Source organism: Lontra canadensis, unplaced genomic scaffold (genome assembly GCF_010015895.1).
Source record: "Lontra canadensis isolate GAN:19392208 unplaced genomic scaffold, GSC_riverotter_1.0 scaffold4, whole genome shotgun sequence".
In the NCBI taxonomy this organism is placed as follows: domain Eukaryota; kingdom Metazoa; phylum Chordata; class Mammalia; order Carnivora; family Mustelidae; genus Lontra; species Lontra canadensis.
The window spans coordinates 24,326,930-24,399,018 of NW_022630998.1; positions in this window are offsets into that span (position 1 = coordinate 24,326,930).

Consider the following 72,089-nt stretch of genomic DNA (forward strand, 5'->3'; position numbering starts at 1 on the left):
GGCTAAATTTGTAATGGGTATTGTAATGAGCGCTGGGTGTTAGATGTAAGAAATGAATCACTAAATTCTACTCCTGAAACTAAGATTGCACTATATGTTAAGTACTGGAATTTAAAAACATGAAACTACAAAAATAAATAAATAAATAAAAGATGTGTGTGGGTTCAAAAAAAAACAAACCTCAAAGTGTACCTGCTCTATAGTCTTAAGAGTGATAGCGGTTCATTTTTCTCTCATGGAGAAGTGTATAGGTGATGCCTAGTGTGGGGCTGTCAGAACAGCTCCGTCACCCACCCTGGCTCTAGTTATCACCACTCCACAGCCAATGACAGGGGGACAGAGAATTCAAGGTAAACAGTCTGTACTAATGAAGGTGACTCAGAAGTTGTAGTCATCCCTTCCATTCGTGTCCGATAGGCCCAAATTTAGTCATATGACCACACTTAGCTGCAAGAGAGGTTGGGAAAAATAGTTCATAGCTGGGCACCCATTATTGTCACTGCATCTTAAATTCTTTAGAGTCTAGGATAAACGTTCTTCCTCCTAGCATGAGGTAGGTGTTTCAGTTGGGAGAACTGAGGCAATGAAACAGACAAGCAAAATGAATACTTAATGAAACATCACAACATATTGAATAAATATGAGAGAGATTAAATACAAATTTACAGAGGCATCTATTTAAAACGACAATTCTATTTGGGTGCCTGTGTGAGTTCCTACCACGTGGCATTTTCAGCCAGTGTGTGTCTATTGTCTCTGGGCAATTAAAATTATTCAGCATCAAAATCTTAGCTCTGGGACCAGAAAAAAGAATCTAAGAAGCATTCACTGATAGTCTGATTTGAAACAACTGCCTTTCCCTTTGCTCTATTCATACATATTTCAGTTGGCATTAATGTAAAGTACCTTGTGGGCTCTCTTCTACATGAAATCCTTGTTCTCAGCTTGGCAGCAGTCCTGGCACTAGGTTCTAAATGGTCATTCTGGGATGGTAAATCAGCAGCCCTCAGCTGATGGGTCTCGCAATGAGGAGATTGCTGGAGGCAGGTGGTGTTGTGAGGCGTAATTCTGTTGGCATTAAGTGACAATTCATATTTGCTACAGGAGCAGTAAATTGCACTATTTTAAAACAGGAAGTCTGAGTTAAAAGCTGTGTAAAACCATTATACTGTAGCCAGCACTCCAGGCTTTTCTAATTAGGTCATTTGGAAAAAGATGACCTTTTAGTTTCTGTGCCTCTTTGCTGGGGACACATGTTTCTAATTATCATTTGTATTTTACTCCGCCAAAGCTGTTGACAAGCTGAGCTTTTTTTGTGTGTGTGCATGCCCGTGTGTGTGTGTGTGTGTGTGTGTGTGTGTGTGTAGGCACATGTGCACGGGTACTTACTCTATGAGTTAATAACATTTCTGTGTTCTAGCACTGGGCAAACAGAAGAAGATGGAAAGAATATGTGCAGTAATTCTAATGTCAGAGCAACTAAAAATCATATGGATTTGTGTGAAAAACACACTAAAGGAAGTTTCTGATTTCCTAGTGTTTTAGGACAACTTGATTGGAACTTTCTCTAAACTCACCGTATTGATATTTCTTCTGTTTGGGCTGGCAGGTGTGAACACACCATGTAAGATACAAAGAAGAAATAAACTTAGGTCCACACTGTTACCTGAAACATAACTGCTAGTCATGCTTCAAGTTCTGTCCAGCACTGAAACCAAAGATCTCATGATGGTATCTTAAGGCTCACTTGTCCTTTTGCATGCTGTTCTTGGAATGTTTACAAATGCAGACACATACTATCTCTGACTAACCCCTTCTTTGACAAGAAGTTCTGAAGAAAGGGACAACATGATTATCTGTGGTTCAAAAATATATTTCATGTTTTAGGAGATAACTGAAGAAGCCAGGCATTCTCTAATGCTGGCTTTTCCACTGATTTCCTTTTCTGTTGTGGGGAAATTTTCTCAGTGTTGTATTGGGTTCTCCATCTGAAATCATAAAATTGTAAAATCACAGAGCTGGCAAACCTTTGAGAAGTCTTCCAGGTCACAGTCTGCCTTGAGGCCTTTCTGAATGAACTTACTCTCTCCTGGAATATAATGGTCTCCTATTTGCTTAGCAATCTCTCACCAGGGAGACTTGACAAGGAAGGATGGTACTATCTAAATGTTTAATATACAAATTACTCTGGCAGTTTGAGGAAAATGTATGGAAGATGATTTGAAGTTTATTATGAAATTGCTAATAATTTATTCAACTCAATTTTCTCTTAGAAGTCCTATAGTAGATAATGATGGGTCTCTAATGGAGTGGTTCCAAGTCTGGAAAGGGAGCTGGCAGTCACTGTATGATAGAGGTTGGTGACCTGCTAAGGATACTGAGCTGGAGTTCTCAGCAGCACAGCCTGGGTCCGTCCCAGGTAAAAGCATCGTATTGGGGAAGGATTTCTTGATTTGGGCACTCTGAAGTCTGCTAGTTTTCTCTTACTGCTCTGGTGATCCTAGAGGATGTGGCTTTTATTTCTTTCAACTCTCAGTTGAATAGAAACTACTACTGAGTTGTTTATCAATGATTAAAACATCAGTGCAGGTGGCTGAAAGGAGGGCATTTGAACAGATGATGGAGCTGAAAGTTGGTGTCTGAAGACCCAGTCAAATAGCTGGTGATGGTAGTATTTATGAGATGACCATGAGAATGTACCTAGTGGACCTCCCAGTGCAGTGACTATAATTGACCAAAGTTCCCCAGCTGGTGCACTCTGAAATCTATTGCCACGTTCACACTGAGGCCACACTTTGTAGCCAGTAACTGAACTGGGCAGGCATACTAGGGCAGATTCATTCCAGGGAGACACATGACTCTTCTGGCAGCCACCTTTGGCTCATAGACTTACCCACCACCTTGCAGAACTTCCCTCAGGCTGTTGGGTGAGTGCTTTTCCTCTTCGGCTCCTCAGGGAATGGCTTACACGTGGATATCACCACTTTTCCATTTTCCCCTGGCTCTCTCCTTACTTTTATCTATACTTGCCCTAATGAAATTCTGGGCGTGGTAATCTTTATGCCCTACACACAACAAACACTAGGCTGTGGTACTTTATAACACTTCTTTTGAAGGCTTGGGGGTACTATAAGAGAATACTAAGATGAGAAATGAAAACTTATCACCGGTTCAGATCTCACCTGTTCCAGATGCCATCTGGCAGGCTCATGACAGGAAGCATCGTTTTCACTGACTCTGCTTACCCCTCTGCCTATGATGACATTACTCAGGGTCGTTTTATCTCCCTTAAAAGGGAGTTCTCTCAAATCAGTTCTTCCTGGAAATCTGGGACATTTGTTCTTGCCTCCTTCTTCATTTCTCATCCTAGCCAAAGAATTTAAAATGAAGTTAACAACATCCTGGTTTCCACAGAGATGCTGTTCATAAAAGCTATCATTCAAACTTAGTCTAAAATTCCCTATTTCAGAATAAGACTTTGGTTTTTCTTGTGCATTAAACAAAGGCAATTAAGGCGATTTCCTAAAATCGCATATTGCTTTGACCCCTAGATCAGTGTTTCTGAAACTTGGCACTATTGACATTATGGACGTAATACTTCCTTTCTGGGGGAGTCTACCCTGTGCATTATAAGGTGTTTAGCATCACTGCCCCAGTCATGACAACCCAAAATGTCACACACATTGCTGAATGTATCCTGGGGGCAGAATCACCCCTGGTTGAGAACTGCTGCCCTAGAACAACAGGAACAAACTGAAAACAACTTTCAAAATAGCATTTTGCTTCTGTATGGATGACCACCTGTGCTGCATATTTGACTATAATGTTAACCCAAAAAAGTAAAGTATAAGAAAGAGTGTGTGTGTGTGTGTGTGTGTGTGTGCACATACATGCAGTAGCTTACATCTGTGTTGCTGGGAAAAGTGAACTGATTTGTCATTTTACAATGTTATTGACTAATACAGAAAAAAACCACCAAAAATTCTCCAATACTAAACCCACCACACAGCGGAACATTGCAATGGGAATAGAACTACATGGTATTTTTCAAAGGCAATAGAAATCTACTTCCAGCTTTATATTTATTTACCATGAAAAACTTGCTAAAAAAACATGACTTTTTGAGATCATACATCTGCTGTGTCAAGGATGCTCTGTTGCCATCTTTGTGACACATACTATTTCTGGAAGTAGATTATACCTGGAGGAATGAGGGCAGAGTCCTCAGCTGGCAGTGATTGGGCATTGATTTTCTCTGGTGAGGACACATCATCATCGTCTGCTGCTTTGTAAAATCCCCGCCACCAATGCTTCATTGGTGAAATAGTCCATTTGCCGGAGTGGCTTACTGGGGTCATCCAAGTTTTGGCCTTTATTTTAGTCTGACTCCAAAGTGCAAACCATTGGGGGTGGCTGTTGTGATGGGTGGGTAGAGGTAAAGCTCTGTCTCCCTCCTTGACACATTATACATGAGATATGAAATATTTCTGAAAGTGGATGAACTAAGAATTGGGCAAGATATAAAGATCTTATTTGCCATGTAGGCTTTTCCTGATGTATTTCATTTTTTGGTTTACTCCTCTCCATGACCTTTTGATCAAATCAAAGAACCAGGCTATGTGCAATGAAGCAGTTACATGATGATGCTATATTTTAATAGTTCATTATATTTAATGACCCCAAAGCATAAGCAATTGACTAGATCATAAAGATCAAAAGCCAAAAGTTGGGGGGTGCCTAGGAGCCTCCGTTAGTTGAACATTTGACTCTTGGTTTTAGCTCAGCTCATGATCTCAGGGTCCTGGGATCTAGCGCCTTGTCTGGCTCTATGCTCAGTCTGCTTAAGATTCTCCCTTTCCCTTTGCCACTCCTCCATTCACATGACGGCACTTTCTCTCTCTCTCCCTCTTTCCCTCTGTCTTTCAAATGAATAAATAAGTCTTTAAAAAAATAAAGGTCAGAAGCTGGAAAAATTTGTAGGAATATGGTAGGGGAAAGGCAACTCTGCCTGTTTTTTAAATCTTTCCACCTAGGTAAAGCGAGGAGTGGCTATTTAATAGTGGGTCACCTCCGGGCCATTCCATAGGTATCTTATTACCACCAGCCCCAGGAATCACCTGCAAGTGAACAGTGAAGACAAAATGCCTAGTTTTTGCATAAGAATCTCTTTCTTCCCTTGTATTGTTGAGAACACTAGGAGAATCATTATCTTACATACTCAAGGTGTGGCAAAATAATACTGAATTGGAATCAGCCTACTTGGACTCCGTTAAATGGCTGGGGACTTTGGATGAGTCACGTAGAATCTCTGCATCTCAGTTTCCTCTTCTGTTCCCTGAAGCTGCTCCTTTCAAAGGTCCCTTTTCTGCTCTAATTCCTTGTGTCACCCTCTAAACTTATGCTTCCAAAATTCTTTAATGTTTTCTAATTTATCTTAAAAATTTATGAGACTTTTGCACTTGTCTGTGTATGTTTGTCTTAATATAAAAATAACAAGTTATTTCTTTTTCCACAAGAGACCTGCTTTATTTTTTTCCAGCTTTATTGGGATATACTTGACGTGTAACATTGTATAAGTTTTAGGTGTACAGTGTGTTGATTTGATACATTTTTACATTGTAAAATGATTACTACCCTACCATTAGTTTAACACCTCCATCACCACACATAATTACTTTTTTTTTTTTTTTTTGTAGTGAGAACATTTAAGATCTTACTCTCTTAGGAGCTTTCAAATATAAAAATAACATTTAAAATTAACGAGTCCAGTGGATGCTATGACAAGATGAGCCTCTTTTATTTGGAGGCTTCTGCAAACCCCTGGCATGTAATACTGTAACTTACTTCGATTTGGGGAGGCAGGCGAATAACTGTTTTAGCTCATCCCTGCTCTTATCAATCAGAATAGGGTAGGTTATAATCTCAAGATTTCAGTGGCTTGAAATAGTAAAGGTTTCTCTTTTTTCCTCATAGCAAATAGTCCCTGTTGGTCAGCGGGGAAGTTCTGCTCATTCTCCCTCAGGGCCCAGGCAGAGGGAGGCTCCTTCTCTACACTTTATGCTCCATGTTAGTCAAGGCAGGGCAATGGAGATGTGGTGAATTGTTCACTGGCTCTTATATCACTTACATTTCATTCACTGAAACAAGTTACAAGACCATGCCTAGCTGCAAAGAAGGAGGGAATGCCATTCTACAAAGTTCCAGAAGGCAGAGAGCCGGAATGAGTTGGCAAACAGGACTAATGCTTACCACATCAGCTAAAATCAAGAATGGGACAGAAAGAGGTGCCTAAGAGAGCCAACAGTGGTTTTGGACATGTCACCAGAAGATTACCAGCTGCCCAGGAATCTCTTTACACATGAACTCACACAATGAACTCATGACTAATGTTTATTTCCCTTTACTATTTACACGTTTGCTTCACAGCATCTTTCTTCAAAGAATATATGAGATTTTTGAAGACTACAATCACATTCTAATCCTGCTTCCCTGAGATTACTTCTAGAGACTACCTTGACTGGAGTTCTTGGATTTTTAGATCCCTCTGTCCATGCATGACAGTTTTCTGTATGACTAACTCCCACAGTTGGTTAAGCAAGCAGAGCCATTGTCTCTGGATCCTGCTGGTTTAAATTTCAAAGGGCCACCTTATCTCCAAGTTTTTAAAGGGTATCTCATTAGCAAAAGAAAAGGGCATCCTCCCTCTTTTGAGTAATGTTTTGCTCCCCACAGAAGGAGGAAAGACATTGAAGACTGTGGAGATGGACTCCAGCCAGTCTACCTAGGGTCCTTTTCAGTAGCCCTGGGTCTAGAAAGTGACACGCCAGGTTTGCACTTTCTCCTTCCAGCCACGGACTGTCTGTTGACCAGTAGGAAATATTTTCTGAGCATATTCTTTGTAACATGGTGCCAGGAAATATAGAAAATCTGAGGCAAACTGAACCACCTCTCTCGCTCTTGCTCTATCTCTCTCTCTGAGGCTCCTGGGATATTAAAAAATAAAGTAAAGCCAAAAAAGGATCATAGAAACTGTGATGAATTTAAAGTTGTTGGATGGAGTGCTTCTTTTTTAAAACTCTTGCCAGTATGTCTATGAAAGTCTAGGTATAATCTCATTTGGAGATATCAAAAATCTAAATTTGAGTCTTGTTTTTGAATATGAGGCTTATGCCAAATGGTTCTCTTGGATTCTCCCATCCCCACTAACTCCATGATAGGTCCTGGTAGTAAGTGTAAGACATTTTGTCTGCCCTTGAGACACTCAAAATCAATTTAGGGAGTCTGTATTAAAAATATAATACAGACACTAATACAGGTGGGTATATAATAAAGTGCTTAGTTGGCAGCAGAGGCCACATGTGTTTTTAAGAGTTTAGAGAACAGAGGGATCAGCGTGGGCTAGAGTAGTGAGGAGTGTTTTCATGTAAGGCTTGGGATAAAAGGACAAGAGGATTTTAGGAAAAACAACAATGACAACAAGGTATTGACATCCTTCTATAAATCTATATTCAATTAAAACTGTCTCTGCTCTATCAGTTTCACTGTTGGTCCATTCTCTGCCAAAACCCCCCCAGATCTGAGCCCTTCCGAAATCCTGTATAATTTAAGCCCTGTGTTTCTCTCTCTTTGAAGTAGGTTGATAGGTGAACCAACCACCACCAGTGATGCAGATCTGAGGGCAAACAAGGGACTTTGTTCACATTTCCCTTTAAGTCAAGGAGGGAGCTAATAACTTTCCTTCCTGGTTCACCAAAACATGGCAGGGGATGAGCAGTATGGATGGCAGCAGAGTCGACGCAGGTAAGCCTTCTGGAGGGATTTCTTAAGCTCTCCGCTCTTTGAAGCAAATCAGGATACCGCATGTGAAACTATCCTGAGTGTGGTGAGAACAGACCCGCAAAACCTTCTTGCTCTAGTGGGGCTGCGAGCATCCCCTACGGCCTCCCTTTTGGACAGCAGGAGCCCAGGAAGCACGCTCCATGGAGTCACCAACTCTGCAAGAGGTGGGAGAACCGTTTCTACTCATTGAATCCTGCTCTCTTCTGTGGTGCTGACTGGAGGGGGGAGGATCATCAGACTGAACTCCCTTCCCTTCTAAGGAGGGATAGTCCCCCCCCCAAAAACCAAAGTTAGAATTTTTCTTTGAAAATGAATTCTTAGACTCTGGTTTTAGTTAGAAATTTCCATAGGGAACAATAGAACTATAGTACATTTCTAATTTAAAACTTTGCATTGTTGATGAAGTCTTGAAAATAACAAGACCAGGCAACCCAAACATCTGTTACTTTCAATCTTTTCTCTCTCCACTTGCAGCAAGTTTGTGGCACAGTTTTGGAATGTGGGAACTGTCTCTGATCAGTATTTTGGGGGGGTTTTGAAATGCATAAGAAAATATAGATAAGATTCTGTGCTCAAAATTTATAATGCATTGCAGATTGCACTGTGGGTTTCTGAAACAACAAAAATAAATCGTGGTGGGTTTTAAAGCAGTTTGGAGAAATAGCACAGCCCTTTGATGTAGGGTATTTAAATTAAGGTTAGTCACAACATAAAGCTCAAATTTAAAATGTGTCTCCTTTCGATTACCACACATCAAACTACTTGTAATAGAGACAAAATTGCATTTCTCTAGGGGGAAATGCAATGATATTTTGATGATCAAATGTACTGGGAACAAAGGTTCTTGTTCGCCCTACTGAGTATGGTATAGACAAGTTTCAGTCAACTTGGCTGTGGTCCAGTTGTAATGGCTGAGCAGGGTGGTTTTTGCTATCAGCAGTTTCTGGTGGGGAAAGTGAGGCTGGGGTCTGGTGGAGGCAAAGGCCAAACTCTCAGCACTCTATGATTTGAGGCCTAGAACGCTCCAGCTCCCTGATCTCTGGCTTCTGAGTCAAGAACTGGCAGCTCACTGTGCAGAGGCTCAGGAGAGCCCGAGCCACACAGCTTACCTTTGGTAAAGGATTCCTGTTTTTGGTAATGGAACAAATCCCTATATGCCACATTATTATGATAATCATGATGATGACCCCAATGATTTTCTGGCAAAGGCTTTTTTAAAATGAATGTGACATTGAGATGCTTACTATTTAACAAAAGTGCTATTACAGTGCAACCCACCAGGAAGTTATCATCTTGCACAAAATATTAAAGGCCATTTTCTTCCTCTTAAAATTTCCTTCTGAAGGGCCTATGTCAGGCAGCCTGCAGCCTGGCAGAGATGAGGCGGTGCTGAGAGGAAATAATGTATGGGGACGAAGTTTTTCCTTCCACCCTCTGAGGTTTGATAGCAGGGTCTATGGAATAAAAGAACACTGGGCAGATTAATAAGAGGAAAGTTTACTGTCTTTATTAATTTTTAACATTACATACATAGGGATATCATAGGGAAAAATAGATACCCTCCCCAAAATAGTGAAATTTGACAGCTTATGTACTGTCTTAACAGAGGAAGGGGAGTAGGATTGCAGGCCACTTAACAAAGATGAATGGGCCCTTAGAATAGACAGGAGGCATGACAGTTTGTGACAAAGCTTGTCAGGGGGTGGTGTCAACTTCTAGTCTCTTCTGTGACCAGAATCAATCTTCCCTGGTTGATTAAACTCCCAGGGTGTGGATTTATAACAACTGAGTTCCTTTTGGAGGATCTGTCTTTAGGCAATGAAGGGAAGTTCAGGGAAAGCCTCTCTGCATTTGCTGTTTTCGAGTGTCTTCAGTTCACGATAAATCAATATACTGAAGTGGTGTATTTTACGGACGGATGGTGTGTCCTGAACCATCCTTCCTTCGGTGCTCAGAAGGTAGCCTTATCTGGCCATCAGCAGTGAGGTCCTGAGCTGAACTAGGTGGGAATAAAGGATAACCAGGTGAGCAGGCTTAGTCTGGAGCTATCTCTAAAGGATGGGGTAGAGAGATCTCAGTGTCACATATTACAAGGAAGCTTGGAGCTAAGGGTGGTAAAGCAATTGCTTCTAAGCCTGTGTGCTCCTCTCTGATGCTTTTCTGGACTTCCTGGGTTTCCTTCTTCTTAGTGCTCTGTCTTTTGGGGAGACTTTTGGGTCTTAGGTACTCAGGTCTTCTTGGTTCTTCAGTTTCATCGTTGGCTCTGTTTTTTCACAGTGGGCCATTACCTGTTATTACAGGGAGTGTTGGTCTCCTTGGGAGCAGCAATGGAGGGATTGTTCTGTTTTCCCCTTGTATCCCCCCATGCATTCTATAAGGTATCATTCTTGACACCTTAAAAACTAAGCTGTTCCTTCCTGATTCCTGTGACCCAGAGGATTTGTTTTCCTGCTTGCTTCTCTTATGAAATAATAACTTCTGAAATGTATGCATCGTAGATCTAAATCAGAATTAAGACTGGATCTCTATTAATTTGGAAATCTAGGGTCTGCCTTTTATAATTACTAGGTTGTTTTTATCTCTGCAGAAGTTTCTGCTTAGTATTCTACCATGTTGGATTTTTCCTAGTTGCATTCTTATGATGGCTGTATCCACCTGCTAACTCAAAACAAATATGGTGGCCTGTTAGGCTAGAAGATTGCTGGGTCGTTCCAACAAGAGCAGTCCTTATCTCTAGTGTCAGTGTGAATTGCTTCCCACAATCGCAGGATCTCACCCTTAGCACCCTAATTTGGTACCTCTTTTCATGAATCTGAAAGGCTGTTGAAGTAGAAGTTTTCAGAGTTTAAGGAAAAAAGAGAATATCCAGTCCGCTGTCTCTTTCTTTGTAAGTGAAAATAGTGGTGCAGTTGCCCTGTAAATTGCAACCTGAAAATCCACCAATTTTAGCAGTCTTCCATGCAACTTCAGAAATATTTTTAAGTAATTTCACTTTGAATTGTTGAATTGAGTGACGCCTGGGCGGCTTAGTCAGTTAAGTATCTGACTCATGATTTCGGCTCAGTTCATGATCTCATGGGTAGTGGGGCTCTGTGCTCAGCGGGGAGTCTGCTTGAGGTTCTCTCCTTCTCCCCCTCTTCCCACTCATGCTATCTCTCTCTCTTTCTCTTAAATAAATAAGTCTTTAAAAAATGTTGAATTGAAAGGTTTTGAGAAGAATGGTGTATGTATAGCCTGCTTCAGAGGATAATATCTGGTGCCCTCTCATAGTTGGGTGTCATCTTACCTGTGTATGCCCTCTTTGCCCTTAGGCCTTTCTCTTGGCTTTGTGATCCAAGATATATTCACACGTAAGGTTATATTCACATAACATACACATGTTCATACATGTATATCATATATAAATTAATGTACATGGCACACAATAAAATTGTGTTGAATCAGTTAATAAACATATGCTGTAGAGTGTGTGTGTGTGTGTGTGTGTGTGTGTGTGTAGGGTTGGTTTGTTTAGCCTGTGCTCTGTAGATGGAGATACCAGGAGGAGTTTTCTTCTGTCTCTGAAGTTTTTATTTGTAGCTTCAGAGATTTTACTTTCCAGATAATTCCTTTTCAAGAAGTTTGAAGAAAATTTACAGAGCAGTTTTAACTTACCTGTAGGTGGAAAAAAGGATAATTTTTACACTTTACAGCAATTTTTGATTTTTCACATGTGGATAATTCTGAGTTTACAAAGCAAATGCTTCAAAATTTCCTATTCTTTAAGTTGAAATGGTTGAAAGTAATATTATGTTTGTATTTTGCTTTTCATAATTATTACTATATATACACACACTTATATATTTATGTAATTAACATGACTATGAATTTGTGGTTGATTAGTTGCTTACTTTATCAATGCATTTTTTAATCTTTCTGAAATCTACATACATCTTAGACACAAAAGAAATACTCTTTTTCTTTTTGAAACTCTGGAAAATCCACTTATTTGCTTTTAGCTTTGGAAGAAATTATATGTATTTTTTGTTCAAGGAGGCATTTACTTTAAGCTGAAAAATAAACCATACTTCCCCTCTCCAAAAAAGTCTATTTTAATATCACCTTCAACTAAGTTTGATGGAGACTGGGTTACTGTCTTCCTCACCTTATCCACTTTATCTCAGAGTGGTTTGCAGTTAGACAGCATTGGTCCTTTTTATATAGGTGACAACATGTCCAGGAAATTTATGATGGTGTAAAGTCCTATGGAAGATAGAAATTCTCTCCTTTGAAAGTGGAATGTCCTCTACTACTGGTAAGAATAAGCCTTTTTTTTTTTTTTTTTGGTATTGAGAGAACTTCAAGGTTTCTGCAAATTAGGAGGAAAAATCTCACACAATCTGAGAATACAGCATTTGGGAAAGTTTGGCTATTGACGTCTAGATGGTCTTCTTTCATTTCTTGGAGAAATAAATCTGTAAAAAAGTAAGACTTTCAAGTGGTAGTAATAAAGACTGAAATTTAACTTCTAAGGTCTTTCAGTAATACTAACTCAACTCTAATTCAATAGTATGCCCAGACTGGATATTAAGTATTATTTTAAAGTATAGGGAACAGAACATGTAGTACATAGGCAAAATTTGTTTTTCCATGAACATCATGTTTGACAATGCCCTACTTCTCTGGGTAGAATTTGTAAGTACAATCTTACTATAAGCAGCAGCATCACATTCCTGAGCATTTATATTCCCCAAATTATCTGAGACAGGTTGGCAAACTAGGGCTGCAGGCTCACTCTAGCCCACCACTTGTTTTTGCAAAGAAAATCTTTCTGGACACAGTCATGCCCATTTATTTGAACCTTGTCTATGGCTGCTTTTGTGTTAAAAAGCAGAGTAGGGTATTCATGATACACACTGTCCAGTTTGCAAAGCAAAAAGTATTCTGACCCTTAGAGAAAAAGTTTGCTGACCCCCTAGTCCAAGATATTAGTTTTTTGTTTTTTAAGATTTTATTTAATTTGACAGAGAGAGATCACAAGTAAGCAAAGAGGCAGCCAGAGACAGAAGGGGAAGCAGTCTCCCCATTGAGCAGAAAGCCCGATACGGAGTTCGATCCCAGGACCCTGGGATCATGACCTGAGCCAAAGGCAGAGGCTTAACCCACTAAGCCAACCAGGCACCCGCAAGATATTAGTTTTATTCTCTTTTCCTCACTGATGGTACCACAGAAAACCTTAAATAATATATATTTAGCCTCTTGTGAATAGCATTGCTCTGTTCTTCGAACACAAAATTAAAGTAAAACAAAAGTATGAAAACAACAGTCTTTGCTCCCCCCCCAAAAGAAAAAGCTCTTAGAAAATTTAAGAGGTACTGATATGAATTAAACTCATAGGATCCTGAAATAAACTCATTAAAATATGCTGATGTTGATGAAAAATTGTCGGGCAGCATATGAGAAAAAAATATTGGTCCAACAATCAGAGGACTTATGTTCCTATTTCAATTTTGCCATTCTCTAACTCCAGCATTGGCATCTTCTCTGGAGAAGGGCAAGCCAGAAAACACTGTAGGCATTGTGGACCATACTTATTTTATTTCATACAAAAGAGGAGGTGGGCTGCACTTGGTATGAGTCCTGTGATTTGACCACCCTGCTCTCAGGGTGATAAGCCTGATAAGCCACAACCTTCATGGGCTCCGTTTTTAGGAGACCCAAAATCAACAACACTTTCCAGTTTTAATATTTTTCTATCTTGTTACATGAATCAAAGTCAATGTTTACACATGGCTAAGTTTTACATGGATCATTTTCTTACCACATGGCAAATAGAGTCAGAACAATACAGGTGAAAATAGTATGTGACAAGAAACTCAATTTTGACATTTCCTTGTATAAGAGCCTCTATCGCCTTGTAATACAATGATTCCAAACTTAAAAGTGTGACTCAACAACTATTTGATCTTACTCTCAGTTTTGTGGGTCAGAAATTTTGGCAGGGCTTGTTTGGATGGTTTTCTCTTAGTGTTGCTTTTGCAGCTTTTGTTAGATGTCAGCCAGGGCTGTGGTCATCTGCAGGTTTGACTGGGCTGGGGATCCGTGACACCTGACGGTTAATGCTGGTTATCAGCGCAAACTTAGCTGTTAATGAGAGCACCTACATGTGTCCTCTTCCCCTTGGAGATCTTGGGTTGGCTAAACTTTTCGCATGGTGCTTAGCTTGCTCCACAGTGAATTTTCCTAGAGAATGGGGTGGAAGCTGCATGACCCATTCTGACCCAGCTCCATAGATACATAGAAGTCACAAGTTTGCACAGATTCAAGTGGAGGAGAGGTAAACCTGCCCAATGTGAGAAGTATCAAAGAATCTGGGACCATATTATAAAATCACCACTCCTAGCTTTTGTGAAGTTTAAGTTTATAACTCTTAACACCAAGTTAGTAGAACTTCTGTATCAGCTATTATATAATTAACCACATTCATTAAGGGCAAGATATCATGATTAGGATCTTCTTAGGTCTCAAATGAAGCTGACAGATATATGTGTGTGTATGTGTGTATCCATTTCTTATCCAGTCATCATCCATCAGTGAACATTTAGGAGATACCCACACACACTGGAATATTATTCACCCTTAATAAAAAAGGAAATCCTGTCATTAGTGACAATATGGATGAAATTGGAGAACATTAATCTAAGTGAATTAATCTACAAAAGTAAAAGTCAGGGCAGAATGGCTGTTAGTTACTAGGGGCTGTAGGGCCGGGGAAATGGAGAGATGTTGGTCAAAGGGTATAAACAGATATAAGACGAGTAAGTTCTGGAGACCTAATGTACAGCCTAGGGACTACAGTTAATAATGCGGTGTGGTATGTCAAAACATGCTAAAAAAGGAGACCTTAAGTGTTCATCATACACACACATGAAGAAAAGAGGTAACTGTGTGAGGTGATAGATTTTTAAATTAGCTTCATTAATCATTTCAAAGTGTAATCACCTCGAAATGTATATCTATATGAAAACATCACCTTATACATCTTAAATATGTGCAATTTTTGTTAGTCATATTTCACTAAGCTGGAAAAAAAAAGGTGATTGGAGAAGTGGTGTGGGAGGGGAGTTCAGATAGGACTTGTCAGCCATGGGAAGGAGTGTGGATTTCACTGAGGAAAGTGAGAAGTCCTTACAGTGTTTTAAGCAAAGGCATAATACTCTCTGACTTAGATTATTGATATCCCTATGGCCCCCGTATATATAATAGCCTATTTTTTTGGTAAGTGGGCAAGAATGGAGGCAGAAGGCTCTAATTGAAGGCTTTTGTGTAATTTTGTGTGCAAGGTGTTCATGGATTGCAGTAATTGTTAACAGTATGGATGATTAGCAAAAGTAAAAACAGATAAGAAACTATTCCCATTTTCCAGATAAGTAAGTAGAGAGAGATTAGCCAATTTTTACTGAAGTGGTAAACTGGTATTTGAATCTACATCTAATTTCACAGAGCAACTTCAACCAAATGTCACATAGATTTGTCACATTTAAATTAGTGAAGTCCAGTTAAATGAGATTTTATTATAATTTAGGTGGATTAGGCCAAATTAAGTCATTAACCATGGTCCTATTTTTAGACAATTTTTACAATCATGCCTCTTCATTATCTCCATATTCAAAATATTTAAAATATAATAAATTGGATGAACTGTAAATTATATCACCACCTTTTTATATGATTTTTATGGCAAATGGGGAACTTTCTGCAGATACAAAACCCAGAGCCTCATAGACACATCCTGCATTATCCTGAGGATCAAGGCCTAATCTTGTCAACCTGAGAAAGTTTGTTATTATCAGTCCTGGGAATTGATAAATGATCAGTAATGTATATGAAATTTGTTTTTCTTCAGGTTCAATAGGTGGAAGAGAGTACTGATCGTAATCTGGAAGCAAATCTAAGGAATGTCTCCTTTTCCTGAGAAGCTGGATGTTACCGGCGATTCCTCATGGTACCTAAAGAGCCTGGAGAGGTTCCCTTAACTGGGTCTTTCTTCCTTTCTGCAAGGGATGAGAGGGAGACTCTTCAGTTCTATTCTTGCTGCAGCACTTTAAAAAATGTTTATTGGAGAAGAAATTGACTCCTTTGTCATTAAGTTCGCGGAATCTTTCTGTATTTTCTTCACTACGTTACCTCCCCTGTGATCTCTTTGAGTTACTGGCAAGGTGATTTACTTGTAGCTCTAAAACCTCTCTGTTCCTTGATTTATAGGTTATACCGTGCTTCCTCTCTTGCACATGATCGAGATCTTCAAAGTGAGCATCTTTCAAAGGAGCGACAAGCAAAATACAGCTGCAGGAGCAGTAACTCCCTGTTCAGCAGCTTTGCCTGCTGTCACTGTTGACTGCTGGAGGTGGTGATCCATGTCAGTCACTAAAACGACACCTTGGCAAGACTGCAATCTGTTCCCAGAGTTTCTGTGTATGGCAACACTTTTAGTAATGAGATTTTCATATATTCTCAGCATCTCACACAGTGCCTGGAACATAGTTGGTACCTGGTAAATGTTTATTAATATTAACTAGAAAATCACATTTTGAAGGCTTTGCTGACCTGCTAGAGGTAGATTTGTTGCAGAATGGAGCAAGGCAAGAGTTTCCTCTTCCATCTTGGATACATTTTATTAACATCAGAATAAATAACTCTCCAAGCAGGCAGAGACTTTTAACGAGACTCAATGGATTGATATAAACTTATATTTTTAAGCCATCAAACTAAGAAGAGGTTAAGACTAACGTTTACTTATTAAGATAATTTCCTAATCATTCTTATAAGAACTTAATGAGTGACAAACTGACGCTGGATATAAATTTATGATTTCCCAAAATAACATTTGATTGGTTTGAGTGATGTCTTACATCAAGTAATCATAGTTAATTTTTGCTTCTGGAGAGATTTGACTTTACCAGTCTATCATGTCATCAGATGTATTTCAAGAATGATTTCTTTGTCTGTTGATACAGACTTAAAGAATTCCTATGGAGATTCTTGAATCTATAACTTGTATTTTTATCAGGGCAGATGGGAGAAGTTCAGAATAGTGGCAAAAAAACTACATCTTCATCTGAAATATACTGCAAACACATAAAGAATGATTTCACATCGAAAAATATTTTTAGTCATATAAATCAAGGACAATTTTAGGATTTTTCTTATATCTGAGTTACGGTGCAGAAACCAGCGGGTCACTTAAGTTTAAAGGAAGGTCAATAAACACTGAGACCTTAATTATAGTGTAAACGTCAACAGTTCCAACAATGAGAGGATAGGAGTTGTAAATTAAACATACTATAAAACAAAAGTGAAATGCATTTTTCTTGTTATATTTATTTCTCTAACATTTGATATCTATCATTAAGAGTGATGTTTGCTTTTACCTCACAAAAACCACCCAGGTCTGAAAGAAATTTCAGAGAGTAAAATGTGGGGACAAAAATGTTAGGTTTTACATTTCTGGATTCTTTTCTAAAGGATGAATTTTGAATTATTATCATTTTTTGTAATGAACAATTACCTTAACAACAACAACAAAAACCCCCTAACATTAATATCACAGTCATAGAAGGCACCATGAAAACTGGAAATAGGGTAATCTTTCTGTGTAGAAAGAACTCAGGCAACATGTAGGAATGGAGACTTAACCTTGGGTGAGGCAAAAATATTCCCCCTATTATTCTAGCACTTACTTCCAGAGCTGATACATTGAGTCTGCATCTGGCTGTCTTTTTACCCAGATTCCAGTTCTTCCACAGACCAGGCACAACTGTTCTTTCATGGTCTTTGCCCTTTTCCATAACAGTGGTGAGCGCTCACTCCAATTGCCACTGCTGTTTCCCACTGTGCCCTTGCCCTTGTGATATGGAATTTAGCCCGCTGCCCTGGTTCTCAAACCCTGGCTGCACATTGGAAGCCCCTGTAAGCTATTACAAACTCTTTATAGGCTGGCCTCTCCTCCAGAGATTCTGATTTCATTGGCCTGGGTGGGGCTCAGGCTTTGGGAATTTTGGACAGCTCCTCAGGTAGTTCTGAGTTAAGAACCTATATTCGAGAAGGAAGAAGGAATAGATCACAATTTGAAGTTCTGCCTTTTAGCTCTCATCCTCAATTTAATGTTTCTCTGGTCCCCCAAGAGCCTCACAAAACCCAGGGCAGCCAGTCTCAGGTGAACCAGGGTGGTGGTCCATGGTTCCTGACTCTTGCCTAAACTGCTTTCCAGATTCTTGTTGTCCACAATCCTTCTCAGGTGAAAAACTCAAAAGAGAGGTCAGAAAAGGGTAAGGAATCCTGATGGTATCTGGTATCATATTGGAATACATGGTGGAATGGATTCTTTTTATATGTGCAGTAAGTGTATTTGGGAAGAATGGGAGGGTAGTCGATTGGCACACCAAAATACATATGTAGCAGAATTAATCAAAGCAAACATTTTTAACCAACAGTACCACAGTAAGCAGCATTTCTATAGGATTTGGAAAATCGCAGATTCAAGTGGTGGCTTCACCATTGCCAGCTGGGTAACTAGTACACATTACTTAGCCCTCTCTGAGCTTTAGTTTCTTTATCTATAACACAGGCACAGTATCTGCTGTGCTCTCCTTACATGTTTGTTTTGAGGATTAAATTAAATTACAGAAGTGAAATAACATTTTATATTATTAGGTGATATATAAATGTTATTACTATGGGTTGAGCTGCTTTAATATGTATTTATATGAGCACATTTTGTGGTTCACTTTTTCAACAAGGGAATAATTCTGGGGAACAATGGTTATAAAACTGTAATGATATCAATGTGTCACAGTCCTCAACTAATCTGCCTGTGTGGCAAGTTTATAAAAAATGAAGAATGCATCTTTTATAAACCTGATGGTTTAACCTTATATAGGGTACAATTGGTTATTGGTTTTGAAAAACAAAGTGCTATATGATTTTCTCATAATTTAAGAGATTTTATTTCAATAGCTATTGAGTACATAGTAAACATTAAAAGGGGGGAAAGCCCTATGGGAATAGGAACATTTATGATTCTGATAGGTTATAGAACAGGTCTTAGTTTTGTCTTAAACAGTAGTGTCTTAGCGAATTTGGGCGGCTGTAACAAAGTACCATAGGCTGAGTGGCTTAAATGACATTTATTTCTCACAGTTCTGGAGACTGGGAAGTTTGAAATGGGTTGCCAGCCTGGTTGGATTCTAGCAAGAGCCCTCTTCCAGGTTGTAGTCTGCCAATTTGTGTCCTCATGCAGTGGAAAGAGGGGGAGCTAGTTCTCTGGTATCTTCTTAGAAAGGGACTAATCTCATTCATGAGGGTATGAGGGTTGTGTCCTCATGACCTAATTATGTCCCAAAGCCCCCACCTCTAAATACCAACACACTGGGAATTAGATTTCAAAAATTAAAAAAAAAATTGTTTCAGAGAGAAAGAGAGATTGAGAATGAGCCCCCAAGGCGGGGGAAGGGGCAGAGGGAGAGAGAAAGAATCTTTTTTTTTTTTTTAAGAGTGTATTTATTTATTTGTCAGAGAGAGAGAGCACAAATAGGGGAAGTGACAGATAGAGGGAGAAGCAGGCTCCCTGCTGAGCAAGGAGCCAGATGCAGGACATGATCCCAGAACCCTGGGATGATAACCTGAGATGAAGGCAAATGCTTAACTGCCAGGCGTCCCAGAGAGAGAGAGAATCTTAAGAAGGTTCCATGTCCATCACAGAGCCCAACAGGGGGCTTGATCTCATGACCCTGGGACCATAATCTGAGCCGAATTGAAGAGTCAGATGCTTAACCAACTGAGCCACCTAGATTTCAGTTTTAATTCTGAGGGGACACAGACATTCTGTCCATAACATGTGACTACCAGAAATGGAATAATAGGTAATGTCCATTTATACCATTTGCTGAGCCAATGCTGTGTATGAGGTACCATACTAAAATCTTTGGATGCTTCATCTCATTTAGCCCCCCAGATTTCTATGTTAATTAGGCTCTAGTATATATTTTTTTAAAATCAATTTTATTGCTGAAAAGGAAAATAAAAAAATGCCAAGGCACACAGGGTCTGTCATTTCCCTCTTTAGCCCAAGTAGTCTGACTCCAATTCCTTAATTTTTTTTTGAAGATTTTATTTATTTATTTGACAGACAGAGATCACAAGTAGGCAGAGAGGCAGGCAGAAAGAGAGGGAGAAGCAGGCTCCCTGCTGAGCAGAGAGCCCCATGTGGGGCTTGATTCCAGGACCCTGGGATCAGACCTGAGCCGAAGGCAGAGGCTTTAACCCACTGAGCCACCCAGGTGCCTCCAATTCCTTAATTTTAACAACTGACCTGTACTGTCTTCCAGAAATCACTGTTATCAAGGTTTATTGGCATATTTATTTGTGGGAAATTGGCAAAAAGAACTTAGATTGAGGAAGAAGGATATCTTAAGGTTTCTTTCAGAAATAGTTACCTTGGCTCAGTGCGCAGAGCTACAGTTGAACTCTGTGGAGGGTTGAGCTGCACATACTAGTTGAAAAAATTGTTCTCATGAGAAACTGTGGGTGGCTGGTACTCAATCACCCTGCTTCAGGTGATGGAGTATGACATCATTGGGTCTTCAGTGAACTGGGGTTTTGAGAATATCAGCAGACAGCATTGTAGGTTGCAGTTACAGTGGTCTCAAGTCATGGACCTACGGCATTACTCAGGACACCAACCAGGAGAGGAAGAACATGATAGAGACCATACTGTAGTAGACTGCCCTCGGTTATGAGTAGAGGCAACATTCCCTTAGGTGTTCCCAGAGGAAGTCTGTGGGACACTTTGTATAATCAAGAGGAGACATGTCCCAGTCAAACACAGGTGATTCCTGTGGAAGTGACTTCAAAGTACCTGGAGGCTGGGGTGGCCTCAATAATAATAGGAACAAGAATGATAACAATTACCTTATCATGTGCTCTTCTGAATGCTTTCCATACAATTATCTCAATCTCTAAAGCAGTTCAATGAGCTAGACAGCTAGGTAATAATACCGTCATTTTACAGATAAGCATCTTGGAGATAAATAACTTGTACAAGTTCACACAAGTTAATCAATGTAAGGCAAGATTAAATCAAATTTTTCTGATCCCAGAGCCCATGCCATATATTACACTTTATTTTCTTATTAAAAAAACCTAGCTGAAGAGGGTGTGGTACACCTTTTGATTAGAACTACCATGAAAATTGGAAGTGGTTGAATGTCAACCAGGCTATTACACCAAGGGCATGAGTACCAGTGTTGGATTCATTAATATAACAGGACACAGCTGGGGCTTTTTGTTCAGTATGCACATAGTTTCTTCAACTGATCCTATGACCTGCAGAAACTATGCTAATCATTTAGGAACAACAAGTGAAATTAATTACCCTCTAAATGCAGCTTAAGTCACAAAAAATGCTTTGAATAAAAGGATTTTGATTGTTTGTTTGTTTTGCATTAGAAAGGCCAGCATTGATCAGTGATTCCAAATTACAATCACAAACTCATGTTGATCTCAACATAAAAAAACCTGGGTCTTTAATCCTGTTGAAGGACACCTCAATTTGAGATTTTAGATCTGGTTAGGTATGTTCATAGGAATATGAACAGATTCCACTTAATTATAAAGGACAGGAATGTTGAAATATTGAGAACCATGTATCTACAAGCTCTGAGAATGATAATAGGGCAAAATGGTTTCGATGATTTTATTAGAATATTAAGCTATAATATCAGCAGGAACTGCACACCATATTATTGCTCCCAGGGTATATGGGTCTACCTGATTTATCAGCCTCAGAAACCGTCTTCTTTCATCATTGGAGTCCAGTTGGCTCCTAGATGCAGAACTGGCCCAACATTCTGGCCCTCTGGATGAGATTGCCCATGCTGTCATTTTATCTCTGATCTTAAGACCGAGTTATCATTTAAACTTTTTCCTTATTCCTGTGACTTTGTCCTACTCTGTCTTCCAGCTCTGGACCCCAAATGCTGGCATTTCCTCTGTGCTGGAGTTCTGGCTTGGTAATTTGTTCAAGACCATGGTCTTTTTTCTTTCATAACTTGAATCTCTTCTAAAACTCCAACCTGGTGGCTGGGAACCCCCCAGAGAGAGTAAGATTCTCTCTTACTGGTTATCTTCCTGCACAGACATGTGACCACTTTCAGCTGCTGGACGTTGGCAGCCACATGCGGCAAGAGGCTACCTGGTATTGCAGTGGTTGTTGAACCTCAACTTTCACAAAATCACTTGATGAATTTTTATAATTTAGAACTCTGGGTTGTACCCCCAGGAGATTCTGATTCACAGCTTCTCTAGGTAGGACTCTGCAGGTGGGTAGAGAGAAACACTGCCCCATTTTCTGTTGTTACACCAGTGCCGGCCAACATCGTGCTTCTTGTTCTACCAGGTCGGTCCTTCTTCCCAAAGGTCTTGTCACTTTATCCTACTCCAGATGACCTTTGGATCTCAGGTGTGGCCTCCTCTCATCTCCAAACACTATTAGATGGTCTCATATGTGCTACTGTACATTCTGTCCTTATCCCATCCTAGCACATATAACATGGTTTATATTTCTCTATTCACTTCTTTATTCATATAAATATAAACTGATAGACTATGAACTTTGAAGGGAAGGTTAAGTAATGTTCACCTCTGAATCCTTACTGCCTAATGTGGTACCTGGTGCAGAGGAAGAGGACAAAAGATAGTTATTGAATGGTCTGGTCTAAATGGGTCTAGATAGTGGCTGGGCTTAGTCAGTCTTACTCAGCTGAGTCAGCAGGGCTACTTGAAGATCTCAATTTGAATGACTTTAGGGATGCTGTTCTACACATGTTCCTGGGATGGGAAAGAACTAAGCTTCAGGACACAATCTAGCCCAATCTATCCAGTTGATTGCTAGACTCTGATATGGTTTCCAGCACTGGTTCTCACATAAGGAACTTCCTCAAGTACAAACATGGAACCAGGCCCATGTGGTTTCTTAAAATTCAAAATATTCGAATTTTCAGTGTGAAATAAAACATTTTGGACATAAGGCACTTAAGTGTTAGAGAAAATAGGAAGACTTCACGTTGATTTGGGGCTGGATCTTGTGTTTAGAGATAGCTGATGCATTTCAGAAAGCAGCAGTTTCCTCTTATTTTTTTTTCTCCCTTCTCGTTGGAGTTCGTGTCTGATTTCATGCCAATGAAACCTAGAATGTTAGAATCACTGAGTTCTGGTTTTGGAAAGGAGGACTTTTGAGATGATCATGTTTACAGATGAGGAAAGTTGGGTCAAATATTTCTTCATGTCTGCAGTGTACAACAGAATAAAAAAGAAACATAAAACTGAGACTGGAGGCTATCATGTGCTCAGGCTCACAGAGCAGGTAGTTTTACATTTTGGCCAGATCCCAGATCTCCTGATCTCCATGACAATCCTTGCTCTGTCCAGAAGTTGCCATGCTGAAGTGGAATCATGGAGACCACAACACATGCTTATCTGATTTGATCCTGCCCTGTAGCAGGCTGTTTTCACTCTCCACTGGGTCTTCATGATTTCTTTTTATAATGCATTATTTTTTCCCAAGGTCTTCTATTATTTTTGTTGTTAGCCTGTTGAGTGTGTGTATTTCAGGGCTAATTATCTTATTACTTATTTAAGACACGTATCTGGAATTGGCAATAAGGGAACATTTAAGTGGCGCTTAAGAAGGAAATGGAGGGCAGTTGAGACTGGCCATACTTAGGCTGCTAGATGTTTTTTGGCTCATGTTTTATAAGCGCAGATTTTATGATATTGTATATCTTCTCAAATATAACTAAACTCTTGCCAATTCTGATGATTTCCTCTAATGGAAGAAAGCTGAGGTTTGCGTAATATAAAATGGAGGATAGTCCAAAAATGATTAGTATTTGACATTTGAGTGTTTTTCTATTCATTTTTTTTTCCAGCAAAACTTCGCTTAGCATTTTAGATGCCAGACCCTGTGCTGGGCACTGGGCATATATGTGTTTATCTGAATATAAACATGGAAGCCAATTTAGAATTTCATCTTAGAAGAAAACGTTAGAGGTACAATTTTAAACAGTAGAGAAGCTTTTGAGAAGCTGTTTTTCGTCCTATATTTCAATTCTCCCAGAAGTCTACTCTTGGTGGGGACTTGACTTTTTTTCTTAGGTTAATATAAAATTTGCTTTCTCTCAAGCTGTCCCTGGAGGAATCCTCCTGGATTAGCTGGTATCTTTGTATGCAAATTGCATAGGGAGACTTGGGATGTCAACAGAACTGTCATTATATAGATTAAATGTTAGCCTCTAATGTAATTTCTGAGCTATAATCTAAGTAAAGCTACAACAAATGTTCTCAGTACACTAGGAGGCAAATTCTGCCTTTGACAAGCCATATTGTCTAGTCGGGTGATTAAAACTGAATTGTACCATTAAGGAGAAATCTCAGTAAGTATGGAGAAGATTTAATGAAGCTGAACTAGTGCTCTTTTAGAATAGGAAGGAAGTCACACACAAACCAATAAATAGTATTAGATAACTCTCTTTTGCCTCTCAAAGCTAATATTTCTAAATGCTTACAGTAAGGTTATAATAATAATTCTGATGCCTTTAATCATTCCAGAACTGCTGTGGATAATCAGTTTTCTTAAAGGTAAAAGCACAGAGCACCAGGTATCCCTTGATTAAGTAATAAATGGAATACCTGAAATGCAAACTAGTATCTAAAATCTAAAAGTAAGAGAAAACACAGAGGATATTATTGATAAAGGTTAGAGTGCAGAAGTAGATTTGTAGGAAGTATTAGTCTTACAGAGACACACACACACATAATGTTTTAATGATAAAGAAGAATGAAAGGTGGTTAAGTTTCATTCTAATCTGTCCATTTTATCTTTTTACTGGACAGACTCAATGATTAGGTAAACCCTACAAGGTCTAATGTCATGTAAGAGACACTCATGAGATCCTCCTTTCGTTATATTTATATTAAGATGTCTTCTTCATAAGGTCTCTGTCAAAATGTAAATAGAAGGGTGACATGTAGGGCATACTGACTGTGTAACACAAAACATTTTTTGGATTAAAAAAGCGTTGCTCAGAATAAGGCAAAGTTATGGGAATTCTAGAAAGATGGGCAAGTTTGGAAGGGAGCTTAAGGGTGAGGGATGATGGGAAGCTCCTATAGATGGGATGCAGCCCTACAAGAGATAGGTAAGGGTTCTAGAGAGATGGAAATGGGTGGGAAGGCTTGGGCAGATGAAGCTGCCAGAGAGGCTCCCCCTCTCTGATGGGTGGCCTGTGCTGCTGGGAGTCTACCTTGGTAGCGCTGTCACTGCACACTTTCATACTCATATTAAGTGGGACATTTAAAATCACAGAGCAAATAGTTCTACCTGCCTTATGTAGCTGCTTTGAAGATTAACGAGGTAACGCTTAAAAAGGGCTGGGGATGAAAGTTCACTATAAATGTTTGTGTACTGTGCCAAGAAGAGCTCTCTTTCGGAGCTGGTGTTTTTAAAATAAATGTAAACATTTAGTGTTCCTGGTGCCTCCAACCTATTATTAGGGAGCTACTACATTGGCAGCTGGACAAAATTTTGGTATTTGATCCTCTCTGATGTTTTTCTCACAGTTTCCCTGGGATATTCTCCACAGGGATGAGCCTTGTCAGGTTGGGTCAGTCATTTCATACAAATGTAAAGAAAGAAGACAAGCACCCGATCCAGGAGCTTTGAGCATGGCTACATTACACCGTCATGCTCCACACCCCAGTGCTTACAAGCCCAGCAAAGCAAACACAGATACATAATGCACACATTAGCAGATGTAGGCAGAACCTAGTTGCATGTTTGCATACACAGAAGTGTAAATTTGAAAACTATAAAACAATCATTCATGGTTTGGTATGGATTTTGTCTCTAATGATGCACTGGGGTGAGGGGTAGTGACCTGGAGAGTGCCCAGGCATCCAAGCTTCATAATCGTGCCCTGGCCAGGAGAAATAGCAGCTGAGAGCCGTGAGTGGCTTTTCTTGTGGCTGCAGGAAAAAGTCAGGGATTCTAAGTGGGAAGATTTCCTGAGTGTCATCTGTAATTTTGTTCTTGCCTTTTTTTCTCCATGGCAGAGACATATGCTTGATCTATAATTGGGTGCTCAAGGAGTGAAACCTGGATCGAGTCACCAACTTGAGTCTTATTTTGTAGCTTGGCCTAATGGATCAGCAGTGGTATAACTGGGGACTTGCAAAAGGAGTAGTGATTTGCCAAAGAGACTATGAAAGGGGAGAAAGATCTGGACCATCTTCTTATTTTACTGGGCTACAATGAGCAGGAAAAAGGAAGCTGAAGTGAGGAATGGGGTCTCCGTATCTATAAAACCAGGAAACAGAGGTGTAAATATTGTATCGTAAGCAGAAAGAAACAGGGCTTCTAGATAGAAGAGTTAAAAGTTAGCAAATCTCTTCCTTCTTTTCTTCTTAGGGTGGTATCTATTTTCTTTACCTCTTGCCTTTCTCCTCCCAAATATTGGACTTCGTGTTTTAAAATAGAGTACATAGAAGTAATATATTAGAAAATTCTCCAGAAGGAAATTTCTATACCTGTCTTGCTGGTGCAGGATCCTAGGTAATAAATATGTTTAAATATATGACTTAGTGATATACTATAATTCTAAGCACTTGGGTTTCAGAGTGAGATAAGGATTTTTCAGAGAATGAAAGAAGGTAAGGAGGGAGGTTCAACATGGTAAGGGTCTTCTAATCCTGGGATTGTTTGGAAGAGGGAAAGTGGATCCCTAATTCTTCCAGGAAACAAAACCAGAGGTCCAGAAGCACCTTTCCTTTTGTTCTTGTCAGTCTGCAAGAACCTGTGCTTTCCCACACAAAGAAACTTGACAACACTTTGGCCTATAAACACCAGCATACCAACTGTACTAAATCTTTGCCCAGCTATTCTGGGTAGCTAGAGGAAAAATAGCAGACTGCATAGGAGGATGCTTGGGGGCCCGCCAAGGCCATGACGTACAGGTTTCCAAACAAAGCTATGGCTGAATCAGAAAAAGCATGTCTGAGTCAGGCTCAAATACAAGGCCCCCTCTTCTCAAATTTCTCAGCTTCTTTCACAGGAAGAAGAGTTAGGGTTTCACAGTACCTCTCCAACTCTCAGAGGTTATCCAAGAGGCCATCAGACTCTATTCTGTTGAAGTTTCCTGAAACTTAGAAGAGGATGTTGGTGGAGGTATTCTCTGTATTGTTTGCTTTTTACTTTGCTGTTTGGCCACTAAACAACTCGTATACCAGGGCACCTGGGTAGTTCAGTCATTCAGCGTCTGCCTTTGGCTCAGGTCATGATCCCAGGGTCCTGGGATCTAGTCCCATTGGGCTCCCTGTGCTTCTCTCTCTCCCTCTGTCTGATGCTCCCCCTACTTGTGCTCACACTCTCTGTCAAATAAATAAATAAATAAATTTTTAAAAACAAAGAACTCATATACCCTCTTCAGTGAAGCCAAAGATTTCCAATGGAGGACTAATTAAAACTACTGGTATTTTCTTAATACTGTTTAATGTTTCAACAGCTCTAATGACTAGCTCCATAGCTATAGCTTTCACACTGCTGTTAGCATGGAAGATAAAAAGATCTTGAAAAAGTATCTTTCTTGTGTTAAGTTGTTTCTGGTATCTAATAGCTGGATGAATGGTTTATTTTTCTTTTATCGGAATTGGATAGAATTGGTAGCAGGGTCATCTATTGGATATTGAATAAAATAACAGGAAAAATTATCACACTCACATATATGGAAATCTAGGTCCCTCTCTTTCCTTTCTTTTTTCATTCTTTAAAATTAAATTTTTTGGGGTTTGTTTTTTTGTTTTTGTTTTTGTTTTTTTAGAAAGGATCCAGGTTACATCTGTCAGAATCTCTTGGATTTTCAGAGAAATGGTTTTCTCTCCTAAGTGGCCAGGTAAATTATGGGTGTGATTTAAACAATAGATGTTTTATATATAAGCATCTTAGGGGTATATTTCTTCTTTGTCCAGGAAACATCTTAATCAAGGCTCAGTAAGTTTAACTATTTAGTAATGATGTGAATGCCCATACTGAAATCATAGTGTTAACAATTTAAGCAATGAAATTTTGGCCTGAAGAAAAGCCGTATTTTTTTTTTTTAAAGATTTTATTTATTTATTTGACAGACAGAGATCACAGGTAGGCAGAGAGGCAGGCAGAGAGAGGAAGGGAAGCAGGCTCCCTGCTGAGCAGAGAGCCTGATGCGGGGCTCGATCCCAGGACCCTGGGATCATGACCTGAGCCGAAGGCAGAGACTTTAACCCACTGAGCCACCCAGGCGCCCCGAAAAGCCGTATTTTTAAGACCAATTGGATTAGCTTTGGCTGCCGTAACAAATGCCATAAACTGGGTGACTTAAACAAAACAAAATAAAAATTATTTCTCACAGTTCTGGATCCTGGGAAGCCAGCTGATTTGGTTCCTGGTGAGAGTTGTCTTCCTGGCTTGCAGACAGCCACCTTTCCCTGTGTCCTCACATGGTGGAATGATAGGGATCTGCGGTATCTCTTCTTTTTACAAGGATACCAGTTCTATGGGATCAGGGCTATGCCCTTATGACTTCCTCTAAACTTAATCATTCCTAAAAGGCCCTTTTTCTAGTTCACATGGGGTCTAGTGCTGCAACATATATATTTTGGAAAAGACACAATTCAGTCCACAGAGCCAGTTGTGGGTAGTGTGAAACCTTTCGATGTAAGTCTCAATTCAAGAGACGGATCATTCAAGGGCCACAAAGAAGTAGAAGGCTACGTATTTTTAATATTCTCCTTCGTGGGGGAAGAGACCTAGATATAGAAAAGGGTACTCCTTTTCCTATACTGCCAGTATGCCTTTTGAATTAAAAATATGGGATATAAAATACTCATTATTTTAAGAACTTATTTGAAATCCATATCTAATTTGATTTAGAGAAAGGGATAGTCAGGGAGAGAGGGAGAGCGGGGGTGGGGGGAGAAAAAGAAGAAGGAGAGAAAAGAGAAATATTAAAACAGAGAGAGAAATTAATGGAGACAAAAGAGGTTGCAAAGAAGGAAGGACTCTTAAGAGAGAAAATGAGAGACACGTGTAGACGAGTAGATGATGGAAGTTCATAGAAGGATCTGTCAATGAGGGGCAAGGTTGTAGGATGAGCCTTTGGATATCTAGCATGGGGGTCACTAGAAGCTCTGGTGTCAAGTACCTGGGTTCAAAATCTACCCAGTTATTTACTGTGTGGTCTTAAGCAAATTAATCTCTCTGAGCTCAGTTTCCTAGTTACAATGCTTATCTTACACTATGGAATTAAGGATTAAGTGAGATAACACTTAATGCCTGACAAATAGTAAGGGCTCAATAAATGTGAGCTACTATTATGACTACTTGTCCTCTTTTGACATATGCTCTGTAGCTGTTGTTGACAGCTCCTTAAATGGGGATCACACTCAGGTCAATTTTCTCTGTGACCTGGCATCTGTTCCATGCTGATTATGGACCTGGAATTATCTTGCCTATGATTTTATAGCAGGTATCTTGGTTTAATGTGGACCCCCCATACAACCTACTCCCACCCCCAGATTATAGTTATTAAAGATGGCGTTCTTGATGGCAAGACTCTAACTTATTGAGGCTCATTATAGGTGAGGCTCAGTGAAGATCTCTTAACTGATAAATATTATTTGATATATCCATTCATGTCTTTAAGAGAATGATTTGCCTGTTGGCTTGGAAGTGCTTTGAATGTATTTGTGTTAAACAAGACTTGGGTAAATTATAAATTTCCTTGATTGTAATTTTTCCTTTATTAAAGGGATACTCAAGACGTTTGTGAAATCTGATTCACCAAGTGAGTAGAAGCTCTAAATATGTTTTTGTTTATCTTCCTTTCTTGGCTTTTAAAAATCTCAAGTCCTTGTGTTTGGAGAGAGGCAGTTCCTTTTAAGACTTCATCTTGTGACCAGAAGCAGAAAGGATCAGTGACCTGCTTTTGAGAAATTTGCAGTTCAGTTTAACAGATGATGTTCCTGGGAAGAGGCTCATGTAAGACAGATTTGAGAGTTGCCTGTTACCCAGTCTGGTGTTCCTGAGACTGTAGCCCTGATGATGTGGCCCCGCGTATGTTTTAGAATTTGTGAAAGGTGTGTAGGTGACTAGTCATAAAAACCAAACCCTGTACTTTTTTTTTTTTTTTTAATTCACTGTCATTCCTTCTTACTTTCTGTTCCCACTATCATTTCCTCATATCTCCTTTTTCTCTTGGCCTTCTCTTTTCCCTCTTACTGTCACATAGAACGTGGCCTGTTTAGATTGTAACATCAGTTCTGAGAAAAGACTCATAACATAGGCAGGGAAGAGGAGGTATGTGGACTAATAACAATGAAAAAAAAGGCAATTTGGGTACATATGAAACTAAAGCTATGCTTCTGGTTACTTTCTGCCTCTATTAGGGACTCTTAGAGCAAATACTTTGTAATTGTATTTTACATGATGACCTTCTTCCTGTTTGACTTTTACATTTTCTCCCTCTTTCTGCTATTGGCCATACTCAAGATTATGTATTTGTACGCTGTTACCATGTCTACATGAAGAAACGTACTCCAAGCCTCTCTTGTCTGATATTACACCAGGGACCTCATCATCTGAATCCTATCCACAAGGGTAGCAGGATGGGGGACTTCGGGGATAAACTTCACAAGTTATGGGAGGGCGGGAAGAGAGTTTGGATTATAGAGCCCTCGAGTTCCTTTGAGATCTGTTTATCCTCATTGTGACTATTTGCATTTTCCCTGTAAAGCTTCCATTTCTCCTTTTCTGCCTTTCTCAGTTTCTCAGCTACTCTGCTGTTGGGATGGGCCTGGCTGTGGGTTTCTGGGTTGTAATCCTGCGCCTGTATGCTGTTTGCGAGGAGTGTCTCCCTAGACTCGACTTGGTGGCTCTGCACTCAGGGATGTGGCTGGCACACTTTCTGTCCTATCAGTATCCTGTTCAATTAGTGTTGCATGACAGGCCCTGGGAGTGTCTACAGCCTCGCTGGGGAGTGACAGCAGAAACCTGCTTTTTGTCGGTGACCCTACAGGGACTTCTCCATCAGGATTTGAATCTCTGGTGTACAACTCACTGCATCTCATTCTCTGCTAATTTGCATCTTAAGCGAAGCATCTTACTTTCTAGTCATCCATATTTATGATCTATCATAATACATGGGTGACTCCTTTCAGTGCAATTTTCCAATGCCATTAGTCTCTGTATTCCAAATTAGGGCCACCCTGATAAATAGGCAAATAGTTTAGCAGATTTCAAACAGGGATTAGATAAACAGGGGTAAATAAGAATGAAATAACACTTGTACCAAAGCCAGCTTAGAAAAAAAAAATGCAGTTTATGTCAACATCTGATCACCTTAAATGATATATTAATAGTAATAATAAAAAGTGCCTTGATATTTGTGTAGTATAGAAAAATACACTGAACACTTTCATGTGCATTTTTTCATGCGTGCACCTCTAGAACCTGTGGAGTATGGCAGAATGGGAATACAGATGAGAGAACCATCAGAGAGATAAAAGACTTATCAAAAATTTCCAGGGGCACCTGGGTGGCTCAGTTGGTTAAGTGCCCAACTCTTTATTTCGACTCAGGTTGTGATCTCAGGCTCCCTAGGTAGAGCCCTGCGTAGGGCCTCTGTGCTTATCTCGGAGTCTGCTTCTCCTCCTTCCCCCTCTGCCTTCCTCCTCTGTCCCCTCCCTCCCCTGCCCCTGGCTTGCACACTCAGTCAAAAATAAATAAATAAGTCTTAAAAAAAAAAGTTCTAGAGCACACCTAAAACCCTAACCTTCTGTGTCCTAGTCTTAGGTTCTAGTCACAATAACAAGTTGTTTGGTAGAGTAACTTTAGACTGGATAAGTGTTTGGAAATGCTGTTCGATCTAACAAACAGTAATGGAAGCTTCATGCTAGGTTTTATGTTAGGTTCCAGGTACACAATGATGAATAAGAATTGAACTTACATATTTCTCCCCCTTACTAGCTTCTGCTAACCAGTTTCTACTTAGACAATACTCATATTTCATATTCCAATTGGCCTGGGGCTGTACCTTCTGGATACGTGATTCAGTATCCTATTTCTTCAACAACATTCCAAGACGGAACTTGACCCCTTGCTAGAGCTGGGGTTTGCATTTCCACTAAACCAAGAAGAACCTGCATCCTAGCACACACCTTCCATTCTTAGATGAACAGGAACAACTTTTTCCATCTATTCATGAAGATGAACCCTAAGGAAGGCTGGATGGCATCCTGGTCGTCCTGATGCACTGAGACAGATGTGACATACACTTAACATGTTAAACTTTAGCATGCCTCCACCAGAGAAGTGTGGCTCTGGTGGTGAGAGTGTGAGTGAGGACGAGATTGGAAGGAGTGGGAGGGGTTTGAAGAAATTATGATTTAGACTGCTCTTGAGAGATACTGTGTGATTCATGATCATCTCTTTTTGGTAGGTTTTCCCCTACCTTGAAAAATGCATTTCTTAACTTGTTGTAGTGACCATCTCATCTTTCCTTTCTTGTTTGGATGATTGGTCTATGGTTCTAATACCATTTTTTAACCCTCAATTCCATCTTGTTAACATAAAATATGGCTTTATCCCCTGCTCATTTCTTATCTTCTCCAAGGTACAAATGACCTAATTACTAAAATAAATGTCAGTATATTTTCTGTTCTCATCTTCTTTGACCTCAACACAGGAGCAGACAGAAATTACTAAGCCCACTTTTCTTAAAACTTTTCTTGAATCCTTTTCCTTGGATTGAGCAGTTTCTATTCCACAACTTTTTCTTCTTCTTTTTTTTTTTTTAAAGATTTTATTTATTTATTTATTTGACAGAGAGAGAGAGAGAGCACAAGCAGGCAGAGAAGCAGGCAGAGGCAGAGAGAGAAGCAGGCTCCCCACTGAGCAAGGAGCCCAATGCGGGGCTCGATCCCAGTACCCTGAGATCATGACCTGAGCTGAAGGCAGCGGCCTAACCCACTGAGCCACCCAGGTGCCCCTCCACAACTTTTTCTTTACTCCATCTCACCATTTTTATTCCTGCTGTAAGCTCCTAAATGTGGATACCACTAGATCCAATTCTCTATACTGTTTATTCTCTCACTGGATATTTCATTTATATCCACTGATTGAATAATTATCTATATGACTGATTTATAGATCAGTAGATCCTGCTATATCACTTTAGATAGATGATCTGCTACTTCCTCTGAAATATTCACATTCAGAAAGTCTCCCCAATCCCCATTTTAAAAAACAAAACTCAAAAAAAAAAAAAAAAAAAGAGTCATCTTTCCTGACCTAAACCTTTTCTGTTCCTGTATTCTCTATTTTGGTTAATGTTATCACCATCTACCCCAAGGTAGAATTGAGACCACTTTAACTCCTCTCTCACACTCTGATTGGTGTTAGTAAGACTAATCTAGTTCTTAGGTGTCTCTAAAGTCTCACTTCATCATTCCCAGTTTACTGTCCTGCTCTGGGCCATCATCTCTTTTTCCTTAGACTAGTGCAACTGACTTCCAGCTATCGTACAACTTATTGTAACTTTTCATGTGGATACAATTCTGTTTCCAAGTGGATAGTTAGAATTCTCACAAAAATATCTTATATTTCCTGTAGTAATCAGGACAGCTTCTTATACATAGTAGGGACTCAGTAAATATTTATGGATATTTTAAACCACATGGATCTTTCCAGGAACAAATCTGATTGAATTCTCCTCTGTGTTTGGTCCTGGAGAAGGTCCTGGCATGGAATCATACTAATGTTAGACCTATGGAGGCTTCTTCAGTGTGGTGGGGAAAGTCTTGTTTACTAGGCATCTTTAACTGATAGCACTAACTTTTTGATTGTGCAATAATTTAGGCAAATATCAAGTTACATTATGGATATGCTCTACTTCCTTGTGAAGTCTTCTTTGAGATTTAAATATTCATGTTTATCATATTTACATATTTAAATCAAGTTGCATTATGAGTATGCAGTGCATTATGGGTATGTGATGCTTCCATGTCAGTTATAAATATGCAAATATAATCTACTCTGCATTGAGATAAAGTGTTTCTTGGCACTACTGCTCTCAGTACTGCTTTCATACTACTGGGGTATGAACAGGTGATAATAGATGGCTGCAGTGAGTTTTAGGTACAGTGGATTCTTATCTTATATGTAGACCAGATTCCTCAATGAATAAGAAGGGCAAAAATTACATAGAATCAAAATAACACTATAATTCCCTTAAGAAGTTGTTGCATGAACATGGACATGAGCTATTACCTCACTGCATCCAAAATATCCATATCTTCTTCCTAATGTTTAAAAAATTGCTCTTTCTGGGGTGCCTGGGTGGCTCAGTCAGTTAAGCATCTGCCTTTGGTTCAGGTCATGATCTCAAGGTCCTGGGATCGAGCCCCCACATCAGACTCCTTGTTTGCTGGGAAGTCTGTTTCTCCCTATGTCTCTGTCCCTCCCCCTTGGCTTGTGCTCTTTCTCTCTCTGTATCAAATAAATAAATAAAATCTTTTTTTTTTTTTTAAGATTTTACTTATTTATTTGAGACAGAGAGATAGGAAAAGAGCATGAGCAGGGAGAGGGAGAAGCAGGCCACCCACTCAGCAGGGAGCCCGACACTGGGCTTGATCCCAGGACTCTGGGATAATGACCTGAGCTGAAGGCAGACGCTTAACTGACTAAACCACCTAGGTGCCCCTAAATAAATAAAATCTTAAAAAAAAAAGTTCTTTCCTTAGTTGAGAAACAGATGACTAGATAACTTGTGTATAGGACACAAACCTCAAAATGCGTACTATTAAACCCCAGAATCATGCTCAGCATGATAGGATGCTCAGATTATGAAAGGAATACATAAACTGTGACAACTAAGGGGACATGAAGCCACACTTCCCATTTCTAACATCCCAGTCTGTGTGCTATTTGAATGGAAAAGTGATTTATTTTTTAAATAAACAAAATAAAAAAATAAACAATTTATTTTTTAAATTGTTAAAATTCATGTAATTAATTTTGCATAAGTTAAATGAGCTTAGTCCACGACTCCATTGAACATACACTCAAATATGTATAGAATAGATTTTTGACATCCTGATAATTTTTAAATGAGGTAATTTAATGCTATTCACTGTGTTCAGAACACTTCCAACATCTAAAACAACTTTTAACTTTTCTTCATTAGCAGTGAATTTTGACCATAAAATGTAAAATCTAGATTCTCCCAGAAATTAAAGGTCACCTGGTCTTTATTTATTAAAACAAATTTTTTATTTATTATTATTTTTTTTAATTAACAAGGATGTTTTGCATCTCCCCATTAGGACCTTGGTCACATTAACACGGATACATGGTACCACACTATAAAATACTTCAGCTTCATTGGTATTGAAAATGTATAACTATGGAAGTTACTTTCATAGTACTGCCCAGTTTCTTCCGGATTATTGTAATTTACTGTTAATAAGTGTATTTCGCTTCACATTTCTGGATATGTTTGAATAAGTTTGTGGGACTCCTGAGGATGCAACATTCTATACTAAGGAATTGCTAATACATGATGAGTTGTAATTATCTAAGTAACTCTTTAACCTGGTCAAATGTTCTTAAATAAGTGGGTGTGAGGTTCAACAGGATCAAAGGTAGTTAATGTTTTCCAGCAGTAAGTGTGATAAATACTTGCTTGTTAAGTCAATAACAAGACGAAACTTGAGTGTGAAGTAAGGGTGGACTATAAGTCAATTGCAAGTAACGTTCATGTGATAGATACACTAATTTGCCACTTGTTGTTCCAGCAAGATTTGAAAAATTAAATAGTTGAAGTTGCTATAAGGAACACAATTTACTGCAGAGATGCCCCAAGAGAAAACTTTAGACCTCAGCTTTGCCTATTGACTTTTGCCAAGTAGTCACCCTGGGGTCTGTTGTGAAACAATCTGATCATTCACACCAGAGCAATAATTGTGTAGAAAAATTAGAAACAATTAAACACTCCGCTTCCTGGTAATATAATGCTGTTTGCTTACGATCTGCAAGTACTTGCTGAAGAGTACGATGGTATTGGCCTAAAATAAGAGTATAATAGGAAAAACTGTGGAAGAAATGACAGCATTCCCCATTGAAATGAAATTTAATGAGGGCGGTGGAGAAATATAAATTGTGTGTTCTACCCGACTCAACTTTTAATTTAACTGGGATCTGTAATATGTGTTCTATAGTTAATGGTACTTAGTAAAATAAGTTAAAATTCTTGCTTCTACCCATTTACTTGGAGTTTAAAAAAAAATTGAACGAAAGGTGGAAAAATAAAAAGTTTTCTGCACGGTCCATACTTTTCAATTTCCATTGTCAGAAGTTTTTAAGATGAGAAATTGAAATTATTTAAAAGTTAGTTATGGTTGGTGCAGGTGGAGGCGTCCCCAGGGTTGGCTCAGCGGCTGCCGGCCCGCGACCCCACTCACTGCTCGGCCCCTTGCTGGCTGTGGGAACACCCTCCCGCACCAACAGCCTCAGGATCTTTGGCCGCCCACGTGGAGCTCCTCGAATCTCTTACTTGCTGCGCTTCCAGGAGGAGGAAGGCTGCAGCTCTGAGGCTGCGGTCGGCAGGGTCAGAGGCCGAGGCCCAGGAGTCCTGAACAGGAGCTGCCAGGCCACGCTGTCCTGCCTGCCTCGCCCAGGCCGGCCTTGCTCACTTCTTGCCCTCCCGCGCGGTCAGCGCCCCTGCTGTGCGTCCTGAACCAGAGCATCTAGGGACGGACCTTGGAGGAGGAAGATGGCGGCGGCAGAGCCAGGGCTGAGGCCGTGTCCACTTTGGCGGGAGAAGGTAGGATGGCTTGTTTGAGGAAGGTGAGGCTAGAAGGATACAGGAGCGAGCCTGGAGGACGAGAGTCCAGGCGCACTGTAGTTTCCTGGGCTTTGGGGAGCTGGGTCCATTCTCATATTGGGCCGAGCATCGGCGTCCTTGACGCCTGTGCAAACAGTTCTGGGTGCCACCCACAGTGTTTCCAATTCGTTAGATCTGGGATGGGACTCAAGAGTTTGCATTTCTAGGAAGTTCCCAGGGGTTGCTGCTGCTACTGATCCAGGCATGACAATTTGAGTCATACATAAAAAGATGTTTAGAAGGATATGCCTATCCTGATACTCTCATTCTGAAGAGGCATCAAAGTGCATGTGCTGGGGGACTTTTGCCTTACGTGTCATATTCAATTTTTTGTTTGCAATGAGGATATAATAGTTTATTACTTGTGCAAAAACAAAAAAAGTTATGGTTAATATAATAATACCCAAAGATGAATATTCACATGATTTATTGTTTCATCAATGGTGGGTCCTCTTGACACTGTAATATACTCTTGTTTAACACTCAGATATGATGGTTTTCCCAGATATGGGTGTTTTCAACCTTTGACATTTATTGGTGGAAAAAATTGACAGTGTCCATGGAATATGGGAAAGCATCTCATGGTTATAAGTAGCTTTTTAAAAAAGTTTGATTTCCTTTCACACATACTTAACTTATTCATATGTCTCTGTGTTTCCTTGGTATCTTACTCATTTATGTACTTGCTTTTGGTGACGAGGCTTAATTTTTCAGAATTAAGCTGAGTTTCCTTTTCACCTGGGAATTGTTTAAACTAAGCTCTATGAAATATTCTAGTAGATTCCTGGAGTGAGTAGAATAATTTTCAAGGTGGAAATTCTCAGAAGAACATTCTGAAATGTGCATAGTATCACTGATAAAAACTAAGCACATTTCTAGAAGAATGGGTCTCTCTGTAATAGGAGAATGCTGAATAGTTTTGGCTACTAGGTTAAAAACACTGTCTCACAGAGGCTTTTCCCTTGTTTCCTCCTTTTTCTCTCCAGCTACTCCTTCAAAGTTCCCAGTGTCACACTGTTGATAGGAAACTGAACTTAGCGCCAGGTAGGCCTAGGTTCAGGTGCTGAGTCTGCCGCCTGCTAGTCACGAAACTCTGATCAAGACTCTTCCCCTCTCTGACTAAAATGTACATAGATTGGGGCATCTTAGTGGCTCAGCCGTTAAAATGCACATAGATCATACAGGGGTGGTCGACAGTAGCTCCTAGTTTACAGGATGGCTGTGGGGATCGCAAGAGCTAATGTTTGTAAAATACTTAGCATAGTGCTTGGCACACATAGTTAACAGCATACTCATAATTCCTTCTAGGATTAAGAGCAAGCCTCCTGTTTGTCTCAGTTTCATCAATTACCCAGCCTCTTCTGTATCCCAGTAAGAATCAATTCCACATCTCCCAGTTAGGAATGTAGGTAGAGAAAAATAACATCCTCCACACATTCCTTTCATTGCTCTTCTCGGTAACATATCTTTTACATGAGTCCCAAATTTTCCTTGCCTAATTTATAATGTTAATGATAATTGATAATGACAATCCTCAAAGAATTTTGATCTAAACTATTAATATATTTATTTTATAAATGAATAATATATTTAAAGGGGTGAGTGAGCAATCTTTTTCTACTTTTTATAAATAAACTGTCAATTATCAGGTACTACACAAGATTGGAAGTAGGATTGGAATTTGCATTTTTCTAAGACTGACACAGGAAATCCATTTCTAAATAACAATAAAACAACATCAACAATTAATATCAACAACTATAACAACTATTAACTTTGTGACAGACATCATATTAAAAAATTCATATGTGTTATCTCTTAATTTTTATGTCAACCCCATGAAGTAAGTAGGTACCACTATTATTCTCTGAGAGTAAGTGCCTTGCCAAAGGTTATTAAGCTGATGTGTAGGAGAGTCACATTTTGACCCTAGATAGTATCATTCCAGTCTTAACCATTATGCTGCTCTGTCCCCCAGTATGTGTGATTATATGGATATAGAATGATTGCAGATGGGTTGTATATCTTCTTAGCACTACGCAAAATTTCAGCAGCTGTCAGAAAAATCTTTTCTCTGTTCCTCCTCCCTGTGCTTTTGCAGTCACTGTCTGCTATGATCAGGGTAAGTTCATACTCTTATCTGCCAAACCCCACCTCTTTCACTCTTCCCTTACACTTGGAAACATAACTCCAGATAGTCTTTCTGTATAGACCAGGGAAAAAAAGGATTTGGCCTATAACTCTTGTTACCAGTTGCCCTTTGCCCAAAGCCATGAACTTAAGTCTGCATGCTTGCGATTTTTGCTTATTTTCTATGCAATGTCAGTTGCATTGTTGCATCTTTGCCTGCATGGTCATTTTTTCAAATCCCGAGTTCAATAAGGGGTAAGAAACAGGTTGCTTCTTGGTGTCACTGTGAAGTGGGTTGCATACGATAGGAGCTCAGTAAATAGTTTCTGATGATTTTATAAACCTAACAGGAGCGTAAACAGTGCCTTAAGGATTTAAACCTCTGTGGGCCATCTGCATATTGTCTGTGTACAATTCCGCATACTAAGTGTTAATTTTGAGATTCCCTCTTACTCTGGAGGCATAGTAGAAATGATTAGGCTGAGAATCACAACCCTGATAATTAGCTTAGAGATTCTGAATCAGGATGTGTGCTGCAAAAAAAGTGATTTTTTTTTTTTTTTTTTTTTTGGAGCATTTGGCCCTAAGGGGTTGGATAACCAGCTGTCTCAGATTTTATACCTGCCAACATCTGGTTCGGTCAATAGGTACCAGGAAATGTAACAGAGCAGGAGGGAGTTCTAACTCTTTCTTGACCTCTAGAGAGTAGGACAAAGCCCCGATTCTCTTTTGGGAACAGTTGGGAAAATATAGAATTATTTATATTGTATAACATTTACAAAGTGCTTAACAAGCATTTTTTTAAAGCTCTTGCTCTCAACTTTATTTGAAGTGAATGTATATATATCCCCATTTTATTGAACTTGTTAAGGTGCAGAAAGATGTACTTTCTTGCTTTGATGCCCAAATGAGTAAACAGCAAACCAGAACAAATACTCATCTACTTCAAGGTTCATTCTGTTGTTTCAGTTTTTATGTTATCTTATTTCAAAGGCAAATAAAACCAAGAGGGGAGGAGAATGGAAAAGAAATATAGTAGAATAGACCAAGGGGGAAAGGTTAAAAAAAGATTATTTATGTACTTCTCATCTTTTTAAAATCTCAAATGTGTGTTGGTTCTATAGTGGTTTTAAGATGTATTCATGGTCTTTGAGTTGGCTTAAGAAAACATTACTTCTTTTTTCTACAACTCCTATAATCTTTTTTTTTTTTTTAAGATTTTATTTATTTATTTGTCAGAGAGAGAGGGAGAGCAAGCGAGCACAGGCAGACAGAATGGCAGGCAGAGGCAGAGGGAGAAGCAGGCTCCCCGCCAAGCAAGGAGCCCAACGTGGGACTCGATCCCAGGACGCTGGGATCATGACCTGAGCCGAAGGCAGCTGCTTAACCAACTGAGCCACCCAGGCGTCCCTACAATTTCTATAATCTTGCTCACTGGTATTTCCCCCATCTGACCCTGACTGTGCTATGTGGTGGAGGGAAAAAAAAAAAAAAAGGAAAAAACACTTAACCTATAATTTTAAACTTGTAAAGTGTTTGTGATACTTCAGCCTCTTCCAGTTTAACTGGTCCTCTGATTAATTAGTTTATAGACCTCTTTCTTTCTTCCCAAGGTAGTCCATGGGTTCAGGAGAAATACCAATGATCTTAGGGCACTGGGGTACGGGAGGAGGGTCTTTGATCTTGTGCTGATCTTGTCTACAGTGTAGCTGTGTTGCCCATGGGTGAGGACTGGCTGGTCTCTGATGAGGTGTGATTAGTTGGTAGTATACTTGGCTGGTATCTTGCTGCTTTCATTCACAGCTGGTGTGTACCTCCTATTCTACTAAGACCATAACTGTATTTGTGTATGTATGTATATAATTCATATGTATCATAAAATACATATATATACACATACATGCAAAATATACACAGAAAACATAAACAGTCATATATATGTGTGTATGTGTGTGTGTGTGTGTGTGTGTGTGTGTGTGTGTACAGTTTAGAAAATCTGGAACAGTATGAAAATGCAGGCTCATAAGTGTCCAAAGTTGTAGGTTTGCTTTCTTAAATAAGCAAAGTACATGAGATTTTGTGTGTGTGTGTGTGTGTGTGTGTGTGTATTTCTCTATGATAAGACCTTATTTTTTTTTCCTATATTTTTAGGGGGTCTTCATATTCACTAAGTCAGTTCTGATTTGGAGTTTGCCCAATTAAAGTCCTGTTGGCTTCAAAGAAACATTGTGCTTTGCTGATCTCTGTAATACTAGCTTTTGGAGACTCTTAATTTCCAATCCAAAAGATTTTGCCTAACCTTTTACAGATAGACTCACGTAGTTTGGGAAATCAAAGAGAAAGGCATTTACAGCTAGATTGTTATGATGATCTATATGACATGATGCATAAATCTTTTTCTTTTTTAATGTTAATATCCCTTTCTACAAATCTCTGGTGATTATACCTTGGTCAAAAGTAATGGTCTAGGAAAAATATTTTATTTAAATGTCTGTCAGATAAATAAAAACCTGAAAAAAAGAAAATAAAAGAAAAAAATTAATTGACCATTGGAAAATCCACAGTATACTTCTGAATAGACTTATTTGCAGGGAATGAAGATTCTCTAAGATACGTATATACCCATTGGTATATCTTTGAAGTGAAGCTTTTAATCTGTGCATTAATTTTAGAATTTTATCTAATGATGTTGTGAGAACTAAGAGAAAAACCAAAGAATAATTAAGATGCATTTTGCAATTTATCCGTATATTCTGTTGTTTAAAAAAACGAAAAAAGTCAGTCATGAATACAAACTCGGGATTCCTGACATATATCCTTTTGAATTTATAGCAACTTGTCATTATATTGTAATATAGGGTACTTGGTTTCAAATGGCCTGAAAACCTCTTTTACACTAGTCTTTTAAAGATGCATATTTCTGAGCAAGAAAAGAACTTCACTTAATTTTGGAAGCATCATGGAAGATCCAAAGACAACATAATACCTAAAATGATTGCCAGGCTTCCAACTCTTTCTTTTTGAAACTGAATCCAAAAGGAAGTTATTTATTGGCTGCGTAATTTTTACCTGGAGGTCTCCTTTAAGATTTGTTGTATCCCTGAACAAACATAATTCCAAGATCTATTTAGGTTAATTGTAAAAATAAATATTTACTGAGTGTCAGCAGTGAGGGAGATGTTGAAATCTAGTATGTGTTAATATTTAGTTAAAGGGAATTCTTTTTCATCATGTTAAGTTAGGCCTATCTCTTATTACTGAGTGAGAAGTATAGCAGCCTCGTGGGTTGAACTGGGAATAATGCCAGTTACACACATATGTGCAACAACCTTCGGGGGATCTTATACATTTTGCAATCCTTGTTTTTTTGGGGGGGGGCAATTTCTTCCTCTTCCTTGATGTTTTCTAACCTAAAAGATAAGGATTTCTTATGCTTGTTATTCTCAATAATGGTGTAATTTTAAAGCTTTGTGAAGTACTCAGCTTTATAACAAGATAATTCCTTTGGCAAATAGTCTTTTATTTTCTTTTTCTTCCTTCCTCCTTCCCTTCCTCTCTTGATCCCTTATTTTTCTCTTTTCTTCATTTATTGTTCTTTTCTTCCCATCTGGAATCCTCCTCCCACCAGCATCAAAGGTAGTAAATCTGCATTTTATTATTTAAACATTTGTGAGTTCTGCAATTCAAAACTTGCCCAAACATTTGAGAAGTTTTTTTTTCTATTAACAAATGGAAAATAACATGTTAAAAACATAATGTCTATCTATAGAAGGTAAAATACATTAAAAATAACTTTCAGCAATCTTTTGAATACTTTCCAGAGCACCATCAAATTGTGTCCAAATACTGTGCTGCTCTGGAGGACCATAACAATGGTAGCATTTGTTGGTGTTTTTGAATGTGGAGCGTTGATCATGGTAGTGTCAGGGAGTAGAATCAGTGGAGTAGAAAGAGAAGGCTCTATTGACAGAAGCAACAAAATAACTGGAGGAGGCTGAGTTCAAGATTGCTTCTCTATAGGTGTTTGGTGTAGAGTGAATGTTTGTGTTCCCTCAAAAATCATTCTGGTGAAACCTAATCCCTGCTGTGATGACAGCCAGAGGTGGAGCTTTGGGAGGTCTTTAGGTCATGAGAAGGAGCCCCCGAGAATGGAATTAATAGTCTTATAAAAGAGATCCCAGAAGGCTCTCTCACTCCTTCTGCCATGTGAGGATAGAGGGAGGAGACCACAGTCAATGAACCAGGAAATGGGTTCTCAGGAGACAGTCATTCTGCTGGTATCTTGATCTTGGACTTCCCAACCTCCAGAACTGTGAGGAGTAAGTTTCTGTTATTTAGAAGCCACCTGGTCAGTGGTGTTTGTTATAGCAGCCTCAACAGATTAAGACATTTTTGGAAGCAGCTGCTGAAATGGTGAGCCAACGATGGTGTAGTAGGCAGTTGGAGTGCCTTCAACTGGTACATTATGATGTTGTCCTCACTGAGTAGTTGCAGGCAGTTGAGTATTAAAAGAGACCATGAGCATGAAAGGGAGGTTACCACATGAATTAGGATATTAGCTCTAATTGCTGCAAGATTCTTTTTTCTACCGCAATTTGTGCTCCACCTTTAAATTTAAATGTAAACACTGGGGCAGTGCACATTTTTATGGTTTTGTTAGATTTATGAAATGTCCACAAAGTGCTTACATCTAAGCTGGCATTACTTTATGTGCATAGTAGTAGGTAGGAGGCGGCTTTAAGCAAATCACTGAAAATTGCAGAAAATATTGCAGTATGTCAAGTGATTTAAGTTGTCAGGAAGGATCGGAGATTAGTTCAGTTACTGAATTTCATGCTTAGTTCTTTCCTTTTTTTTTTTTTTTGCAAAATAATACTGGAAAATAGAGGTTAGCTATTACTCTTACTTTAATATTTCTCTTCTTGATTGCAATTGACATTTTTATGTGGACCACAAAGCATGCAAAATATAGCCATATTCTTTTTCTCTTAAAAAAAAGGTTGCATCAACTGAAATTCAGGCCATACACCTGTGTCTATTTCTTTTACATTTTGATGCAGGGAGCAGAGCATCTGTACTAATTTCTTATAGAAGATAGTTTTAGTAATGCCTCTTCATGTTGTTGCTGGAATACATTTATTTAATAATTATTTTTGAAAGGTCTATTGCATGTCAGGAATGCCAGTACATGGTGGTTGGGATACATTATTGAATAAAGAAGACAGGGATCTCTGCCCTAGAATTTACATTTTTAGCAAGAAATAGCCAAATAATAAGTAAGTAACTTATACTATGTTAGAAAGTGATAAGTGCTGTGGATAAAAGAAAAGTAAAGCAAGGTCAGGAGGATTGGGTTATTATGTTAAGTTCAGGCCATCTCTTCACTAGGATGACATTGGGGGAAAAAAATTGAAGAAGGTAAGGATTATGGCCATGAAGATCATTTGGGTAAGAATGGGGCAAGAATTGTCTGGCTGACTCAGACAATAGAGCCTGCGACTCTTGATCTCAGGGCTTTGGGTTCAAGCCTCACATTGGGTGTGGGGACTCCATAACGAATGAATGAATGTCCCCCAAAGAATGCCCCTGTTGAAATGTGTATTGCAGGAACAGTGGGGACCCAAGTGTTTTTCCACATCCAGCATGCCTTGTCATCTGACAAGGTGGAAAGTCAAGACTCTTTGCTTCATTCAGTAAATACATGGCAAATGCCTGCTTAGCTTTTGGGAAGATTAACATGTATCCTGACTGCTTAGAGCTTATAATTTATGGGGAAAAATATGCATTGAACACCTAAACACCTTAATTATGCTTGTGAAATGTTTTCTGAAGTGTGAGGATGCCACAGAGGAATGTAGTAGGAGATTTGACTTCACCTCACACTCAGCAATGATTTTCTCAAGAAAATGACTTTCTGGAGATGGGAAGAATGAAGAGAAGTGAGTGGGACCAATGAGTGAGTATCATTTTCTAGATAGAGGAATTAGCCTGTGCCAGGGGGACTGAAATGGGAAAGAGGCCAGCAAGTTTATGAAATTAGGAAAAGGCCAGTGTGACTTGAGCATGGAGAGCAGGAGGAATGGTTTGAGTCAAGGCTGTGGCCAGATGTTACACATCCTTAGACCATATTAAGGAGTTTGGACACTACCTAAGGGCCAGATGAAACCACTTGATGCATTGTAATGGCTGCTGGCATTATAGAAATAGCAGCTAACTGGGAATCGGTGGACCTGGGGTCTAGTGCTGGCCATGGTACTAACTTGCTGTATGATTTGAAAAAGTAAAAAATACCTCTGGGCCTCAATTATTTCATGCGTCCATAAATATATTTATATCCATATCCTTTTAAATATTCCTGTCCGTATCTATATCTATTTGCTAGATTGCTTTGTCCTTACGATATTGTCATAGGTTGAATTGTGTCCCCCCAAAAGATATGTTGAAAGTCATAACCCCTAGTACCTCAGAATGTGACCTTATTTGGAAATAAGGTCATGCAAATGTAATTGGTTCAGTTAAGTTTAGGTCATCCAAGGGAAGGATGGGCCTTTTAATCCAATATGATTGATGTTCTTCTACTGAGGGAGAGATTTGGGGGCTTGCAGAGGGAAGACAGCCATGAAAAGACAGAGGCAGAGATTGGAGTGATCCAGCTAAAGGCCAAAGAGTGCTAAGGATTGCCTGCTTAACTAATTACATCTCAAAAGACCTTGTTTCCAAATAAGGGTCATATTCACAGGTTCCAGAAACTCAGACCTGAATATATATTTTTAGAGGAAACACATTGTCCCATCTATTGTTCCTGTTCTCTGAAGAATTGTCTATACTCATCATTTTGAATTTCTTATGATCCTATTTAATCCTATAATTTGGTTTCTTTTCCTATCACTACCAACTAGCTACCATGAAAAAAAATCACCAATGATCCCCTAAGTGCTAATCCTTCAGAGAATTTTTAATCCCCATCATACATGACCTCTAAAGGAATATTTGAATCTGTTGGCCACTTCTTTGCTCTTGAAACTTCCTCATCCCTTTGTTTCAAATCTACATTCATAATTTTCTTGTACTTCTCTAAATTTTTCATTTTTTATGTATTGTACTCTCCTTCTGCCTGTCCTTTATTCACTGGTTTCCCTTGAGTCTTATGCACTTTTTCTGGTTCATTCATCCATCCCATGTCTTCACTCACTGAATGTAAGTTGATGATTCTCACATCTCCATCTTTAGCCAAGACCACTTTGAACCCCAGATTACAGTGTTCAAATCCCTACTGGATAGCTCTGCTTAAAAACATGTCCAAAACTGAGCTCATTGTTTTTATTTCATAACTATTCCATTTACTCCATTCTAGTGAACAGTATCACCGTCTACTCTTTCATCTGAATCAGATACCTGGAAGTTAAATTAGATCCCTATGCTGCTGCCATTCCTCACCAGTCCTTTTTATTCTTTTTTCATCTTCATTCCACTGGTATTAGTTCTTGCAACATAGCTGGTCCCCCATTCCCAGTTTGTACTCTCAGTCTGCTCTCCATGATCAGAGAGTTCTTTCTCAATAAGAACCTTAAGATGTAAATCTACTCAACCCCTTGAAATTTTTTTTAATTTTTATTTTTTATTGCTCAGAAAATAACATTCCAGCTCCTTAGCATGGTATCCACAGTCAGCCTTCTGCCTCTAGCCTAGCCTGTCTTCTACCTGCCAGCCTCTAAATGATGCTTCTCTCACACCCTGATGGCTGTTCTTATCCAAACAGGCCAGGTGATTTTCACATCATTGCTTTTACTCATCCTCATCCCTTATAATAAAAGCCCCTTCCCCAGTCTTCCTGAACGAACATCCTTCATGTTTTTTTCAAGTCTAACCTCTAGCATTATATTTTCTGTGAACTTTCTCTGATTGTCCTTGCTCAAATAGATTGCCCCTTATCCTTTGAGATGTTCTGTCTTATCATCTATGACATTTTATGAGTTTAATGTGCATGCATCTCTTTCCTCTTCTACACTGCAAATACCTTGAGGGTAAGGGCTACTGTATTGATCGTTTTATTTCCAGGACCTAGAACAGTGCCTTCCCATAACTAGTGCTTAATGAATGTGTTTTGAAGGTACAGCATATGCAGTTTCCAAGTACTTTATTTTTAAAAGGAGCACAGTGACTTTAGGATTTTGATTTCTTTATGTACCAAATTATTTCTCCAAATTATTAAAAAAAGGCAAATCTTGAAGAACTTCCAGGAAATAAAAAAAAAATCCAGCTGAATATGAAATCACTTCATAGAGTAATAATGCAATACTGTACCTTGAAATTTTGCCATGGTCTATATTCCAATATGATTTGTAGTTAATCACATTTGCTTTAAAAATTCTAAGTTGAGGGGCACCTGGGTGGCTCAGTGGGTTAAGCTGCTGCCTTCGGCTCGGGTCATGATCTCAGGGTCCTGGGATCGAGCCCCGCATCGGGCTCTCTGCTCAGCAGGGAGCCTGCTTCCTCCTCTCTCTCTGCCTGCCTCTCTGCCTACTTGTGATCTCTCTCTGTCAAATAAATAAATAAAATCTTAAAAAAAAAAATTCTGAGTTGATCAAAAGGTAAAATAGGATGGAAACTCTCTCTTTTTTGAGAAAGAGCGCACACACACACACACACGCACATGCACACACACACACACACACACACACAGACACACACACGGGATTGGGGGAGGGGCAGAGGGAGAGTGAGAGAATGAGACGATCTCAAGCAGGCTCCTCACCTAGCACAGAGCGCCACCTGGGGCTTGACACAGAGCTCAATGCAGGGCTCAGTCCCATAACCCAGAGATCATGACCTGAGCCTAAATTAAGAGTCGGAAGCTTAACCAGCTAGGCCACTCAGGAACCCCAAGGGAAACTATTTCTTTAAGCCAGCAGTGGCTGGTGAACTAGTATGTATTGTCTTCAATGGAAAAGAGTTAGTCAACTTTTCCTTGTTTCATCCTGTAGGACAGAGGGAAGTAGTGACCATAAGCAGTAAGCAATAAATTCTGTTTAAAGAGGGCATGCCAATAAAGGTTTCTCCACAGTGAGCAAGCTGCTACCAGCTCGTTTTGAATGCTTAATGCTTTATTCTATTATGTTGTTTCTGGATGGCTTTCCTTCTTTCTTTTCCCACTCCTTGGGCCCCTCCTCTAGGGCTCAGTAACACGGTAGAGATGCTTTTTGACAGACAAGAGATAATCTTACACTTGACTTCCAATATCAAGGCATTTTAACCGGCACACTTTATATTGAATAATTCATGGGTATTCAAGCTTTAGTTCACTCCACAAAGAAAGTGCTTTCTCTTAGCAGCCACACTAGATATGAGCAGCTAATTCATTATTTAAAGAGATTAAGTATTAGCAACTGGTACTGGCTCTTCAGCGCTCTCTTTATTCCCTTTGCTCGTGTTATCCCCAGCCTCTCAGCTGCCTAGAACAGTTTTTAGATTGATTTTACCATATTTAAGTCTTTTTAAAAACAGATCTACCCCAAAACCTCACTATTTTCAGACGGCTTTGTCCTATTTTAAAAATGTAAAGCAATGTCTGTTAGAACTCTGTGAATCTCTGCAGGCTCGCAGGAATATATACAATTGCAACTCTTTTTTGCTTTCAGTTAAGAAAATGTGGCAGGTGGGAGGAATGTAAGAAATCTGAGTTTGTTCAAATTTACAGACCACTTGCTGCAATAGGCCAAGGAAGACTTGGGCATTTTAAACAGGTGGTGAAAGTGGATGAATTCTCAACTTTCAAGTATTGTTCCTCTGAAAGGAAAAGTCCCCATGGAGAACTGTCCTCTTTATATTTTGAGAGAAAATGAGAGGAAGAAGGGTTTGAAATGTCTGTTTCTCTTTTGTAGACAGATCCTCAGGTTGGATCTCATTCACCACAAATTTTCACTCTTTCATTACCAGTTAAGAAGAGAGAGGAAAATTTGTCAAGAGGTTATGAGGTTTCACTTTGTAAACCTTGCCAAATGGTACCATAACAATGTAATCAGGTCTGGAATGGCAAAATAGTGAGAAATGTATATACACAGGCACACACACACTTATATGAGAAACTTTTTTAAAAAAGTGACTGATGCTGAGGAAATATATTTTCAGGATATGAAATGAAAGAAAACATTGGATATCATGTTGCTTAAAGCAGTAATAAATGCTTCTCTTAATTTTATATTTTGGATTAGAGTTAGCCTTTTCTAGGAGTGTTTTAAAGCAGATATTCCATTAGAATGATAAAAATAAATTGATGGTTTTATTTCTACTTTATATGGCCTGAACAAAACTGGATGCCTTTAAAACTAAGGAACCTCTAAACTTGTAGAGCTTTCCTTTTACATTTAAATTATTGAACTGTATGGATTGTAAATGAAATCCCTATACCTCTAGAATGCTCTTGAATTTCAGGTAACTTCTACTTTCTGGGTAGGGAATGTATTATGTGCATATTTCATTCATTCAAAAATTTCCTGAATTGGAATATTGTAAAAAACGTGGGAAAGCATATAATAGATGATCAATAAAAGATGTATTTTTTGAATGCCTAAAACTTAAATAAGCCCAGATTTGGCCCATCCTGTGAAAAACCTTGCTTTGAAAGGGAGAAAAATGTGTCTGCATCAAAAAGCAATTGACCTTTTATTGTGTTAAACGCAAGGTCCTGTGCATTTACAAATATTCAAAAGCAAGATACTGTCCTCACCTCGTAACAGTCAATGTCTACACTAGCCTTAGAGCCATCAGGGAATACAGAAGTAAGACATAGGAGACTAGAGGGTCACCAAAGTTGTTTCTTAATGTTAGATTCTACAAGCTCTTTCTTGTCTAGTATGCAAGGAGGAACCCCAGTTGGATATTTTTCACACAGAAGAGTACACAATGGTAAGTGGCTTGGGTTTTGAAGTTAAAATGACCTGTGTCTAAAATGTAGTTCTACCATGTAATAACTGTTGCAACCTTGAGGAAATGGTGAATTCTCCTCAAGCTTCTTTTTCTCATCTGTAAAATGAGGACTTTAATAATATGTACCTCATAGGTATGAGAATTAATGAGATAATGTCTGAAAATTGCTTGCATAGTGCTGAGCACATAAGAAACATTCAGTAAACCTCTTTTCAAAAAGTGTTTTTGGAAAATTAACCTGGCACTGACATAGAAATTTAATTTACAGTTGAGATTGTAGAAGTTTAGGAAATTGCTGCATTGTAAAAAATGGGGAGTTTTATGAAATGCTAATGTGTTTTGTCCTAATGTAAATAGGTATTCCAGATCAGTTGTGGCTAAAGGGAGAAAAAAACATTTTCATACTGATCTTGGACATAATTATCTGTAGGTAACAAAAGAGACCTGCACAATATGATCTGGTAGCTACCACTTCCACTGGGGTGCTTTTACATGTCTTCGATGAGGTAAAATATGTTTTAAAAGAAAAATAAATGTAACTTTGTTCTTTGCAAAGTTTTATAAACATATTGAAGTTTCTGTAAAAATTTGATAGTATATGTTATATGCTATGTATTGATTATTTTAAGCATTCACCTGAGAAAGAGATTGAAATTGAAAACTTTGTTTCTTGAATGGGAAAAAGGATTAGAGAATGAGGGCCCATCTATTATTATAACTTAGCTTTAAAAACTTATTTAGGAATCTGAATTGTGAAAGATTGAGACAGCATAGTTGGACAGAAACTGTCTTCTCCAAGAATCAGAATTTAAATTGTGAATCCCACATTTTAAGATTTATCTATCATGTCATTTGTCGCATAGAATCTATATCTTTCTTCTCCTGGATTTCTTCCAGAGACCTTTTTAAACAATATTACATTTTTCTAGCACACATATACACACATACACATTTATAAACACAAAACTTTCAAATGTAGGTAGCCATGCCCACTTCCTCTGCATGATGGAATCTCAATAAAGAGAAAAATAAGAAGACTAAAATACCATATATGTATAAAAAATTTATCAATCATTCTAAAACTTTATAAAAGTAAGCTATTTTTTTCCCTTTGTAAGCAGGCTTACTTTAATATGGATTAAAAGTGCTGACAGCCAGTCTGGAGGACCAAATTGTGTTTGGCAGTTCTCATTTGCAATTAGCGAGGGAGACTATTCCTCAATGGTAGAGTCACCTAACCAATGCCTAGTTGAAGTCCACCCACAATTATTGAATGCTGACAACATGCCCTCCTTGTGCCATACGCTGGGAACTTAAATAGGAACTAATGCTGGAAACTCAAACATCAAGATGTTTTTGACTGAGGGCAGATACTAGAATATTTGTATTATTTTGGTGTGTGTAGCAAGTACTCTGTTGCTAATAATAGTCAAAGACCTAAAGTTTGTGAATGACATGAATTTTTCATGTCTTAAAGGAGTCAATGTTTATGCACCACACCCAGTGCATAACAGTGAATTCTGGAACACTGAAAAGAATAACATAAAATAAAATGAAAAAAAAAAAAAAGAATTTCCAAATGCCAAAAAAAAAAAAAAACAAAAGGAGTCAATGTTATTCCTCTAATGCTTTCACTTGCACTCATGTACTCGTATGTACTCAGATATGATTTTGAGGAGGATGAGAGAAATCACGAGTAGAGCCACAACTATGCAGCAACCTCTAGCGACCAGCCATTAGTGCTCTATGACTAACAGTTGTGTGCTTGGAGTGTTTTGTGGAATTTGTGAAGTATGACATTACAGTTGCTTTCATTGTCTTTATAATTTTACCCATGAATACATTTTTAGTGAAAGGGTGAGACCAGATTAAACACCGGTGCTTAGAGTTTTATACAGTTAATTGTCTTATTGAGAATGATGTTCTTTACATAAAGATATGTTACAGCCTATACATTATGCATAGTAATAAAAATGAATTATATTTGTTTATGAATATCCCTTAGTGTTACACAGTTGCTCAACTTATTGTTACTTGTTAAGTAGAATCCTAGAAAGCTCAAAATTCATATTTAAGAAATGTGGTTTAATATTACAGAAAATATTAGTCACTTATTTTTCCCTATAAAAACCATTTTGACACCTTTAAAAATATGATTTAATTTTCATGTTTTATAAGTACTTTTTTGAATGCTATGCTAATGAAAATAAGGCATCCATATTATTTGGTTTATTTCCAGATTTTTTCACTTTTTTCTTTCCCACTGAATTGTATGGCTCTTGTAAGCATTATCTGACATGTGGAATACAATGGGGAATAAAGAAAGTTGGGATGCAGTAGCCTAGTGGATTTCAATTATACCTTTTCTCCAAGTGTGTGATTGTCCTATACAAACTGTTGCAACAAGGCCTGAGAGTTATTCAGCTTTCAGTTATTTGGCCAGCTACAAATCTTGTCTTTGATACTTTTAACCTGTCCATTTTCCAAACCTCAAATTTCCTGATTTTTATTATATTCCTTTTTTTGGGTTCAGATTGCCCACTTCTCTGGGCTACTAATATTAGGATTGAGAAAGTCTTTCCAATTATTGACCAGTTCTGTCCAGACAGGGTAAATGAGGACCCTTTCCAAATGCTCTTTGGAAATAGTTATATTTAATGCCTCAGATTTGATTTGTCAATCTTATTTCAATTGACTGCCTTACCATCTAAATTCCATATTTACGAGAAACTGAATTAGTATATATGGGGTTCAAGATTCAAGAGCAGTAAGATATTTCAAAGTTGCTACAAAGAATAGGTGTGTTTTAAAATAATATGAGCCTAACAGGGCTGAGAAAGCTGCATGTGTCTAGAACTAAGCAGACCCATAAGAAAATAAAGATTGTTACTGGCCAACTTTGGTGCCAACAAAAAGATTGTGAGTTTTAAAATGTAAGTATCAAGATAAAACCTCAGAAATTATGTTATAAAGGAGGAAAAATAGAACTAAATCAATCATCTAAATTCTTTTGGTAATTTTTAAAGTACTATACTAATTTCCTCTCTAAAGACAAAAATAACAAGTAAACTCAATAAATAACAACTAGTTATAAGAACAAATGTCTTTAAGGTGACATCTTTTTGATTATTGATACTCTAGCTTCAGCCCATTATTAATTAGCTGATTTGAGTTTGAAAAGTACCTCTTTCCCTTTTACAACCTATAAATTTTGCCACCTCAACTGTAGACAATTAAAAGAAGGGAAAACCATTTTTGTTTACTGTCCCACAGGTATCGTCTTTTAAACAGAAGTTCAAACCAACCATGGATTCCAAAACACTTGAATCAAAACAGGGCCGTGTGTGGTATATTCAGCTTTTGTCTCTAAAACCTATGCTACTACTCACTAATTCAATTAATGTAGATAAGTTTTGGGTATTTTATCACTGATAAGCATTGTTTAATACAGTTAAAAAGTCTAAGAAAGCTGAGCTAGAATTACTTCAGAATTGCATAATTTTTTTAAAAAGATTTTATTTATTTATTTGACAGAGAGAGATCACAAGTAGGCAGAAAGGCAGGCAGAAAGAGAGGAGGAAGCAGGCTCTCTGCCAGGCAGAGAGCCAGATGCAGAGCTCGATCCCAGGACTCTGGGATCATGACCCGAGCCGAAGGCAGAGGCTTTAACCCACTGAACCACCCAGGCGTCCCAAGAATTGCATAATTTTGATGGCTGTTTTTGTGTCATTTAAGTTTTTTTTAAGTTAAATTAACTATTATCCATCTTTTTCTTTTTTAAAAGATTTTATTTATTTATTTATTTGAGAGAGCAAGCACAAGGGGAGTGTTGGGGGTTTGAGGGATGGGGCATCAGAAAGAGAGAGAGAAACAGACTCCCCACTGAGGAGGGAGCCTGATGTGGGTCTTGACCCCAGGACCTTGAAATCATGACCTGAGCTGAAGGCAGACACTTAACCAACTGAGCCACACAGGAGCCCTCTATTATCTGTCTTGTCAGTAACAAATGATGTAGATATTGTAGAATACATATATGCAAATTAGTTGTACTGTGCTTTAGGAGGTATAACATGGATTTTTCTTGTTATTATCTATTTAGAAGTTTTCCTCTATGATTATCAGTTAAAAAGCAATAACAGGCCAAAATTAAAATTTGGCCATGTATAAGCCATAAGATAAATTATTCTGAACGTGGGAAATCCAAAGTGATTTCTTCGGTGAAGTTGAGATACAACATGTAGAAAGAATTTTGTCAGACCCTAGGCAGCCATGCTACTAGAGTCCCAGGACTCAGATTATAAGAGAAGAAACACTTTGCCTTCCAGAAACATTTGTGTATGGGGAATACGGCAAATGAAGGCAGATGTAAGATAAAATCCTGAAGGGTTTAACCCTTGAATTCTTCTGTTTAGTTTCTTCCAGTTCCTCAGAATGACTGAATACATCCTGAAATGTCTATCATCTGTCCTTTATCTGTATATCTACCACAGAAACTTTCAGTGTATACAAATACAAATTATTTGATATTGTCAGGACATACAGCATTTCATGTAAATTCATATATGACTTATCCACAGAACTAAAGCATAACTCTATGAGAATTGCACTTAAAAAAGTCAACAATTTGAGGAAAAATGTCTTCAAAGTAGTGAAATGTTTCTGGGCTTCCTTAAAGGAAAACGCAGGCCATAATTATTGCCCTCAAATTCAGAATTAGAAAATGCTTTGGGTCCTCATACACTGAAGCTTGAGAGAGCCCCCCTCCCTGAGTAGTTCGTAAGCCTTTGGTATGTCTACTGTTATACTTTAGTTTGTTTCAACCACGCTTTCAATCTTTGTTGTTGTCTATCAGCCTACGTTTCAAACAGCCCTGCTCTTTTCTCTACCATAATTTGTATATTCTGTACAACCTGAGGCTGAGAGTCTTTGCTTAACAGAATTTTCTCTACATACTGGACTCCAAGGAAACTCTCTGGGAGCTATTCTATGACTATAAAAATCAAAGCTATTTTCATGTGTAGTGTGATGACTGGACACTTATTGAAACCGTTTTGGATCAGGGCTCCAAGAAACAAACACATATAAATAAGATTTGGGCCCTTCTGGGATCGAATATGCAAATAGGTCACACTTTATTTTGTTAATGTTCTTGAGAAAACATTGCTTATAGGCAATACAGGCAAATAGGGCACGATTAGAGTTGCTAAAACTCTAGAGATCTTTCTACTTAGCTTAATATACAGTATGAGAGACACAAAATCTGTTTTGAATTATTAAGCTATTACTTTTGAATTTTGTGTAGTCAGATTTCTCAGGGTTTCCATTTAGTGTTTACTAAACTACTTATAAGAGTTCCTTCTAGAACCAGCAGAACTCAGCTCTGGCAGGGACCTGATAAAGTGCTAGCCCTGGATGCGAGTAGGAAGTAAAATCTCTTTGCATTCCTTCTTCCAGAGAGGATAGATAAACAAGGCCCATGAAAAAAAATGTATGTTCATCGTATTACTCTCTTTGAGAGGTTTGTTGGTCACCCCTCCTCCACTGCACTGCATTTTGAGAACCTAATACCAGCTACTAAAAGTTATGCTGTACTACAAAAAATAGAAGACCTTAAAAAAACCCCTCAGGTGTAGCTAGCATTCAAAATGCTAGATTAATGTAAAATTAATTTCAGTTGCATAAATATCTAAATAACTCTTGACCAACTGAGTTGTATTAGTTCCTTTAGATGATGTTCAAGGTATAGGAAGGCAAACGTGAACATAGATATTCATTTATCTCTATAAAATACTTTTGGCTTTAAATTATTAGCCTTTATGTCCAATTCAGATAGCTGGCTAGAGAACTCAAGATGTCAAGACATCCTCTCTATTGTAGCCTTTATTATTATTTTTTAAAAGATTATTTATTTATTTATTTGACAGAGAGAGAGAGAGACATCACAAGTAGGCAGAAAGAGCAGGGTGGGGGGCAGGGAAGCAGGCTCCCTGCTGAGCAGAGAGCACGATTCGGGGCTCAATCCCAGGACCCTGAGATCATGACCTGAGCCAAAGGCAGAGGCTTTAACCCACTGAGCCATCCAGGCATCCCCCACTGAGCCACCCAGGAGCCCCTCTCTCTCTGCTTTTAAGTAAAATAGCATTTCAGTCATTTTGGGAAAACTGTGTATTTGAAAAAAAAATTCTTTTGAGAAATAGTTTTTGTCTCAGTAGTTTCCAACTAACACATCAAACTGTACTAATAGGTCTCACACATGTAATGGACTGTTGCCATCACAGTTCCTTAAATTGAAGGTAGAAGTTTGGAAGGAGCTCTGGAACTTGGCTCCAGAGTTTGGCTATCTTGCTTTCAGCCTATTGGTTTTTCGGCAGTACCTTCCCCAGCTCCACCCAATAAAAGTTTAGGGGAATGAGTAGTTCTCCTTTCCTTTCCTTTTTCTTTTTTTTAAAAAATGGAAGTTTGAGTGACAGACAACATTATATTAGTTTTAGGTGTACAGCATAATGATTTGACATTTATATACATTACAAAAAGTCTGGTTATTGTTTCTCAACATACAAAGTTACAAAGAAAATATTTTTTCTTGTAAACTTTTAAGATTTACTTTCTTAGCAACTTTCATATTTACAATACAACGTTATTGACCAAAACTAGTCACCATGCCGTGCATTTCATCCCTATGACTTAGTTATTTTGTAACTGGAAGTTTGTACTCAACCATTTTACCCAACCCACCCATGCTCCTCTCCCTGGTAAACACCAGTCTAGTTTCTGTACCGATGAGTTTTGTTTTGTTTTAGGACTGTTTGTTCTATTTCTCTGAAAAATGCCACTGGAATTTTACTAGGGATTGCACTGAGTCTCTAGTGCTTTGGGTAATATGCACATTTTTTATAATATTAATTTTTCTCATCCATGAACATTGGCTATCTTTCCATTTATTTGTATTGCCTTCCAGCGTTTTCATCAGCATCTTATAGTTTTTAGTGTATACGTCTTTCATCTCCATGGTTAAATTTAGTCCTAGGTATTTCCTTGTTTTTGATGCAATTGTAAATGGAATTGTTTTCTTAATTTCCATTTCTGATAGCTGTTAATTTATAAAACACAATAGGTTTTTTTGTTTGTTTTTTTTTTTTGTATATTGATTTTGTACCCTACAACTTTATGGAATTGTTTATTAGTTCTGACAGTTTTTTTGGTGGGGACTTAAATGTAAAATCATGCCATCTTCAAATATGATACTTTTTCTTCTTACTTATCAATTTGGAAGACTTTTATTTCTTTTCCTGCTTAATTGTTCTCTCTAGGACTTTTAATATTATATTGAGAAGAGCGGATATTCTTGTCTTATTCATGATTTTAGAGGAAAAGCTTTCAGCTTTTTGTTGTTTTGTGATATTAGTTTTCATCTGGTTATATGTGGCCTGTATTATGTTGAGGTATGTTTCATCTATACCCACTTTGTAAAGATTTTTATCATATATCTGAAATTAATGATGTAGTGTATGTTGGCTAATTGAATTTAAATTAAAGAAGAACTTTTATTATAAATGGATATTGAATTTTGTCAAATGCTTCTTATGCATCTATTGTGAAGAGTGTATGATTTTTATCCTTCATTTGTTAATGTGTTACAACAGGATGATTGATTTGCAGGTGTTGAACCATCCTTGCTTCCTGAAGTTATTTCCTACTTGATCATGCTGTATGATGCCCTTAATGCATTGTTGAATTTAGTTTGCTGTTTTGTTGAGGATTTTTGCATGTAGGCTCATCGGGGATATTGGCCTGTAATTTTCTTTATTTGTGGTGGCCTTGTCTGGGTTTTGATATCAAGGTATGCTGGCCTTGAGTTTGGGAGCATCCCCTCCTCTTCAGTTTTTTGGAAGAGTTTGAGAATAATAGATATTAGCTCTTCTTTGAATGTTTGGTAGAATTCACCAGTGAAACCATATGGTCCTGAACTTTTATTTGTCAGGAGTTTTTGATTACTTATGCCATCTCCTTACTGGTAGTCAATCTATTCAGATTTTCTGTTTCTTTCCGATTCAGTCTTGGAAGTTTGCATGTTTTGAGGAATTTATCCAGTTCTTCTAGGTTGTCCAGTTTATTGATGTGGTCTCTTATGATCCATTGTATTTCTTTGGTATTAGTTATAACTTCTCTCTTTTCATATCTGATTTTATTTTTGTGCCATTTATTTTGTTCTAGTCTAGTTTAAGTTCTGTCAATTTTATTTATCTTTTCTAAGAACCAGCTCTTAGTTTCATTGAGCTTTTCTGTTTTTGTTTTTGTCTCCAGTCATTTATTTCACCTCTCATCTTTATTATTTCCTTCCTTCTACTGCCTTTGGGCTTTGTTATTCTTACTCTAGTTCCTTTGAGTGTAAACTTAGATTGCTTGAGATTTTTCTTGTTTCTTGAAATAGGCCTGGGTCATAAATATTCTTCTTAGGACTGCTTTTGCTGAATCCCAAGCATTTTGGACCATTGTGTTTTCACTTTCATTTGTCTCAAGCTATTTTTTAAATGTCTTCTTTCATTTGTTTATTGACTCATTGGGAGGCAAGGCATTCACCCATTGCCTTGGCATGAGTGGGGCATGACAGAAGCACATTGGGGAGCACTAGCAGGTTATTACAAGGGTGCAAAAATGGTTCCCACCAGTGCCAGCACTAGTAAGGTAGAGAGAAAATGTGAAAATGGTGCCTGATAACACCCCCATCTCTGTGGAGAATTTCAACAGGCTTTTGCCCCTCTGGCAGATGCTTTAAGATTAGCAAATGAATCTTCTTCACATATGGTCTTGGCATTTTTCCAGCTGCTGGTTTTGCACTGGGTCCAACGGTTATTGGGTTTGCTCAGGAGCCCTTTAAGATCATAATCTCCATTCTCTACAGCCTTATGGTTCTCCTGGGTGTATGCCCCGTTGGTTTTAAAAGCCAAGCATTTTGGAGGTTCATCTCTCTAGTACAGGTCCCAAGTGTTGGGGTGCCTGATGTGGAGCATAAAACCCTCACTCCTCAGGGTGGAGTTCCATATTTGTGAACCCCCCCCCCCACGCCACCCTGCCTCCCACCCAAGACCGTCTAAGCTAGGGTACACATACAGAGACCACACAGGAGACATGCGCTTTGAACACCCTAGGAAGGGTTGAATTTCTGAGACCCATGGGTCTAAAACAATCAGCCTAATAGTTCAAGAGACAACAAAGAACTAGGGAAGGTTAAGCAATAAAGATCATCTCACTACACAGTTTATGAGACTTCAGTAAGGACCCAATGGTGGGTCACTGTGTTAGGAGTGAGCTTTCGGCAAGACAATCTCTCACTGTCCTACCATCTTGATCTGACCCTTATTCTTTGTTGTGGAGTAGCTGTTAACTAGTTTTCAGATTCTTTCCATAGGTAATTGTTCCACATGTAGCTATAAATTTGTTGTGTCCATGGGAAAAAGTGAGTTCAGGATTTTTCTATTCTACCACCTTAAACTGCCTCATCTTTTAATTAAAAAAAAAAAAAAAGGTAGAGAGGACCACTCCTTTATGTTGCCACTTGGAAATTTTCACTTTCTTACCATTTTTACACTCCGTGTTCTTATCCAAATCCATTTTAATTCTTTGTGCTTTAACTGAGTCCTTTCTGATCCTCCAAAGAAACAGGGGAAAGCTGCTCTGAATCACTGATAGCACAGCTCTCCATGCAATTGATGACTTTTGGCTCATGGCTCATTTGCTGTGACAGAAGCAATGTGTGACTCATCAGGGGCTGCTCTTGAGTCAGTGAGTGATAAGACAACTGGCTGTATCTCTAAAATACTCCTCAAGTCTGACTCTCACACTCACTGGCTTAAAAGTGCAAGAATTAAGAACACAGGATAGGATTTTTGTCCTCATTTGAATCTTCAGATGATTTCATTTTCAATTTAACACCCCAAACTCAAATTTCTAAAAGTTCAAACCACTTGCTTCCTGATACATAAAAGTGACTTCTAAATAGTATTGCATTTACTATGGAGGGATAGGCAGTGACACATGATGAGTGGTATGAGGAATTCCAGGAAAATCCTTCTATCAATATCAAGTCATCAGAACCAGAAATTCCTTGGGAAGGAGCAGAGATTAGTGAGAAGAGTGCTGGAGCCAGACAGCCCTGGTCTTGAATTTCTGCTCTTACACATAATAGCAATGGGCATGTGGAAAGAAAAAGGTTGGAGATAACAGAGCTAAGGTACTAAGGACTGTGTGTGGGGGGGTGGTGGGAAACAACATGTGCCAACCTGGAAGACCTTGGATATATATATGTGTGTATATTGGGGAAAGTTGGGTAACATGAGATCATACAAAAGATAAGGTGAGATAACTCCAATCACAAATACCAAATACTTTCATAATGATAACAGTAAAATATAAGGTGAGAGAAAAATTTCAAAGTTTACCTAGCTAAATTTGTTGATACTCAAATGCAGTTAATTAGATTTATTCATTCTCTTACCCTCTCTCCATATATATATTAATTTATCATATATATCGTATTACATGTAAAAATCAATCAATCTATCTTTCTGTCCCCTCTGAGCCTGTTCTTGCACACCAGATATGGTGTTAGCCATTGGGAATTCAAAGGCAATAAGCCACGGTCTTAGTACCTTACATTTGTGCACCACTTTGTATCTTTCAAGGTATTTTCACATGTATTAGCTCATTCTGTGTTCTCAGACAGAGAGATAATTAGTTTTGCTAGGTCATAAGAGTCTGCAGGGGAATGTTGTAAAGAGTCATGCCCTGTATTTTGGTCTGGCACCTTTCCATGTGACTTTGGAAAGAGTATGGGACTATAAAGTCTAGAGAAACCATGACTGCCACAAGTAAGAACTGTTGGGTCCTAGAAGTTATAAATTATGCAACCTCATGAGTGTTGAAAGAGAAGATATCTCCATTTATCTCTTTCCTGAAATGTCCTGTGTCCTGGGAAGACAGCACTATTCCCTTGCAGAAATGCTAGGATATCTGTGAGCCCATTTGCAGAATCATGTTAGTTGCATGGGCTCCCAGTGGGGGTTGTATAGCTATATCTCTAGAACAATTATGAGGCCTACTCTCATTCCAGGTGGTAAAATCAGGATCTTTTAAAGCACTTCTTTGGACAGGTTATAATATAGGATCACAGGGTGAATGAGGATTTACATTCTTAAAACAAGCTAGTTAGATACTCAGGAAGGCATTTTTCCAAATGAAGGGGAAATGCAGAAACAAATTTTGAAAAAATGTCATCAGAGATATAATCCATTATCATTAAATATAGATAGACGATATAGAATGCAATTAATGTTATTTTTGATTCCTGGCAGAACTTGAGATGGTGGTTTGTCTGACTGCTATAGGACATCAGTGAGTGGGACTGGGCCTTATTAGGCAGGTGAAAGGAAGAACAAAAACTGCCAACACAACAAATGGAGCCCCTTGGTGCAGACAGTTAATGCATTTTGTCATATTATAGTGGAAACTGTAGATCTCCCTGGTCATGATGAGAATAGGGAAAACAGAACTCCCAGCTAAGATGTTTAAGGACCTAAGTGGTTGTGAGTTTATGAGACTTCAGTAAGGAATGATCTTTGGAATACAGCCATTAAAATTGAGTTTCATTTGAGCTCAAACAGGTTCAAACAATAAAGGTTGGTGAAACTTTTATTTCAAGTACATTGTGAAAAATTTCAGAGCAAATCAAATTTAAGTTAGCAGTATTTATTTAATTTAGTTTAAGAACTAAAAAAAAAAGTATCATATATTACTAGGTAAGATAAACCCCCTCTTTAACCTCCTTCAGTGGCTTCTCAGTGCTCTGAAGGAAAAACCTTACTTTGTATTATGGCCTCTGTATTAGGTCTTGGCCATCCCAGTCTTGTTTCAATTCCTTAACATGACAGTCCCCTTCTGGCTTTAGAGGATCATCTTCTCAATATCTTTTCAATCCATGTGATGCACCATTTTTCAAATTTTTGCTTAAATATCACCTCTTTGGGAAAATGTTATTGACTAAACCAGATCCTCCCCCTCACCTCTCCTGCTGCTTCTGTTATTCTTATTTTAATCCCATTTTCTTAGGATTTTTACTATTTTGTTCTTTTTTTTTTTTTTTTGTATTGTACTTGCTTTTCATACCAGAATATAATATCCATGAGAGGGGGCGCCTGGGTGGCTCAGTGAGTTAAAGCCTCTGCCTTTGGCTCAGGTCATGATCCCAGGGTCCTGGGATCAAGATTTGCATGGGGCTCTCTGCTCCTCAGGGAGCCTGCTTCCTCCCCCTTCTCTCTGCCTGCCTCTCTGCCTATTTGTGATCTCTGTCTGTCAAATAAATAAATAAAATCTTTAATAATAATAATAATAATATCCATGAGAAAAAATACTGTGTTTGTTTCCCACACCATGGTATTTCTGGTATCTAGTAGAGTAACTAGTAAGATAGACACCCAATACGTGATTGATAAAGAAATGAACGAAGAATGTCAGTTATTCATATTAAATTTAAAACATTACAAGAATACAGGGGACTTAATTTCTGTAATTTATTTTATTGGCTGTAGTTAAAGCAGACAGAGTTAGAGGAGGTAGGCTAGGCCAAAAGTCGTTCTTCGTGCACATTGCAATTAATATGGTGCTGGTGTGCATACTGATATGTTTAATAAAGCTATCACCACAAAAACTCTGAGGAAGTGTGGGAGCTGATTTAAAAACAAAAACAAGAACATATAATGCTACTTTAGATGCAAAGGGTCTGTTACAATAAATTACTTTAAGTCCAGAAAGAAACTGTGTTTATCTACTGCAGGTGTCATTTCTCCTTAGTTCACTGGAATACTTGAGAAAATGAAGAGTAATAGTGTGTAGAAAGCACCCCATCTGGATCCTAATTTTGCTGTAGAAAGTCTTTGCTCTACATGATAAGCATTGGCAATACAGTGATGAAGGGAGACAGGTTTCTTTGCTTCATGGAGCTTATAGTCTCAATTTTTTAAAAAAAGATTTTATTTATTTGACACAGACAGAGAGATCGCAAGTAGGCAGAGAGGCAGGCAGAGAGAAGGGGAGGAAGCAGGCTCCCTGCTGAGCAGAGAGCCCCATGCAGATCTTGATCCCAGGACCCTGAGATCATGACCTGAGCCAAAGGCAGAGGCCTTAACCCACTGAGCCACCCAGGCGCCCTATTATAGTCTCAATTTTTACTGGGATTTTCTTCTTAAGCCTTTATCGGTTGCCAAATTGGACAGTATTTTATGAGACATAAAATGCTCTGTGAATGTCTGTGGTCAATTCTGAGTGAATATCTTTAAGCATTTCTAGTCTAATATCTCTCCCTACTTTTCTTCAGTGTTTGCCTTTGTCCTCTTGTTCTAATGCTACATGTTTAGTAACATTTTAATAGAAAGTCAACATTTAGGGGAAAATGGACTCAGGAAGAATAGAATTCTTATTTCCAGCATTTTTTTTTTAAACTGGAGAACTAGAATAGTTGTGTGACATTATATCTTGGGGAAAAATGACTCTGGTGCAATTTTTTTTTTTGCATTAATATGTCTCCCTTCCCCCGCATTAGTGTGAAGCACCCACATTCCAAACAACCACAAAAATAAAGCAAAAGCCACTTTATTTTTTACATTCTGAATGCAGTATATATCCTATAACTTAAACCTGTTGATACTGCCACATAGAAATCACTCAGTATGATTTTATTTTCATGCCCTGTATTTAAAAATAGAATATGCTGAACATATCATTATAAGAATCACTTATTAAAACGTTTTTTAATTTATTATAGCCTCCAGGAATTTTGAGATATGAAAGATATTTTTATTCTTTAACAATACACTCATTTTTTTGCTTTTCATGGTTTTCCTTCCACATATAATTTCATATTTTCAGTATATTACTAATACTGCCTACAAGTGTTCCTCTTTTTTTACTTCATATTTATTTTTAGTGTGTGATTTTTAGATACTAAGTAGCTAAGTATGTTATGTTGTCCTTAAAGTAAGAGTAAGCTCTTTTTTTTTTTTTTAAGATTTATTTTTTGAGAGAGAGTGTGTGAGCTGAGTGTGTGTGGGGGGAGGGAATGGAAGGAGCAGAAGGAGAAGGAGAGAATCTCAAGCAGGCTCTCCGATAGGTGCAGAGCCCCTATAGGGGCTTGATCTCAAGACGTTGAGATCATGACTTGAGCTTAAATCAAGAGTCCAGTGCTTAACCAACTGGGCCACCCAGGTGCCCCAAATAAGAGTAAAGTCTTGAATGAAGGCATGAAATACTTTTTTGATTGAAGTATATGGAATTAAAAACATGAATTTTGTTACATTAATTTTGTTTCCTTGGAGATGTTTATATATTTACTTTTCTGGTAAAATTGTATTCTGGAGACTTGAGTTCATTAGATAGACAAGTTCATTAGATAGACAATACAGGAGTCACATAACTATATTTTAGCTCTCTGCTTTGCCTGATTTTTGTTCCTAATCATTTGAGATCAAAATCAGCTCTAATCCTTTTATTTATCTCTCATGTGAATGATTCCAAATAATGTCTGAAAAGGTGGTACATGAAACCAGGAGTACACTCTTTGGTAGTCCTCCAAAATTAAGCAAATCATCTTTGCTTTGCTGCTTTTCTGGATGTATAAATAAAAGTAAAAAGAAAAAAAGACAATTTTAGAACTTTTCAACAATGTGAATACATAGTTAATGCTACTGAACTGTACACTTAAAAATGTAAGATGGTAAATTTTATCTTATTTGCATTTTACTACAATTGAAAAAAGAAAAAGGAATGACAAAATAAAAAAAAAGGAAAAAAGAAAAGGAAGAAGAGAAAATCACTTGAAAGTTGTCATGATATTCCACTCCAGGAACCACTCAAAAAATAAATAAATAAATAAAGCCAGTACATTCCAGAGATATGTCAGCATTGCCTCAGGAAGACAAGAATAAGGAAAAACAAACTAATAATGAAAATAGCATGCAAACAAGACAACCCTAATTATTTAATTATGGAATTTAGAATAATGCCTTAACTACATTATTCTGAATAACTATCAAGACAGTAGCAATTATTTAACCATAGTGTCCAGAATTGTATTATTATAGTATTTCAGTGATTTGGAAGTTTATAAAAAGCTGTACAATACATAAAATTTTAGAAAAATAAATAAGGACTTCTTTCTCCTACAGGTTTAATGGGAGAATAACACAATTAAGTTTAAAAGGAGAGAAGGAAGTTATTGGAAAAAGAAAGGGTGAAATGTTACTGCAGAACATTTAATTCTCGATTCTTCTTGCTGCCAGTAGGAGCATTAATGTTACAATAAGTAAAGTCTTTAAAAAAGATAAAATGACTATTAAATAGAGAATTAGGAATAGTTTTTGAAAGGGAGTTTGAGTCATACCAAAATAAAAAAAAAATTCCCTTTCCTACATTAAATCCTTTTTTAAAAACTTCTAATTTTCAAGTATTTCCAGACTTACAAAACTCGTACAAAAGTGTATAAAGCGTTCCTTCACTCATCTTCACCATATAATAACATCTCACATAAACGTAATACAAAGGTCAAAGCCTGAGGACTAACTCTGATATGGCTCCTTACTCAATTCTAATTGGCCATTTTCTCAGTCATACTTTTCTATTTGTGATCTTGACATCTTGAAAGAGTGCTAGCCAGTATTTGGTAGAATAAATCTACTTCAGATTGAGTCAGTTTGATGTTATCTCGTACTAGAGTTGATCTATTGCATTTTTGTCAAAAATAGTGGAGAAATGATTTTGTGCCCTTCTCCATGCATCATATCAGAAGACCCTCTTTAAGTTCTGATACCATTTCCCCTAGCCCAGCCCTGGTTACTTTTTTTTGGAGAATGGTGTTTGAGGGGGAAAAAAATGTGGTGTTAGGCATGTTCATTACTATTGGGTAGTCATTCTTCTAGACACTGTCTTTCTTTCTTTCTTTCTTTCTTTCTTTCTTTCTTTCTTTCTCTTTCTTTTTTAAAATTTTATTTATTTGAGAAAGAACATGATACAGAGCAGAGAGCACAAGTGAGGAGGTTGGGGGAGGGGCAGAGGGAGAAGGAGAAGCAGAAGCAGATTCCCTGCTGAGCAAGGAGCCAGATGCAGGGCTTCATCCCCGGACCCTGAGACCATGATCTGAGCGGAAGACAGACGCTTAACTTTAACTGACTGAGCCCACCCAGGCGCCCCTCTTCTAGACACTCCTAGTGGACAGAACTAGGAAAAACACATACGCACATATACATATTCACACAGATGAACATAAATATATGAAAAAATATATATATCCACACACATACACATGCATGCATGCATCATACACATTTATATCTATTTCTAGATATACCTGTATTAAAAACAACAGCAACAACAGAGTTTATACTGATTAATCCAATTTTAATTCAAACTCCAGTCCATTCTAGCCTTCTCTTTTATTCTATTTATTAATCTTTACTCTGACAATGAGATAGCTGTCTCTCATACCACAACATATTTGTCTGCCAAATCCTAGATGGCACATAAGGTAGTTTCACAATTAATCTTATACTCCTATGAAAAATAAAGTTATTATTTAGAGTAAATATTTGTGTTTCTGCTCTAGTAGTATATATAGTCAAAGTATTGCTTTATACAATACTTAAGCTAGCTATCCCAACTCCAATAAATTTAATACACTATTTCATATCAAATAGAAGAATTGCATTTTGAGCAAGAAAAACACCATGTGACTGATGTAAAAACAGTGAATGTGCCTGAGTGGTTGGGGCTGTAGCAAGATCTTTCTTTTATATATTTTTTTTAGTTTTTAATTTTTTTAATCTACTCTAGTGTCTCTATTAGATTCAATTTGGACAAAATGTAAGCTCTAGTGACCAAAAATAACATTTTCTTATTATTTTTTGTTTTTATTCATGTGATTTGGAAAGATATTTTACAGATTAACTTGGAGAACTGTGGCAGAAAGCAGGTATACCATTTATGTATTTTTAACATGTGCTTCTTTTTAATGTGAAAGTAATAAATTCTCATAAGATGGATAAAGAAAAACAGTATAGATGACAGTCAAAATCATTTGTTACCTCATTATCTAGAGATAACCACTGTTAAAATCCCAGTGCATTTGCTTCACTTTTAAATATGGGTATATGAAAAGCTACATGTATAGCTTTTAATCCTTCTCTTTTCACTTCTATTTACATTGTAAGCATTTTCCTTGCCACTAAATATTCTTCAAAAAACATGATTTTCATGATTTTTCATGAATATTTTTCCATCAAATTCCATAACTTATCTAGCTATTCTCCAAATGTTGGTGATTTAGGCAGTTCCCAATTTTTGTGCTCTTGTAAAAAGAACTTCATTGAGTGATTTGACCCTGTTATAAAAATTATATATATTTGATAGTGAATGAAGGGTTAGTGGAATTAAAATGTAGTAAACACAATTTAAATGATGGTTAGAACCTCGTAAGGAGAAAACAAGTGGCAAGACTTTTTTGAATGAATAGAAGAAACTGAGGAAAGTGGAAAAGACAAATTCACACCAGATGAAATATACAGGAAGGTTCTTCTGTACTGAGTCGATGGGTGGTAAAATGTATTGATCCTTACCACCAACTTTCTGTGAAAGAAATTTTACTGGGTCTATCAGGGTTTGCTATATAACAAACCATTTCAAAATTGAGTTGCTTAAAACATCACACTTTAAAATTTTTTCCATAATTCTGTGTAGTAGTAGGGCAGTTTTTCTCATCTGAGATGGCTTGGGCTTGGAATAGATGGTCTAGGATTCCTTTTGGAATCATCTTTGGAGCTTCTTAGGAAAAAATCTGATGTGTGAACTTAAGATCCAAAGGTTCTTTTTTTTTTTTTTTAAGATTTTCTTTATTTATTTGATAGAGAGAGAGCAGGGGAGAGCACAGGCAGGGAGGGGGCAGAGGGAGAGGGAGAAGCAGCACCCCCCGGTGAGCTGGGAGCCTCATGTGAGGCTCCATCCCAGGACCTTGGGATCATGACCTGAGCGGAAGGCAGTCGCTTAACTGACTGAGCCACCTACGCGCCCCAGTCTAAAGGTTCTGATTCAGTAGGCTGCAGCCAGATCTAAGAATCTTAACACCCTAAGTACCCTTAGGATTTTCTGATGCAGATAGGCTAGATTTTGAGAAAACTCTGCTAGGTTATGATTCAGTGTATTACAAAAGCATAAGGGAAATTCATGAATACATGTGGATAAGAGATGCAACAATTTAAAAGTTGATATCCTAATTTAAAAAGAATAGGTTGTGTCCATTGCATGCTTTTATTAAAGAATTCCTTCCCTCTTTTCATTTGTTGTGGCTGGCGCTTCGGTACTGTAAGATGGGCTAGACTGAGGAAGCCTTGAATACAGAGAGTGGAAATGGTTCAGAATTGAGCAAAAACCAGGAGTCCAAACTCAAGAGCAAGACCAGAGTTCTAATTGTTGTTTTGGGGAAGTGCACATGGATTTAAAGCACCAAGAAAAAATTCCAAAATCAAAATACAAACAAACAGACACATATAGATGAAGCTACTATTAACCCGAGGACTGCATGGGTTCCAGATATGACATACAGACACAAGAGAGAAAGAAAAGATGATGGATAGTGATCTAAGCATCAAAAATGCTAGATTAAGGTTTATAGGTAGATGTGAGGAATGCAGTTGGTAGGGTAGCAGGATTAAGGGTTAGAAAATCCAGTAATTTGTGGAATGTAATTCAGATTGGAGAGTTATCTAGTTCTGGAATACCAAGGGTGGAGTCATCCTGTGACTTTTTTTTGTTTTTTTCAGTTTCCAGGCATAAAGGAGAATATGTTGTATGATTCTGTTTTATGAAGTTCAAAAAGCAGGCAGAACTTAACCTATCATAATAGAAGTCAGAACATTGCTTACCTTTGGTGTATGAGGGGGAGTGGCAATGACTGGGAAGATGCAAGAAGAGGCAAGAGGCTTCTGTAGTGTTAAATAGTATTTTACATTTTGATCTGGATGGACGTTCCATAGACATAGCCATATGTTTTTCAAAATTTAATTGGGCTGTACAGTTAAGATTTATGCACTTTATGTTATATCTCAATAAAAAGTAAAAATTAAGTGCATGAAAGAGGCTTTTAAAAAATATACTTCTAGTCACTGTCAAAGGAGGGAAGCTTAGGTCATTTAAATGAGGAAAAAAACACAGCTTCTGATTTTGTCAGTGAAGAAACTGAGGAAAGTGGAAAGAACAAATTCACACTGGATGACATATACAGGAAGTTTCTTCTGCACTGAGAGAATGGGTGGTAAAATGTATTGACCCTTATCACAATTTCTGTGAAAGAAATTTTACTCAGCCTATCAGTTTTTGCTGTGTGACAAAATTCTTTTTTTTTTTTTTTGGATGAAAGGTATTATATCTTCATGGATTCATATTATATATTACTAGAATGAGGCAAGTTTTGTACCCCTTCTATTCCTGTTTTTTGTTTTTGTAGTTGAAAATATTGATAAATATTTTCACCTAAATAAGTAGGTAGAAAAATTTTTATGGTGTTGTCACTTTTTTAAGTTCTTTATCAGTCTTATGTCAAAAATTATATGGGGATATATGATTAAAATTATATTTCAGTTGTCAACTTGATAAAGATCTCCTTCAATTTCCTTGTAAGCAAAGGATTAGAAGTCATTTTTCTTATAAAAGAATTTATTATCCAGTTATTATTCATATATTTGTCAACAACATAAAGGCTTTCCCAAGCCTTTTCAAGTAATAGTCATTCCAATTACTTTTTCACATAAAGACACCTTGCTTAACTCAATATACTCCGAAAAGGTTGGTGAAATAAAAATATCATTTATTTTAATACGTTTATGCCGATGTAATTTATGATAAAGCACTTTTTTCTTATAAAGTATCTTATATTTATTTCTATCAAAACTTCAGTTATAGACTTAACCCTTTCAGCTCATGGAAAATGTTCATCTTAAACCTAATTGGAAAGTTCAGTTTCATTGTCAAATAAATCAGCCAAGGCAAGCTGACACAGAATGTCTAACTTCATTTTTTAAATTTACAAAACACTGATATTTTCCTCAGATAACCACATCGCTTTGGATTTCCAGAAGTGATTCTGATGGGTAAAGCAGGGATTGAGTCTTAACATGAATTTGCTAGTAAGGTGGCTGCACCTTTAATATTTTGTGCCTGTGTGCCCACAGGGCTCTCCCTCACAGGTAGTGTCAATGGGCAGTAAAGGGGCAAGATGGACTAGGCAACAAAAATTGTCTTCAATCAGGCTACCCTACTCAGAATTTATCTAAATTCAAATGATTCCAAAGTGGGCCAAACTGCTATCTTTAATTTCACTTTTAGCCCTTACTGGAAATAGATATGCTATAAGGATGGACACAAAGCTATGGCATGTATATATTGTGCCTTGATTTAAGAAGTCTTCACAGATATCAGTGCTCAAATTGTTCTTTTGATGGATGCCAGGGAAATGTACACTTCAGTGCAGTGCACCATTGTGAGGTTCTAGATGGATAAAAAAAATATGCTTTTTCTTTTCAAAGTGGGAGAAGAGTGAATATCAAAAGGCAAGTGGGAGAGGAGAGTATGTTTGATTCCTGGGATGATTAATTTAACAATGGACTATTTATTTCCTGTTTGAAGGTAATGTATGTATATGCACAAACATACATATGTGTGTAACATGTATGAAAAAAAGTAACTGAAATGATTTTTGTTGGCCTTTTATTTTTAGTAGTTAAATTTGGCAGATGAAAGACAAAGCTTTATTATTTTACTATTACTTTAAATGGATGAGGAGGCATGCATTTACTTATATTTCCTTTTTTAAAATTTACCTATCCTTTCAAAAAAGATTTTATATTTTTAGAGCAGTTATAGGTTCACATTAAAATTGAGAGAAAGCTACAGAGATTTCCTATGTACCCCATCCCCATATATGCAGAGCCTCCTCCATTATCAACATTCCCCACCAGAGTGGTACATTTGTTACAACTGATGAACTTAGGATGACATACCATTTTCCCTTAAACTTTTTAGTTTACATTATGGTTCACTTGGTGTTGTACATTCTGTGAGTTTGGGCAAATGTACAATGGACGTATATCCACTGTTCTAATATCATACAGAATATTTTCACTGCCCTAAAAGTCGCTGTGTTTTGTCTACTTTTCCCTCCTGATCCTCCCACCCCTCCACCTCACAACTACTGATCTTTTTACTGTCTTCATAGTTTTGCACCGTCTTTCAATTCTGTATGTGCCAGAAAATCATAGGATGCTATAAGATTTCAACAGATCTGAAAGTTAGGAGAATGCCTTGCAGAGTTAAAATTAAAAATCCTGTCTTTTCTGGAAAGGTTACCTACTGTCTAGCTAGAGAATAAGATAGGAGAATTCATAGAAATAGAATCTCTTTGAAACTTAAATCAGGAAATCCAAATGGATTGGGTATAGTACTTTAAAGAATTTAGGTTATGAATAAAAGGAGAAGAGTACAATGCAACTTTTGCCCTTTTTTATTTAAATTAATACAAAGTCTTAGTTCCATGCTTGATTGGAGGAAAAGAATAAAGTGTCAGAAGGAGACAATGAAATATTTGTATGAAAACATGGGCTATTAATTTAAATGCATGATGCTATTTTTTAAAATATGCTAGTTTAAAGGTTATACAAGTTCATTTAAAAATTAGGAAAAGAGCAAAAAGAAGAAATAAATATTACTCATAATTATAATATTTAGAAGCAGTCATATAATACCTTTTTTTTAGTTATTTGTCCATGCATATATATTTTGGTATAGTTGAAATTATATTGCATTTATAATGTGGTTTTAACACCTGTCACATTTAATATTTTATCATTTAACTAAAAATTCCAGAATCCTAATTTTAATGACTCTATGGTATTTCATCATATAGATGTATTATAACTTAAGGCATTCTCTAGAAGCTGAAAAACGTAAGGAGCCATATTTTCTCCTAGAGCCTCCAGAAAGGAGTGCAGCCTTGCTGACACCTTCATTTTTAGCTCAGTGAGATGTGTCATAATTCTGTTGTTTTAACTCACTAAGTTCATGGGGGTTTGTCACAGCAGCAATAGCAAACTAATACAT